Raw genomic sequence first — 72,089 nt, forward strand, 5'->3', positions numbered from 1 at the left:
TTCCCGGTGCTCGTTCTCTTCAGCTTCAGCGCGCGCACTTTAAACAACAATGCAAAACATTAAAAGCTGATTGGGACTGTCATATAATTATAATTGTATTCACTATTGTAATAAATTAGTAAATTGGGCAACCGTTGAGTTGATTAATCTTCTAGCAAAGCGATTCAGTTTCGTTCTCTTCAGCTTCAGCGCGCGCAGCTCACACTGACAGCAATGTCATTTGAAACCGTACTTAAGCTATTAAAGATGTTTACTATCACTGTAATATTAAAAATATTTTTTTTTTCAAAAACATTGCGTTATAATTGTTCTCGTATTATTTTCATCAACGATATGGTTTGATTGAAATAATTTCCTTATTGTCGGTGCAGAGGCGATTCCATTTTATTGATCCATGGCACATGCATTTAGTTTCTTTATATGCAGCCCAATGTTATCCAATGACTTATTTAGGTTTTTTTTTGTTTTTTTTTTTGTTAGGCAATAGATTTTTTGATAACACTTTACAATACGGTCTCATTTGTTAATGCATTAACTAACAGAGAGCAATAGCCTTTGTTATTGTTATTATAAAATATGTGCGTTCATGTTAGTTCACAGTGCATTGACTAATGTTAACAGATACAACTTTCTTAAAAATGTCTTATAAAATTTTTGGTTCAACTAATGCTAACAAAATTAAACCTTATTATAGTGTTACCATTTTTTAATAAAGAAAGTTGCCCAGTGTTATTTTACAGTTGATTCTGCTACTTTATTTATATTCTGTATTTCTGAATAGGCTACTAGACCTATCCAAAACTTTTCTTTTGCTATTGTTAGCCTATTTATTTGTGCTATACTTTTTTTCAATTTAATTAAAAGATTGAAATCAAGCTTCCTTGTGTTGTGTAAATGTTTAACAACAAACGTACCACATCGTAAAAATGCAATGAGTGAACAAACATTAACGTGAAATAAATGTTTGTAAAAAAAAACAAAATTATTTTTAAATTGTGCATTTATAGTGTTGCAACGCCATTGTCCATGTTTCTGTGATTTCTATGACAAGTTTTCGTTTTTATAGTCTTCTCCATTCATTTCCCATGGTGTCAAAAAGACACGGACATCCTGAGTGTGTAGGCTATTTAAAATATATGCCAACATCCAGACAGGCTATTGTATTTTTATTTTTTACATTTCTAAATTCACTCGGCGCTCTGTTAAAAACACTGCACTTTTATTTTATTTTATTTAGTCATAATGCCGGGGTACAATAACGAAATGTATTTTAGATGTAGGCTATACAAAACATTTTTTTGAAATTAAAAAAATATAAAAAGTTTATAAAATTACATAGTTCATAAATTATCACTCGCGTGGCAAGCCCGCGAAAGAATGCAGAGGGCATATATAAAGCTGCAGCAGAGCTGCAGTCAGTGCCCTTCGCCCAGCGGACATCTCTTCTGACTGGATCACCACGGACGACTGAGTTTTCCTGAGGTAAAGTATCTACTTATCACTATCAGATTATTTTAATTACCTTAAAGACTACATTTAATTACATTTAAACAGATAGGCTATGTAAATGATGTAAAACTAGCTATAAATAGGTTATGACATTTCAAAATAAGACCGGAGTAAATAATACATTATTTTAGGACACAGTTTGAACAGGTTTTTTTTCTCAGCTATAACAACTAAACATAAATAACATCCGTTTTCTCAAATGAAACAAATTAAATGGTTAAAAGGTTGTCGGACGCCCTTTTCCACACACAAACAATGACTTTCCGCCTTATTTCAACATTAGGCCCCAAGACCATACAGTAGTACAATTGTCCTCTGCTTTTGTTCTGACGCTGACGCTGTGGGAATAAAACTGGGAGGAGCCGGTTTCATATGACTTTTAATTAAAAGTCTTGGCTAATTAAACTTGGCTCCAAGGTAATCACAAAAAAGGAAAATGTAAATTAAAATGGCCAAGCAACCAACTTTATAATATTTGGACCATTTGAGATGGATTGGCCTTATTTTGATGTTTTCAACATACAGTTGAGAAAATAATTCAGTTTTGATTATCTATCTTGCTGTATGGAGCTATGTTGAGGAATAACTTTAACACATGACATTAACATTAAGTTTGATGTCATATCCTCTCTTCTCAACTGTCTTCATGTACTGAACTTCAAAATTGTTCAGCAGGTGTTACCACATCACCACGTTATTTACATTCTCAGTGGTTTACAAAATATATATGGTGTGATAAACATTTGATAGCTGGCTTTTAAAGCAAGATTTCGATATGTGAGTTTTTGTAAAGCCTCTCAGGCATTTTGTATCACTGGGCTGCTATTCTTAGAGCACAGTAATAGAGAGCTGAATCTGACAGAGTTACACTGTTAATAATGAGTTCAGTTGACGATTGTGATGTAGTCGACTGAAACCGATGGTCTGTTTTATCCTCTCCTCTGTATGATCGAGCACCTTTCCACAGTAAATACTGAGGTTCTGTTACAGGATACTGTCTGAACCAGTAAAGATAGACATAATTGCTGCTTGTATCATATGAGCAGCTCAGAGTCACAGACTCTCCTTCTCTTCTGATCGTATCCTTTTCATTTGGTCCAATGCTTTCAGCAAACACACCTGCAATAAAATAGAGCAATTGCACACTAAACTATCAGCCCTTTTCCCTAAATCATAACATAGTTCTTGCCAAAAATTTGATATTTAAAGTGTAAAATATATTCACCTGAAATTGACTGTTCGCAGGGAGCTTGATTGACAGGTGATCTGACCAATCATACTTCGCCATCCGCCATTTTGTCCGACAAAGCAGTCAGGAGAGTTAGTAGATTAACATGGGAGGATTTGAATTTGAAAAACTGAATATACTGACGCCTTTCCGTGGTTTAAACAACATTCCTTCTTATGTTTATTCATGTTTATTTGATACTATAAATGAACCAGAAGGAAGAGATGATCGGCCCGCGAGCAGTTTTAACTGATGCTCTACAGCGATCTGTCACGACACATTAAAGAACCACAAAACGGTATTTATTGTTTAAATTTCTTTAAAAAAAATGACAAAATTTGAAAGGTGAGACTTTGTTTAATATCAAAATTAACCGAAAAGTAAGCTGGTGTGTCCTGTCTGTCAGCGTGTTGTCAATCTCCTCTCTGCTCCGCGATGTATTTTTCACTGCGTGAGAACATGGTGTGTGTGAGAGCGGCGTAGCTTGACGGGCATAGCGACAGTAACTAAGGGGGTTGGGTCTTTGCGAACGGTCAATTGTGACAATCACTAGCAGACAGGCCTCCATGCTAATACTCTGCCTTAGTTTAAATATGTTTTAATTGGGTTTTAATCACAGCTTTAGGAGGATTTGCTATTTATCATTTTTGAGATTCATACGCACACCCATAAACTTTTGATAAATGAAATGAATGATGTAGATTGATGCATGGATTTATACTGTAATGGGAGGTGCTCTGCTAATGAATAGTGTGGGTGTAGTCAGTGACATCAGAGCCAATCCTCTATCCATTTTTATCCTTTTATAATGTATATATGAGGAACAGTGTCATTTTAACTGATGTGAATTACTGTATATGTAATCAATACTCATCATTCTTATGATAAGGTGACTCTTTATGCAATCTATTTGTGGATCTTAAAATAATCTACAAAAGGCAAATGGTTTCTTTCAAAACGGTTTGTCGAATTGTTATTAAACAATTTTTATTATTGAAATGGCTTCGAGTTTACAATTCCCCTGTCTTATTGAATATATTTTAGTTAAAATGAGAAGACAAATAATGTCAAATTTATTTAGCTGTTTTACGCATGTATAGCAACTTGTTCTATGATCATGTCTCAGTGGTACATGTGGTATCATAATACACATTTGATCAAGTTTTTGTAAAGCCTCTCAGGCATTTTGTATCACTGGGCTCCTACTCTTAGAGCACAGTAATAGAGAGCTGAATCTGACAGAGTTACACTGTTAATTATTAACAGTTCAGTGGAGGTTTGGGATGTAGTCGACTCAAACCGATGGTCTGGTATATCATCATTTCCGTTGTATGATAGAGCACCTTTCCACAGTAAATACTGAGGTTCTCTATTAGGAAACTGTCTGAACCAGTAAAGCAAAACATTATTGCTCTTTGTATCATATGATCAGCTCAGTGTCACATACTCTCCTTCTCTCATGATTATATTCATATCTTTTTCACTTGGCCCAATGCTGTCAGAAAACACACCTGGAAGTAATATAAGACACTTCACAAATCCAATCCTTTCAATGAAACTAAAAAGGAGACATAACACACATGCATATAACTGCTTAGCATTTAAGAATTGAGTGATTTACCTGATATAATTATGAAAATCAATAAATACCTCTCCATGTTGATATTTCAGATCTGAACTGTTTTTAAAAGTACAATTGTACAAAGTGGAAATTGTACTCTGTTGTTTTGAATGATAAATTATACCATAAATAATACTATACATAAATCATAGGTAAATTAATGCCCTAGAGAACTGATATGCTTTATTGGGACCCCGTCGAAAATGAGATGTTACATCTCAAGGGGCTATCCTTTTAATAAATTCAAATTTATATTGTGGGTGTGGATTGTGATAAAAGACCCGCCCCCTTTTCTGCTAATACACATCAATCATTGCTTTTGATCTGATGACTATAATTGAAACATTGTTGTATCCAAGCAGTTTGATTCAGTATAGGCCTGAGAGAGAAGTCTGTTATTCAAAGCACTGGATTTCTTTTTCTTTTCTTTTTTTTTCTTTTTTTGCAAAAGTATTGAATGCTATTGAAATGCCATTTTCTCACACTAAACATGCACTGTAAGAAATTGACTGTGAAATTCACAGTAATTAACTGCCAGAAAGTGACAAGTAACTGTAAAAACAGTAATAAACGTCATTGTCAAGTAACATCAGGATAAATAATCGTTTTTTTTTTACTCTGTGTTTTCATTTACAGCAGCAACATTGTAACTGTAAAATGAAATGCAATAATCTCCAAGTAGTGTTTTTTTTTTGTCACAGTTTTTAACTTCATATTTTTAATCCAAAGTTTAAAACTGTGATTTTAAGTCACATTATACAACTTGCATACAAGTATTTACAGATTACCAGTATTCTGCTGTTAAAATAAAAACGGACTGCATTTTAAAAAAATTTGTCACACTGACTTGACACACACCCAAGTGAGGACAGGTTTCAGCTGACAAAAAACAAGACAAGAGATGAGGTACTGACACTGTTGGAGAGGGATCGCTTTTCACTGTTGCACTGTGGTGAGGGCACAGCTGTCTTGCCCTCAGCAATATGGCGGACACTTTGACGTATCGCAGCAACATTCCAAAGCGGCCGTCTATGTATTTATAATGTCTATAGCTCCACTCACTGAACAGGTTTTACAATTAGTGTTGTCCCGGTTCTCGAGCGAATCATATTTGAACCGATTCTTTTTTGGTGAATTGCCTGAACCGGCTCTCAGCAGTTCCTGGCTCGAGTTATAATTGCACATAGCCTACTTGACGCAATTGTGTGTTGCGCAAATGCTGTAAACAAACTGGTGTGTTTGTTGTCTTTTTTTATTGGGATGATAGGAAATGGTACATATGTCATCACAAACAAACGTTATATGTAATATGGCATAGTGATGTTTCCACATTATTCTTTATTATGAAAACTTCAGATTGGATGTGAGAGCTATGGTAGGCCTAGCACTGGCAGTGTGTGATCTGGACATTTATGGAGGCTGTTCTAATTTGCCTAGAGTGCCAAGGCCATGTTTTAATACTCTTGTTTCCTTCAATTCCACATAATCGTGGAGCTAATGTTTCCTTAATTATAATTTCCTTAACTACCATCTGCAAAATGAACAAGACATGAAATATGCCACCGTATAACACCATGTATCCAACATAAAATAATAAAGATTTGCATCAATAATTTTGGGTTGGCTCTGAAACTACACATTTTGAAAAAACTTTAAATGAAAAGGTTTCTTTACCATTACTAGATGTATGGCAAAATGAATGAATTATGAGTCTTTCTGGTGTTTGTTTTTTTAGTTTCAAAATATTTTTGTTTTTATGTTTTATTAAAGAATACAGTATTTCCCTGAATTGTCTATTCACTGCAAATATGCAACAGAATAACAGCAAAATCAGGGTAAACTTAAAGTTAATTGGGGACCCTGCTTCCAGTGCAATGTTTTGTCACTATGTACAGTAGGCCTACATACAAACTATTTTCAGTATTTACTTAATTTACTGCGTTATTTTAAACAGTGCATTGTTACTGTTACATTGTTACATTGTGACTATCACAGTTCTTTTAATACTGCAATTTTGACTGAGTACACAGTATTCTACTGTTAACTTGTACATTAATTTCCTGTGCACAAACATAACTTCACGTGTGTTTTTGACAGAGTGCCCCTCCATTATTTATTAATTTATTCATTTTTGGTAATCTACAGAGAGGTTTGGAAATTTAAGTCTGGAAAAGTATGGAACTTTGATATGGAAAATGTGTTTGAATCCTCCGTTAAACAACACTACACTGGGTTTTTGCATGAGTGTTGAGTGTGTTTCAGTCACTGTGGTCGTCAGAGCACAGTAATACACAGCAGAGACACACACACACACATCCTGGATTGTCAGTGGAAATGATTTTGAAATTGTTTTGAGATCACCACTAAATCTTTCCTTGAGCTGACCAAATTTGCTCACCATACATTTTGGAAATCCATTCACTTTTTGCTGGTACCAGAGGATATTTCGTAATACATCAGTTGTTTCATATTGACAGTTGATTGTTACAGCTTCTCCTTCAACAGCAGTTTGAACTCTTGTATTTTGTTCAATACTTTCCAGAGAATCACATCCTGTAATGTATAACAGCACTGATGAGGATCTCATATTCATATTAGAGGAATATTACAGCATGTACTTACAGACTTTAACTTACCTCAGAAATATGTGAGAAAGAAGACTACAATTTTGTGCCAGTTTGTCATCACAGTAATTGTTGAAATAGTACTTTATAAAAATGAACTTGAAGTCTACGGTATTGTTTCAGCCTCTCTTTAATAAGGTTGTACTAACACTGTCACATATGCAGAGAACTGCAGGAGGAGTCTGACTGTACAGTTCCTGAATATTTAATGTCTCCTCCTCCTTAAATATTCTGAGTCTATTTTAACAAATTTTCAGTGTTCTGATGTTTTAACAAGTTGGTTCAATCACTGACCCCTTATTTCAATTCGATGAACTAAACCAATTCTTGAAATTGTTATTGTACTTGGGTAAATTCTTAAAAGAAACCTTTAAAAATAAGACACTTAATGTTAATGTTATTCTCGACTACTATTATACATTACATATTATCATGCCACCAGCATCTAACAGGTTTTAAAAAAATTATTATATTTGTTATTCAATCTTAAAATACATTTATTCTTTGTGATATATTTTCACATATATGAGGATTGGTTTTGCATGCTTTCTATATTAATTACCCACAAAATGTTATTTTGATTTCTTTCGGTTTTCTTTCAATTCCCCTTTAATAACTTGAACTAAATTTAATTTGTTACTTACCACACACAGTTGTTTCCACCGGTGTAATTATATTATGTGGATTATAGATTGTGGGTTTGATGTGGCTTGACTTCAAAGGGAAACATTAACTTGAGTTTTTGTACAGCTTCACATAGGCTTTGTATCAATGGGGTCCAGCTCTTAGAGCACAATAATAGAGAGCTGAATCTGACAGAGTTACTCCGTTAATCATGAGTTCAGTGGATGATTGTGATGTAGTCGACTGAAATCGAGGATCAGAGGGGTTCCCACTTGTAGAAGCTGATCGGGCAGGTTTAAATATTAAATACTGAGGTTCTTCATTAGCATACTGTCACGGGGTGACCAGGGCCGGAACCTTTTTACACGGGAGTTGTTGTCATGGAGGAAGACTTCCGGTGCAACACCGGGCCGGTTCCGGTGACTCCCGAACAGGGCGGAAATGCAGCGAGAGCTGATCGGGCGAAATGATCAGCACGTGCAAGGGGAAAATCCCAAACGGTGATTAGGGCGTGAGGAGCATAAAAGACGCAGTGAGGGTAGGAAGAAGGGAAAAAAAAAGGAACAGCGCGAGACAGAGAGGAACAGCGCAAGACGCAGAACAGATGGAGGAGAAGGACTGAGGATTGAGGAGGGAGGAAGCAGGATTCTCACAGCTAAGTGGCTAACTTCCTTGGCATAAATATTACATGAGGAACGATTATATCTCCATATTGCCTACGTGGAGATTATGGGAAATAGATTCTGTTTTATGCTAGCGTATGAAGATTCCTTTTATCAAGGGTCCCCTTGAGCCCGAACACTGCCTTATCTAGTGCAAGGTTTGGAATGATTTGCGGTGCTGAGTTGATATTTTCACGTGTGGAGAGAGTGTTTTACAGTGTACACACGAGTGTGGGACCCCTGCAGATCGTTCGGGTGATCGAGTAGATAAATACCCTTGATGTAACTGCGCCAGCTTGTGGAATCCAGCCCTCACATCAGAACTGCTGAACGGAGTAAATCTCCTGTTGAATTGAGTCCATCTTCTGCCTGTGCTGAAGCACATCAGAGCTGCTGAACTGAGTAAATCTCCTGTTGAATTGAGTCCATCCTCTGCCGTAATCCAGTCCTGTGAGTACAAAATACTGAGTTAATGTTGACATCTTTGTCTGTGCTGAAGCACATCAGAGCTGCTGAACTGAGTATATCTCCTGTTGAATTGAGCTATCTTCTGCCGTAATCCAGTCCTGTGAGTACAAAATCCAGAGTTAATGTTGACGTCTTCGTCTGTTCTCTCGTCTGTGCTGAAGCACATCAGAGCCGCTGAACTGAGTATATCTCCTGTTGAATTGAGTCCATCTTCTGCGGAGTATATCTCCTGTTGAATTGAGCCATCTTCTGCCCGTGCTGAAGCACATCAGAGCTGCTGAACTGAGTAAATATCCTGTTGAATTGAGTCCTTCTTCTGTCGTAATCCAGTCCTGTGAGTAAAAAATACAGAGTTAATGTTGACATCTTTGTCTGTTCTCTCGTCTGTGCTGAAGCACATCAGAGCTGCTTAACTGAGTATATCTCCTGTTGAATTGAGCCATCTTCTGCCGTAATCCAGTCCTGTGAGTACAAAATCCAGAGTTAATGTTGACCTCTTCGTCTGTTCTCTCGTCTGTGCTGAAGCACATCAGAGCCGCTGAACTGAGTATATCTCCTGTTGAATTGAGTCCATCTTCTGCCGTAATCCAGTCCTGTGAGTACAAAATACAGAGTTCATGTTGACATCTTCGTCTGTTCTCTCGTCTGTGCTGAAGCACATCAGAGCCGCTGAACTGAGTATATCTCCTGTTGAATTGAGTCCATCTTCTGCGGAGTATATCTCCTGTTGAATTGAGCCATCTTCTGCCTGTGCTGAAGCACATCAGAGCTGCTGAACTGAGTAAATCTCCTGTTGAAATGAGTCCATCTTCTGCCGTAATCCAGTCCTGTGAGTACAAAATACAGAGTTCATGTTGACATCTTTGTCTGTTCTCTTGTCTGTGCTGAAGCACATCAGAGCTGCTGAACTGAGTAAATCTCCTGTTGAATTGAGTCCATCTTCTGCTGTAACCCAGTCCTGTGAGTACAAAATACAGAGTTAATGTTGACATCTTCGTCTGTTCTCTCGTCTGTGCCGAAGCACATCAGAGCTGCTGAACTGAGTATATCTCCTGTTGAATTGAGTCCATCTTCTGCGGAGTATATCTCCTGTTGAATTGAGCCATCTTCTGCCTGTGCTGAAGCACATCAGAGCTGCTGAACTGAGTAAATCTCCTGTTGAATTGAGTCCATCTTCTGCCGTAATCCAGTCCTGTGAGTACAAAATACAGAGTTAATGTTGACATCTTTGTCTGTTCTCTCGTCTGTGCTGGAGCACATCAGAGCTGCTGAACTGAGTATATCTTCTGTTGAATTGAGCCATCTTCTGCCTGTGCTGAAGCACATCAGAGCTGCTGAACTGAGTAAATCTCATGTTGAATTGAGTCCATCTTCTGCCGTAATCCAGTCCTGTGAGTACAAAATACAGAGTTAATGTTGACATCTTTGTCTGTTCTCTCGTCTGTGCTGAAGCACATCAGAGCTGCTGAACTGAGTATATCTCCTGTTGAATTGAGCCATCTTCTGCCGTAATCCAGTCCTGTGAGTACAAAATCCAGTTAACGTTGACCTCTTCGTCTGTTCTCTCGTCTGTGCTGAAGCACATCAGAGCCGCTGAACTGAGTATATCTCCTGTTGAATTGAGTCCATCTTCTGCCGTAATCCAGTCCTGTGAGTACAAAATACAGAGTTCATGTTGACATCTTTGTCTGTTCTCTCGTCTGTGCTGAAGCACATCAGAGCTGCTGAACTGAGTAAATCTCCTGTTGAATTGAGTCCATCTTCTGCTGTAACCCAGTCCTGTGAGTACAAAATACAGAGTTCATGTTGACATCTTCGTCTGTTCTCTCGTCTGTGCCAAAGCACATCAGAGCTGCTGAACTGAGTATATTTCCTGTTGAATTGAGCCATCTTCTGCCTGTGCTGAAGCACATCAGAGCTGCTGAACTGAGTAAATCTCCTGTTGAATTGAGTCCATCTTCTGCCGTAATCCAGTCCTGTGAGTACAAAATCCAGAGTTAATGGTGACATCTTCGTCTGTTCTCTCGTCTGTGTTGAAGCACATCAGAGCTGATGAACTGAGTAAATCTCCTGTTGAATTGAGCCCATCTTTTGCTGTAAATTCAGTTCTGTGGATAAGGAGTACAGAGCCAACGTGTGTTGGAGAGACACCGGAAGAGACTGCTTGATTTTAAAAGAGACATTCCTTTAATAAATGAAAGTTCTCTTCTGTCTTGCGGGGTAGCTCCTCAAGGGGGTGTGGTAGTTCGGGGGGGGGTTGTTGGCTGGCAGCAACCCCCTTGGCCTGTGACACTTGGCGCAGTCGGCAGGGTCTTCCCTTGAGTTGAGCACCCGTATTCTGGAAGATGGCGGACGAGGAGGCACCAGCAGCTAGACCCCAAGTTATGCCTGTCTTTATGGGAGCACCTTGGGCACAAAGGTTCGGAGGGCCTGGATCAGAGCTGAGTCTACACGAGTGGAAAACCCAGACTGAATACTTGGCCGGCTTACAAGGGCTGAGCGAACAGCAGAAGTTGCAATTCGTACTGGGGTCCCTTGAGGGGGAGGCCAAGAGGGAGGTCCAAGCCGCTCCCAGGGCTGCACGAGCCAATGCAAAGGCTGTATTCGACTTTCTTACTGAATTGTATGGGGATGCCACTCCGGTAGCTGCTCTCCGGGCCCAGTTTTTCAACTTCCGTCAAGGTCCCCGGCAGAACCTCCGTTTATACTCTTTACGACTTCGAGAACAGTATACTCGCCTGAAAGAACGACGCGATCACGGTCTTGGGGACGAAGATACCCTGTTGCGGGATCAATTCCTCTTGGGGCTCCGTTATGGACCCATCCGCCAGAGTCTACGGCTACAACTCCGCCAGGACCCCACATTGTCCTTCGAGGCTCTCCGACGGGAGGCCTTGGCCCAGGAGATCGACCATACCGAGACCACTGACCCGCCCGCTTGCATGGCCGCCAGTGGAGCCTGTACCCCCGCGGCCTCAGTACCAGTTGATTGGAAGCGGGAGCTACGTGAAGAGCTCATGAAAGACGTCAAATAGCAGATGGCTGAGCTCTCTACGACCCTTTTGGATGAACTCCGCCGGGGCCGGTCTGGTGGAATGCCTCCACCCCGAGAGCGGTCCTATTCTGACGGGAGTCGGGAGATGGGGCGCCGCCCTGGACGGCCGGGTCAGGCCAGGTTCCAGTGGGACGAGCAGGGGCGGCCGATCTGTAACCATTACGGGGAGTCGGGACAGATGAGTCGTCAGTGTGGCCCAAGGCGTGGTTCGCAAGGGGGTTTTTAGGTTTACCGGCCACTGTGGGTCAAGTGGTTGGGACCCCTTTGATTGACCCCCCCCTCCTTGCCTGCTCACAGAGACCAACTGGTCGGGCGTTGTCCTATAGTCGAAATCCAAGTCAACGGCAAGAGGCTCCAATGCTTGGTCGATACTGGCTCCCAAGTCACTTTGTTCTCGGAAAGCCTGTCCAAGGAGCTCTTTGATGGATGCCGAGGCCAGGGGACCGAAGCACCCTGGCTCACTCTGCGGGGGGCGAATGGGCTCGATATTCCCTATGTCGGATACGTGGTAGCAGACTTTCATATCCAGGGGGTCGGTGTACAGCAAAAGGGCGTTGTCATTGTCCGAGACCATTGTCTGGGGGCCCATCGAGCCCTTTTGGGCATGAATGTTATCTCAGAATGTTGGGAAGAGCTGTTCCGGAGTCGGGCCACCCTAAGGCCCCCTTCTACAGAGGAGCGAGAGTGGGAACACATAATTACAGACTGCCATAGGATCCATACAGCCAGAGCCCAGTGTGATCGGGAAGATGTCGGTCGGGTGGCCTGCAGGTATGCCCTTTCTGTTCCGGCGAGGAGTGAGGCCATTATTTGGGTCCGGTTGCCGGCCCGTTCGGATAGACTGGACGACTGGGTCCTTGTGGAGCCACACTGGGATTGTCGGGCTGTTGAGGTTGCCCGGGGGCTTGCTGTAGTTCGCCGAGGGCGGGTGTCTGTGAGAGTGCGGAATACCAGTCCATATCCGGTTAGCCTCCATCGTCATCAGCAACTGGTCCGGGTGACATCAGTGGAACCTCAGCAGGTGCGAGAAAGCAGAGATGTGTGTTTCAGCCGAGTGAATGCTGCGGTGGTCGAAGTGGCTATTACGCAAGAGGATCAGCGAACGGACCCGGTTGAAGGCAGAATGCCAGACCATCTGGCAGGGGAGTCCCTATGGGGAGAAGGGCTAGAGGAGGATCAGCGGCGCCAACTCCAGGACCTTTTGAGCAAGTGGCGGCATGTGTTCTCCACCCATGAAGAAGATTACGGCTGTACCAGCATTGTGAGACACCAGATCCCCACGGGGGACGCAGCCCCAAGTCGGGAGCGGTATCGTCCAGTACCACCGACCCTATACTCAGAGGTTCGTGCCCTGTTGCGGGGAATGCTGGAGGGAGGCATTGTCCGTGAGAGCAGTAGTCCCTGGGCGGCCCCTATTGTCTTAGTGCAGAAGAAGAGTGGAGCTTGGAGGTTCTGCGTGGACTATCGGAAGCTGAACAGCGTGACTAAGAAGGACGCCTTCCCACTACCACGAATTGAGGACTCCCTCACGAGTTTAACCCAGGCCGCCTGGTACTCCACGCTGGACTTAGCCAGTGGGTACTGGCAGGTCCAGGTGGAAGAGGGAGACCGAGAGAAGACCGCTTTTACCACCCCCTTCGGACTCTTCGAATGGGATAGGATGCCGTTTGGACTCTGCAACGCCCCTGCAACCTTCCAGCGGCTCATGCAGCGGTGCCGGGGAGGACAACTGGTTGACTCCACGCTGGTATACTTGGATGACGTTATTGTCTTCTCCCCAGACTTTGCAGCTCATTTACTCCACCTTGAGCAAGTGTTTCAAGCGATGGAAAGGTACGGGCTGAAGCTACGGCCCGAGAAGTGCCAACTGTTCCGGAGGGAAGTGAAGTTCCTGGGTCACTGTGTCAGCGCTGCGGGAGTCTCCCCAGACCCAGAAAAGGTGTCGGCTGTGCAAGGGTGGGAGCCCCCTAAAACTGTTCGACAGGTGCGATCCTTCCTGGGCTTTGTGGGGTATTACTGACGTTTTATTAAAGACTTCTCAAAAATCGCCAAGCCCCTAAACCAATTGCTTGTGGGCTCTGCACGCCCACGGGGCCGGGGGTCTCCCGCGGTGACTTGGAGTTCAGCATGTGAAGTAGCTTTCCGGAAACTTCAGCAAGAGTTGCTACAGGCCCCGATTCTCGCCTATGCTGATTTCTCTCTGCCGTTTATCCTTTATACCGATGCGAGCAATTTAGGGCTGGGAGCCGTATTAGCACAGCGGCAGCAGGGAGTGGAAAGAGTAATCGCATATGCAAGTCGAAAGTCTTCATCCAGCGGAGCGGAATGATTCGAACTACAGCTCCTTTAAGATTGAACTCTTGGCGATGAAGTGGGCGATGAGTGAAAAATTCAAGGACTATTTGTGGGGAGCCAAGGTGCTAGTAGTAACGGATAACAACCCCCTGGTCCACTTAAACACGGCCAAACTGGGAGCCGTCGAACAGCGTTGGGTGGCCCAGTTGGCAAATTTTGATTATCAGCTGCAGTACCGACCTGGTCGGGAACATACGAATGCGGACGTACTCTCCTGGCTCCCGGTGATCGATGCGGGGGGTCCGGGGGTGACTCCTCCCACGGAGGTCGAGGAGGAACTCCTGGTGGGGAAGGTGGAGGCCCCAGGATCAAGTACCATCGATGTCCCCGATAGCTGGGGATGGGATCCGAGGCGGTGGAGGGAGCTGCAGGGGAGAAACCGAGATCTTATGGTGATCCGGTCCGGCTTGGTGAAAGGCTCCTTGCCACAAGCCGCAGAAAGACAGGCCCAGACGGTGACGGTGAGGTTACTCCGTGGACACTGGGAGAGGCTCTGTTTAAAGGAAGGAGTAATTTGTCGTTCCGTTCAGGACCCGGCGACCCGAGAGCTGGTATACCAGGTGGTGGTGCCCGAAGACCAGGTCCAGCTATTATTGCACGCTTACCATAACCAGATGGGGAATCAAGGCCAAGAGAGGACATTGTCCTTGTTGAGGAGGCACTTCTTTTGGCCCAGGATGGAGGCGACGGTTGGATCCTTTATTCAGGATTGCCCCCGCTGTTTGCTTTTTAAGACCAGGAAGGAGGTGAGAGCTCCATTAGTCCCGATGCGGCCACGGGCCCCTTTACATATTGTGGGAGTGGACTTCCTGACATTGGGTCGACCAGCGGACCGCTTTCAGAACATCTTAGTGGCAACAGACTTGTTCACCAAGTATTCTTGGGCTGTTCCCACTCTCGATCAGACGGCGACTACCACCGCTACGGCCCTCTGGAAGACCGTGTTCCAGCCTTTCGGATGCCCAGAGATCCTCCATTCCGACCAAGGTCCAAACTTTGAGTCAAGGGTTATCGCAGAACTGTGCCAGCTCTACGGGTGCCGTAAGACTCATACTACCCCGTATCACCCCCAAGGGAATGGGGGGTGTGAGAGGTATAATCAGACCTTGCTAAACCTATTGGGGACTCTTGATGCAGACCAGAAGAGTTCGTGGGTGGATTACCTCCCCTCCTTGGTGCAAGCGTATAACAACAGCGTACATAGTACCACAGGCTTTGCGCCGTCCTTTCTGATGTTTGGGAGACACATACGTTTACCTGTCGACCTACTCTGGGGGACTGCTTCGGCGGCAGGGGTCCCGAGCACCACTGAATGGGTGAATCGGCACCATCAACAGCTCCATTTCGCCTATGGGAGGGTCACGGACCGAATAAACAGAGCTGCAGAGGAAAACAAACGATTGTACGATCGAACAGCTCGAGAAGCCCCTTTACTGCCCGGAGTGCGGGTACTGGTTCGGGATAGTCGGCGGATAGTCGGCGGCAAGGAAAAGGCAAGTTGAGTGATCGGTGGGAGAATATGCCGTACGTGGTGGAACGACAGAGGGACCCTGACGTACCGGTGTATACCATCCGCCCTGAAGGGAGGTTGGGCCCAGAACGGGTGCTGCACCGCAATTTGCTTCGGCCCTGCCCTAATTATTCGAGGCCTCCAGGGGAGGTTCCAACAGCCCTTAGGACCCTGGAACCACCGGTGATGGGTTGGGCAGTGGTCCCAGAGAGACTGGAACCTGTGGCAACAAGGGAGCCTCTACCATCTCCACCCCGATGCTCGCAGCGAGACTACCGGGGGCAACTACCTGCGAGATACGGTGAGTGGACCTCCGGTCAGGAGTTCTAGGGACTAGCACTCATTGGTGGGGGAGGATGTCACGGGGTGACCAGGGCCGGAACCTTTTTACACGGGAGTTGTTGTCATGGAGGAAGACTTCCGGTGCAACACCGGGCCGGTTCCGGTGACTCCCGAAGAGGGCGGAAATGCAGCGAGAGCTGATCGGGCGAAATGATCAGCACGTGCAAGGGGAAAATCCCAAACGGTGATTAGGGCGTGAGGAGCATAAAAGACGCAGTGAGGGTAGGAAGAAGGGGAAAAAAAAGGAACAGCGCGAGACGGAGAGGAACAGCGCAAGACGCAGAACAGATGGAGGAGAAGGACTGAGGACTGAGGATTGAGGAGGGAGGAAGCAGGATTCTCACAGCTAAGTGGCTAACTTCCTTGGCATAAATATTACATGAGGAACGATTATATCTCCATATTGCCTATGTGGAGATTATGGGAAATAGATTCTGTTTTATGCTAGCGTATGAAGATTCCTTTTATCAAGGGTCCCCTTGAGCCCAAACACTGCCTTATCTAGTGCAAGGTTTGGAATGATTTGCGGTGCTGAGTTGATATTTTCACGTGTGGAGTGAGTGTTGTACAGTGTACACACGAGTGTGGGACCCCTGCAGATCGTTCGGGTGATCGAGTGGATAAATACCCTTGATGTAACTACGCCAGCTTGTGGAATCCAGCCCTCACATCAGAACTGCTGAACTGAGTAAATCTCCTGTTGAATTGAGTCCATCTTCTGCTTGTGCTGAAGCACATCAGAGCTGCTGAACTGAGTAAATCTCCTGTTGAATTGAGTCCATCCTCTGCCGTAATCCAGTCCTGTGAGTACAAAATACAGAGTTAATGTTGACATCTTGGTCTGTCCTCTCGTCTGTGCTGAAGCACATCAGAGCTGCTGAACTGAGTATATCTCATGTTGAATTGAGCCATCTTCTGCCGTAATCCATTCCTGTGAGTACAAAATCCAGAGTTAATGTTGACGTCTTCGTCTATTCTCTCGTCTGTGCTGAAGCACATCAGAGCCGCTGAACTGAGTATATCTCCTGTTGAATTGAGTCCATCTTCTGCGGAGTATATCTACTGTTGAATTGAGCCATCTTCTGCCCGTGCTGAAGCACATCAGAGCTGCTGAACTGAGTAAATCTCCTGTTGAATTGAGTCCATCTTCTGTCGTAATCCAGTCCTGTGAGTACAAAATACAGAGTTAATGTTGACATCTTTGTCTGTTCTCTCATCTGTGTTGAGGCACATCAGAGCTGATGAACTGAGTAAATCTCCTGTTGAATTGAGCCCATCTTTTGCTGTAAATTCAGTTCTGTGGATAAGGAGTACAGAGCCAACGTGTGTTGGAGAGACACCGGAAGAGACTGCTTGATTTTAAAAGAGACATTCCTTTAATAAATAAAAGTTCAAATTGTATCTCCTGTTGTCTGGCCTCTTCTGTCTTGCGGGGTAGCTCCTCAAGGGGGTGTGGTAGTTCGGGGGGGGGGTTCGTTGGCTGGCTCAGTACCAGCAACCCCCTTGGCCTGTGACACTACTGTCTGTACCAGTAAAGATAAACATAATTACTGCTAGTATCATATGAGCAGCTGAGAGTCACAGTCTCGTCTTCCTTCATTATGATGAGAGTTTCTTTATTTGACCCAATCTGGTCTGCAGTCATCACACCTACAACAAAGAATGAAGAACATCAAGTCGCACGAAATAATTTCTACATCACTACAATGAATAAAGGGAGTAATTTTGTACCTGAAGTCAGATTTAAAATCAGAAACAGGTGTTTTTCCATGTTGACTACAGTAGATCAGATCAGTTATGTTCTCTGTGCTCTAATGCTTTAGTTCAGTGCTCACAGAAGAGGTGTGTCTTCAGACTTTTTTTGTGTGTGGTTTTAGATGCAGGAGATTTGTTGGAGGTGACCGTTCTTAACGCATACACAAGCTTTGAAAAAAGACATCAGAATGTGCGGGATTGGGCTCTTTTGGTCTGTTTAAAGAACAAACACACCAACAAATGTTTTTTAGTTTTTTTGATGGTTCCCCACAAAAATCACTTTATTGTTTATTACTGATATGATTCTCATTTAAAGGGTTCATATGCTAAATCCACTTTTTTAGCCCGTAAATGCATTTTGTTGTATATTTGGAGTGTTTATAAGTACAGAAAAGTTGAAATGTCTCTCTTCAGGTGCTTTGTTGATATCTTTATATTTAGTTCTGGTTATATTTTGCAACCTGTTCCAATTTTTCTATTCTCTATGACGTTTTTTTGAACAATTACGTCACAGTATTTGCAGCGGAACTGCCAAATAAGGACATCGACTCCCGGCCCAACACTTTGAGCAATCCGCCATTATTATTTCTCGCTGTGATTTTGTAGTCCAAGCTCAATGATGCAGAAGTTACGAGAGGGTAAGTCAAAATGTTGTTGTTGGATGTAGTAACCCACACGCTTCATTACAACGTCTCCCAGCATCAGAACCTCTTCGAAGTGCCTGTACATGGTTGATTTTTATTTTTCATGAAAATGTACCCACATCTGTGGGTTAAGTCATTTTTGTGTGTGCGAAGCACTATAACTACTTCAGCAACCTCCGCCAACAAGAAGGATTTGCCGATAGACTTCGTCTGATTGAGGGGTCAATTCCTTCTATCTTTGGAGACGACGAACAGGGCACTTCGGCAAGCTGTAAATAACGTTAATAAAAATAAAGTACTTTACTTTCTTAAAACACACGGTGGTCATGGTTTAGCAGTACCTTTGTCTTTCTTTTCTTTCTTTTTTTTTTAGTACATGTCTGTAGCAGTATTACTGTTGTTGAGTTTCATCATGACAATGGTCATTTACCCGGTGTGTTTTCTGATGCTTTTCTAAACGTAGCATATTATACTTTAGTGCTTTTCTTTAATTGTTTATAATATAACTTATATTTTGTTTTGTGAGTGTTAAATAGTCGTTGTAAAACATGCAGTATTGTAGTAGTGGGCATAGATGGAGAAGTTACTGTAAATACAGTAACATACCATTGTGATACATACATATGAAGACGTTGTTCTGCAGGTTTGTCGTCTTCATTTTCATCTCGCTCCGGGTCCGGCTCTAGATAATCGTATCTCTGCTATCAAACTACAAAAATGGCCGAACGTGGTGGAGTTGAAACAAGTGTCACCTCTGCAACCCGGAGAGGGGGCGGGGTATGAAGTGTCTCATTTGCATTTAAAGAGACCGCACCAAAACTAGTTGCTCTCAGACACACATCAGAAAAGTGGTAGAAAAGGGGCCTGTGGAGCTATAATAATGAGGAATTCAGACCCAAGCATTGCAGCTCCGCTTTATATAGACCACAATGATTTAATTGTAAAAAGGAACGATTTAAAAGCATGATATGTCCCCTTTAACTATTACTTATTTACATAAAAGAAACTGTGATGCTATGTCGCCGTGCTTTTTTTTGGTGTACTTGCCCAGACAATTTTATTGGAAATCACGCCCTGCAGTTAATTTCATTAAGGTTAGAGTGAAGGGTAGAGTTAGGGATTAGTGTCTATTATCATGCAATGCAATAAAATAGTAATTCCATGCAAACAATATGAATAATGTGAATATTTAATTTTAAGGCAAAAACAACACAAAAGGTATGCAGGTATCAGTATTAATTTCAGTAGGCTATCAGCACAGGGGTGTGAATTACTTTTTATTATTATTATTCCCAAACCAGTTCAGCTGAAACTCCGCCCCACAGCCGATTCCAAAGATTTCATTGGTCATGACTTCCGGTCTGAGCGAACGCTGGCGTGTTCTGACAGCCGCTGCTCTCTCGCTATCTCGCTATCCTTTTGTTTTCGTGACAAACTGTGGACTAATTATGGACTACTCAAGCGTGTTTTTTTTTTTTTCAACGCTGATTTTAAACGCTGAATTACGGTGCTGTTTAAAAAATTGTCTCTGCATCCCTTCAGTCAAGCTGCTACCTGCCAAACGCGAGCTTTCGCCACCGAAGCAAACAGGCTACTTCAACTGTTTTCCGTGAGTAAGCTTCTACTTTCTCTCGGACTATTTGGTTGCCATATGCTAGTCAGGTTGATATGGTCTTAGAAAGGGCTGTATCTTCCACATACTTGCACTGTGTAGTAGTTCAGCTGCCCGGTGTGCTGGCTAACGTGGTTTAAAATCTGGCTGGGTATGCGCGACTCTAGGATGATCATCCTCTTTTTATTGCACGTAACTTTTTTATCTGCTTCTTTTTATTTTTGCGCGCTGTCTCAAGAAACTTTGCTGCCTTTTTGCCGGTGGGGTTTTTATGACATGACTTTTTATTCGTCGTTGGATCTGCACCATCTGAACCCTAAAGTTCGGTCATCGCTGCCCACTAATCTTTACAATCACTGCGCTGCTCTTGGTATCGCCCGCCGGCCTCGTTACATACATCGGGGCTCCCACAAACATTGTACTGGGCTCTCTACTTCAGCTCACTCAGTTGACTCAGTTGACGGATGTATTATTCCCGTCGTCTGGTCTTCCTCTCGTCGGCTGTCTACAAAATCTCGCAGAGAAGGCGGAAATATTAACTCTGCAAATCACCGTTCTCTGGAATATGCCCCACTTGGGGCCCTATCACCAGCTAAAACTTCCTCTGCATCAGCTCAGCCTTCAGTGAAAATGGCTCTAGTAAACGCTAGATCACTATCAAATAAAACATTCATTATGAACAACTTCTTCTCATCTTATGCCTTGGATTTTCTGTTTGTGACTGAAACCTGGTTGAAATCTGACGATGTTTCGTCTCTGGGCGAATTATCTCCTCCTGACTGTTCCTTTTACAGCACTCCCAGGCCAAATGGATCTGGTGGTGGTCTAGCTACAATCTTCAAGAAGTCATTTAAATGTCAACTACTGCCCGTAGATACTTTTTCCAGTTTTGAAGCACAACTATTGCACATCGACCTAAATGGTCCTCTAATTTGCATCCTGATTTATAGACCACCGAAAGTCAACACAACGTTTATCCATGAGCTCTCAGACTTCCTGTCAAATCAAGTGTCACGCTGTGATAGACTGTTGGTTCTGGGGGATTTCAATATCCATGTTTGCTGCCCCTCTAAACCTATGGTTAAAAATTTTATGAACCTCATTGACTCACTCAGTTTCGCACAGTGTGTCTCTTCTCCTACTCACAACCTGGGCCACACACTAGATCTTATTTTGACTCGTGGTCTCTCTATGCATTCATGTGAAGTATTTGATGCTGGTATTTCTGATCACTATTCGGTTTTATTTGAACCTGCAGTTCCATATGTACAGCCCGTCCTCTTTCAGCCTGTGTGCTGCTCCCGTGTTTTTCATGCCACTACTGCACTAGAATTCTCAACCACCTTTTCTAATTGTGAGGTCTCTTTGTCACCTGATATGAACACTGATGAGTTGGTTCTCGTCTTCAACTCTGCCTGCTCTACTGCATTGGATATTGTTGCCCCTTTGAAGCCTAGAAGGCAAAAACCTAAATCAAACTCTCAACCTTGGTTAAATGACTCTACCCGTGTGCTCAGACGGGAATGCAGAAGGGCTGAGCGCAGGTGGAAAAAGGACGGGCTACAGGTCTCTTATCAAATTTTAAAAGATTGTCTTGCCACCTATCAAAAGTCGGTCAGTGATGAAAAGTCTCAATATCTTTCAAATTTAATTGCTATGAATGCAAACAGGCCACAAGTTCTTTTTAAAACTATATACTCAGTTCTTAATCCAGCCACCTGCTCAGCTCCTGTTGGCAATCTCGAGACCTGTATAGAATTCTTAGGTTTCTTTGTACAGAAGATACTAGATATCAGATCTCGCCTCTCTCCTTCTGACACGGCTGTTTCTCCCCTTATCTCTCCTTCTAGTAATTTTACTAGTTTTAAACCAGTGTCTCAGTCTCAATTAAGTGCATTAATTTCCAAAATGAAAGTGACATACTGTCAATCTGATGTACTGCCTGGCCGTTTGCTTAGAGAGGTATTAGACACTATTAGCCCTGCGCTTTTAACTATTATAAACAGTTCTCTGTCCACTGGGGTTTTCCCTGAGTCTTTTAAGCATGCTTCTGTACAGCCCTTGCTAAAAAGATCTAACCTTGATCCATCTGTTCTTAGTAACTACCGGCCAATTTCTAAACTCCCATTCATTTCAAAGGTTTTAGAGAAAGCAGTGCTCTCACAGTTTACTTCTTACTTAGATGCCTTTAACATTTTGGATAAGTTACAATCTGGTTTTAGAGCACTTCACAGTACAGAGTCAGCCTTGCTTAAAGTTACAAATGATCTATTGTTGTCTACTGATTCAGGGTCATCTGTCATTCTGTTACTGCTAGATCTGAGTGCAGCTTTTGACACGATTGACCATGACATCCTCTTGAAACGACTTCAATATACAGTAGGGGTTCAAGGCACGGCATTACAATGGTTCAACTCTTATTTAAAGGGTAGGACGTTTTCAGTAAATATCGGGTCGTTTACCTCACCTACTGCACCCGTCACTTATGGTGTTCCCCAGGGTTCTATTCTTGGCCCTTTGTTGTTTTCACTCTACATGCTTCCCCTGGGCTCCATTCTCCAGAAACATGGCATAAACTATCACTGCTACGCCGATGACCTACAACTTTACCTTCCAATCAAACTTGAAAATGATTTCTCTATACAACTCCTTTTATCATGTCTTGATGAAGTGAAAATTTGGATGGCGAACAATTTCCTGCAACTAAACACTGACAAAACTGAGGTGCTTCTGCTAGGCCCCACTGCACTCAATACTACTCTGACAAGTAGGTTAGGCTCCCTCAGTGATAGCTTACAACCCTATGTAAAAAATCTAGGGGTCTATTTTGACCCTTCACTACAATTCGACAAACAGGTGAACACGGTTGTAAAGAGTAGCTTCTTCCACCTCAGATCTGTTGCGAAGGTAAAACATTTTCTTTCTCAAAAAGATCTTGAAATTGTCATCCATGCACTAATCTCTTCTAGACTGGACTATTGTAATTCTCTATATGTCGGTCTTCCACAAAGCACTCTATCTCGGCTTCAGATGGTCCAAAATGCGGCAGCCAGACTGCTGACAGGAACAAAAAAACGGGAGCATATTACTCCTGTTCTTGTTTCATTGCACTGGCTCCCTGTCAAGTTTAGAGTTGATTTTAAGGTCCTTCTTTTTGTATATAAGGCTCTCCAAAAATCAACCCCGGATTATCTCTATGAACTTATCCAGCCACATACAACCTCTAGGTCATTAAGATCCTGTAACCAGCTTCTTTTATCAGTTCCTCGTTCACGTTGCAAATCAAAAGGCGACAGAGCTTTCGCGGTTGCTGCACCTAAACTTTGGAACAGCTTACCCTTTAATATCAGGGCCTCTCCATCGCTCAATGCTTTTAAATCTAGCCTAAAGACTCATTTTTATACTCTTGCATTTGAGTGACGCTGTGTATGGTACACTGTGTAAATGTACGTAGAAATGTTCTTTTATTCGTTTATTATTATTAATAGTTTTCTTTATTAATTTTTAATTTTTATTTTTGACCGTCTGTAAAGCACTTTGGATCAACTAATGTTGTGTTTATGTTGTGCTCTATAAATAAATTGACTTGACTTGACTTGACATGTCAATCCCGGTGCTGATTGCCACCAAACACTAATCCCTAACCCTAATTTCATTAATTCAATCATTAATTCATACTCAAATTAAAATGGAAGGAAATATGTTTAAAAATCTACTTGCCCAAGAAATGAGATAATCATTAAATTACAATGTTAAGTGTATATCGCCCTCTTCTGGTCTGTCATAGCTTTCCACACATGCACATCTTCACAAAATAGATTTTAACAATATTCATGACGTTTCAGTGTTTTAATGGTAGAAGTAATGTGAAATCAGTTGAAACCAACAAGGGAAGACTAATGCAAATGTAAATATAATGTAAAGTTATAATAAACTAAATGTAAATTTTTAAATAAAAAAATGTTTCTAAACATGAAATCGTAGGCCAAGCGATTTATTGTAATATAAATTGAAATTGCATAATGATGTAATTTATGCCGTTGCACTGCGGGGGGTTTTGTATGAGTGTTGAGTGTGTTTGAGTCACTGTGGGCTGCAGAGTACAGTAATACACAGCAGAGTCAGACACACACACATCCTGGATTGTCAGTGGAACTGAAGTTTTGCTGAGTTTTGCTTGAAATCTCTCCTTGAATTCATCCTCATTTTGTCCGGTTGTAGAGAATTTATTTAGCATGCACTTTGGTATTCCTTTTACTTTCTGCTGGTATCAGCAGATTGGATATTTGTATGCTGATCAACTTTGTCTTGAGAATTACATCCTGAAATAGAATTGAAACAATATGAATAAAAAATTCACCCATTGGCTGCAAGGAATGTGCACATAGACACATAAGGAAAATGTGTAATAGAAAAGAATCATTGTTTGATAGTGCTAAAAATATGATCACAATGGCACTTCTCCAGAGTGCCATCATACACAATTGAAATGACCAACTACAGTATAGCCTAAATGCAAAGATGTTGTGATCCTCTTTCTGCATCTGTTAAAGCAGCAATACATTCAAGTCATTTGATCTGACTGCTGGGAGGAGCCTGTGCTACAGTATTAGCCAATGAAGACTGTAGATTATGTAATATATAGGCTACTATCACATCATTTTTTTTATAGGCTATGTATAGTAATTAATCTCAATATGTATATATGTATCCATGTATTTGATTAGCTTATATCACTTTTTATTCACTGAAAATGACAGTATCTTATTACACTGCGCTTCAGAACGCTTGCTTCTGATTGGTTAGTCGTGGCATTCAGCATCAGTCTAATATTTCCTTATTTACTATCATCCTGCAACGCTGTATATCAGACCACTTATCTGAGTAACTGTAATTGGCGCTTAATAAATTAAAATTAATTTAACAGTTGAGAACTGCAGCCATTAAAAATAAATTCCTCATCTAGAGATTATAACAGTCTAATAAATATTCCAGTGCAGAAATGTTTGCAGGCATTACACACATTCAGTGGGAGCTTAAATTAATATTTCCCACCAACATCACTGATTATGCCACACTGTGACCAACTTCTGAAATGACATTGTTTTTTAGATGAATAAAAACAAAATAAAATAAATACTCCTGTTTGAATAAAAACTCCTGTTTGACTTTTAACGTGTTTACCTTTTTAACTTTTGAACTGTTCCAAAAAATATGTATATATTAATTTTATTTTATTTTTTAAATATGTTCACATATGAATGTAGAAAACACATGTGGCATTTGCTGCGGAGAAGTTTGAATTATATTCAAGCAAGACAATGTCCTGTTAGTTTTTCAGTGATGATTGTGTAACCCTTGGTTAAGAATAAAAATACCCGACTACGCCACCTAGGTTCCGTCTCTACCCAGGAAAGTATAAAGTAATAAAAATAACCCAAAAAGAAAGTTAAACCAAAAAGAATTACAACAAAAGGAAGGACCCTGCTGGTTCGGTTTGCACTGAAGACAGAGACGTGACTTTCCAAAAATATACCAAATTTATTTATCACAAGAAATAAAATAATTCACTTAAAAACATCAAGATAGATCTCAAATACAGCTTACCAATTAATACCGACAGGAACAAGAGACCACAATTTGACCACTTTAACAGAAGGGAAAAACACAGCAAATCAGTGAGTAAACAACGTAAAACACGTGTCACACCAAATAAAGAGAATACCAAAAGAAAACAAATACACTCCCCCTTCTGTTAAGCCTCAATCACAGCCATGTTAAGCTTCTAGCCACCAGCGAATAGAACTGGCAAATGGATTTAATAAAAAAAAAGAGAAAAGAAAATTACAACACTCAGTCACAGTAACATCATATTTCACTTCACAATTAAGACTAATGTTAATGTTGTTTGCGCTGCTTTACATGGACCAGGCTACCAGCCTATCAGTGTACTATAACTTAATAGCCCATCGAACATAAATTAGGTCCGTCTTTCAACACATTTCTTACGAGCAGCTCGTTGAAGAGCTCGATCGTTAGCGGTTCAAAACCGCAATATCCGCAGCCGTCAGATGCACTAAGACCATGAAACAGTGACAAAATAAATATAATAATAAAAACACACAAAACAAAACAGCAGCTAGCGCTCTTGGGCCGCACCTGCAATAAAAACACTAATAGTAAATATACATTGATTAATTTCCCCCCTCACAAAATAAGACACCAATTATAACACTTCTTACCTCGTAGGGGATTTTAAGCTATAGTGACCTTTATGTCCCTTGCACTCGTCACTTCACGCACACGCATTCCTGATGGCAAACATAGGCTATATTTAGACCATGATCTGCGATTGAGATGGGGACATACAGAAAACAACTCACCAGAGAGTCAAAGCAACTAGAAATGGGTAGCCCGGTTACTTCACACCGCACAGAGAAGAATAATAATTAACCAACCTTAGACAGGGTTTTTAAATCACGCCACTAGACACAGACGCACCCTCCTGATTGCACCGCGCAAGTGTAGGCCTACTCAATATCAACTGCGGCTCAACACCGGTGGGCGTGTCTAGTCATTTGCAATGTGTAGCCCAATTCTAAGGAGCAAAACTGAACGTTAGATTATCAACCTGTCACAATCGAAATATAGTAGTAATTTAAAAAGTAGAAATTAAGATGTGCACTGAAAGGATCCTCATGAAACGTGATATCCTGAACATTTAGTTGTTTCTTTGAAGTTTTATAACAGGCCTAATTCAACCTCACACAGGTGTTACCACATATTTTATTACATTAGATTGTGGTTGTGATTGTGGTTTTCACTAGATTCGTTCAAAGTGAAAAGAGCATCAGGTTTTTGTACGACATGTTTCATGTTTTGTATCACTGGGCTCCAACTCTCAGCGCACAATAATAGAGAGCTGAATCTGACAGACGTACATCATTAATAGTGAGTTCAGTGGATGTTTGTGATGTAGTCGACTGAAACCGACGGCCAGAGGTGTCTTCAGCACTCCAGGATCGAGCACCTTTAAATAATAAATACTGCGGTTCTTTGTTTGGATACTGTCTGTACCAGTAAAGATAAACAAATTCACTACTTGTACTATATGAGCAGCTCAGCTTGACAGTTTCTGTTTCTTTAGAGTTTTTGTCTGTCCCTTTATCTGGCTCAATGTTGTCTCCAGTCACCAAACCTGTCAAAAATAAATAACAAAACTATTTTTGATTTGTGAAAGCAAAATTGACAACATACTTTTGCAAACAGATTTCAAATAATGTTTTACAGGAATACAAATTACTAAAGTAAAATAAATGTAGCCTTCGGGGTTTGATAATTAAAAACAAAGTAAATAAGTATGTACAGAATTCCATCAATTATTTAATAAATATTGTACCTGTTCCCACAATGAGAATAAGTATGAGGCATCTGTCCATGTTGAATCAGATCAGCTCAGTTCTCTGTTGAGGCTCTCAGTTCTCTCAGCTGTAAGTCACTGAAGATCACGAAACACACACAGGAACTTCCTCCTTGCTGAACTTCCTGTTGCTGTTATGTCATTTAACTATAACAACACAATTTTTATTTTATTTATTAGAGATTTTTTTGTATAGAAAGATGTTTGAAGATTTACAACAAATGTAACATGAGAAGCAAGTTATTTAAACTGTCTTGATGGAGTTCAGCTGTCTCAGTCTATAACATGAAAGTGGTGATGATGATGCAGAGTGTATTTGAATTTCTACAAAAAGTATTCAAAGGATCTACTCAATAAGTGCCACAATAAAGTCCATCTATTGACCAGTGAAATACACTGTATTCTGTACACTGACCTTTATACCAAAGTTCTATTTATTAAGGCAAAATGGCTTAAAATCATTTTTATAAGCTTATGTTTACTCTTATATAAGTATCAGTTGAATATAATTTGTACAATGTAATGGAATAAAATAGTGTTGTATGACTGTATCTTCTCTTATATAAGATGTGAAACCGCAGGATCTCCATGTAAATGTGTGAACACCGCCATCCCGTGGCAGACATAATATTAGTGTATTAGTGGTTATAGTGTACTTTTATACATTAAGACCACAAATAAGACCAAATAATTAATTATACATACTTCATTGTGATAATTTAAGGACAGCATTGAAGTGATGGTACTTACATACTAAATCAGAGAGCAGAATAACTGAATGAAGTATCATTGTGTGTGTGCTTCCAGTCTCAGCTTGAATGATCTTATGACAGTCTCTGTCAGGTTCAGTAAAATACACTCAGATACATTAAGCTCCTCCTTCCTCACCTCCTGGGGAAAAGAGAGCGCATCTAAAAATCAGTTTATCACTGTCACACTGTTGCTTCATAATGTCACAAAGGCAGAGTAGCATCTTTCATGTCATCACTACAAAATCAATTATAATAAAGGTAATAGACAACCCTATTCTCACTCCCAAGGCGTCAACAACTGAAGCATGGTCAAGCGCCCGAGGCGTTACACAGCAGACGCCAAAGGCGCCCTTTGGCGTCACTCTGTGGCGCATTAGGAACTCCATTGCTTTCAATGGGAAACCTGTGGCGGCAATAACATGCACGAATTTTATCAGTAGGAAATAGCGTTGAAGAAGTCTCATCCCGAACACATCGCGATGTTTGGCATCAGGTCACGTGTGCCAGATGTTGGTAAGTAGTCGTAAATACGCTGTCCAAATAATGGTTGCTATAATGTGTTTTCTGTTTGTCGATATTAATCAGATTAGCTCTCTCATGTTCAGTCACTGCATTATATCTGTCATCTCCACGGAGGCTTTGCGTTTCATTGGTTTCTAATTCGAAACACATAAACTAACGTGATTAAACACTGTCTGTCACGTGACGTGGTATAACTTAGGCCTAGACCTTCAATTAGTTAATCATATATGAAATATATATTCATATAAGGTTCAAAGTAGTAATTAGTTCCAAAGTGGTGTTTGTAGTAGAAGCGCAGTAAGCACAAAACTTACCATGCTTTCACCACAGTATTTGCAGTTTTAATGTGTAATTTGTTGTAAATGCACAGTAACCAAAAAACTTACCATACTTTTACCTCAGTATTGGTAGTTTTAAAGTAATATTTGTTGTAAATGCATAGTAAAAACAACACTTACCATGCTTTTACCACAGTATTTGCAGTTTTAATGTGTCATTAGTTGTAAATGCACAGTAACTACAAAACTTACCATGCTTTTACCTCAGTATTGGTAGTTTTTAGGGTTGTAACGGTATGAGATTTTCACGGTATGATAATAGTCTCAGAAAATATCACGGTTTCACGGTTTACGGTATTAAACAATGATTATTATTATCAGCTGCAATGAACCTTAAATTAATGAAAACTGATAGGGTTTTTTGGTTGAACATATGGTTTATTAAAACAAACTTTTTTAATCTACCTTTTGAAATAATAAGAAAGAAAAAATAAAGCTGCAGATCTCCCATTTGAACAAACATGTTTGATCAATTGAATTAATAAAATTCTTAATTTATTAATTATTATTTAAGATAATTTTTATTTTGACAGGTTGTACTAAACTCCTATGAGTTTCAGTCAGAGTGTATTTGACAATGATTATTTTCAACAAAATTATGAAATGCTTATTTAGTTCTCTCAGAGCAGCTCTGGATATGTTCATGTGTTCACGTCCTTATATAGTGAGTGAGACGGCAGATGCTTTAAACACCATGAACGTCCCACATACTTGAGTATATACTAGGTGAAACGGTGCTGCTCATTCACACAGACACGCTGAACAAGCAGAATATAGATGTACAGTTTTTTGCGCTGTTTAATAGACACACTCATATAGCGATTTTATTTATTGCACAGCTATATTTTAGATTTATTCATCCATCTATCAAATCGCGCATTTTACGTGACATCTGCGTTATATTGTAAATTCCCTCAGCAACACGTAAATAATATGGACTTAAGTTATAAATGGAACTTTATCTGCAGGGAGGGAAGGTGTTCGCGAATATGGGAGAACATATTTGACATATTTCCTCATTTTGCAGCCACGTGGAAATAAGTTGCATATGCGCATTTGAGATCTGCTTTAATTTTTTTTCCAAAACCGTGGATAAGCAAATGTTCACGATATGATAATCGTACAAGTCAATATCGCGATAAACCGCCATACCGGTATACCGTTACAACCCTAGTAGTTTTAAAGTAATATTTGTTGTAAATGCAAAGTAACCACAACACTTACCATGCTTTTAATGCCTAATAATTTAAAATCCAAAAATTGTAAGGTAAATCTGTAATTTTTACTTTAAATAATCCTATATATTATACATAATGATATTTTATTTTCTCTTTTTTCAGCTGAAAAGACCAAAGGGCCTTTCGGACTCAGTCAGTTCATTATTGTTTGAGGAGAAGTAAACTTGAGACGAAAAGCTACAAAGGCAAATATTCACAATGGTATGTATGTGTTGGTTTTAACCTGTAATCAAACATTTTATCAATCATTTGTTGTTTCTTAAACCTTTTCTTACAAAACCCATAGCCCAATCAGTACAAACATAGTCTCTAAGTCTTAATAATTCACAAGATTTAACAAGTTCTCAAATTCATACGATGCTCATACATATTTGTATACTCGTACATAATCCTGCAGCTTTTACTCCTAGTGCTGTCATTGGCTACTGCCTCAATTCCTGTACATATTTATCGCGATATTTGCAAATCAGTTGCGGATGCCCCACACACTGTCAGAAAGTTTATATTAATTGCATTGTATTATTTAAAATTATTACAAATTGGACCCTGTCTGTTTATGTTCTAATGATATATGATGTCTCTCCACACCTCATGACCTACCTCTGTCTGTTTGCAAGAGTGGAAAAGCTAATATGACTTGTCACACGACATCAGATACTCGATTATTTTGTCATGATCAGATCAGTTACACTGCTGATAACTGTCCCATTTGCATGTAAATCGTGTTATTTTTGCTTGCTATTAATGACATACTTTTAATCATGCCCACATATCAGTAAACTTTTTACATAAATGCATTTAACATTTAATTATGCAACACTATACTGAAATAAGTCCTACTGTTATTTATAAACTTTCTACTTGCTTGTAATGTAATAAAATTACCTTCCTTTCTGTCTTGCAGGATTACTTAGTCCTTTTTTTAAGATCTCTACTACATCAAACTCAACAGCTCTTTTAAGAGCCGACCCTCACAAGAGCTCCAGTACTAGTGAGACGCAGCGAATCTTGCCGTGATCAGCCCTTCCCAGGTAAAGATCCTACAATATTTCTATCAGTATTTACTCATCAAATGATCTCCCCTGAACCGTATGGTAAACTAACTTATTTATAACTGTCTTCATTTCAATGTTTTAAGAACAATAGTAATTGCACATAGAGTAAGTAAAGACTTTTTTTGTTTTACAGCAGAGAAGGAAGACCACTCCTTATATCAACGCAAGCTAATCGAATGAATCCTTTGTTTCGGTGAGGAAGGAACATCCGGTGCCCAAAGACAGAAAGGTGCGCATGGCCATTGGTATGTCTTGTATTGAAACAATGCTGTAATATGAAGGCTAGTACATCATTTGATTTTGACAATTTTACGTTGTACAGGTTATCACTTGGTTATTGACCAAGTAAAGCTCTTGAAACAAGTGACAGAAGAGTACGTTGTCTTGAAAGAAATCAAGCATCACTGGCAAAGGCTCAAAAGAGACCATGCCTTTCTAAAATATCTTTTAAAACAGGTTGCTGTTGATATGGGTAAAACAGTTTTTTTTTCAGTACTTAACCAATAATACAGGTGAAACTCGATAATTAAAATATCGTGCAAAAGTTCATTTATTTCAGAAAATTCAACTTAAAAGGTGAAACTAATATATTATATAGACTTATTCATGACATGCAAAGTGAGATATTTCAAGCCTTTATTTGTTATAATTTGGATGATTATGGCTTACAGCTATGAAAACCTTTTCACAATATTCTAATTTTGGGGTTTTCATAGCTGTAAGCCATAATCATCCAAATTGTAACAAATAAAGGCTTGAAATATCTCACTTTACATGTAATTAGTCTGTATAATATATTAGTTTCACCTTTTAAGTTGAATTACTGAAATACATTTTTGCACAATAAAAAAACTTTTGATAAAAAAACTTTTCCACGATATTCACATTTTCCGAGTTTCACCTGTATGTGCTGCAATTTTATATATACTTCAATGTGTATAATATAATGTACTGACTGCTGCTTTGTAAATTTAAATAAGGGACAGGCAACTAAGGCCCTTTTGCATTCTCCTTTTTGAGGTGGAGAGTTTACCTCCAACCCTAATTGAGCACATCTGAACATTTTAACCAAAGTCTCCAGGTTTACTTGTAGACATAGGCAGGAGGTTCCCTTTCAAGGGAACTTCGAGCTGCGTCAAACGCTGCGGGAACGCCCCTGCGTTGTGCGTCATGAAGCACGTATGGAATCAGCCCAATGGAGAGATGAAACGTCATAGGCGGGTGACGTCATCGACCAGGAAACTATAAAGCACCCCAAAAACACAAGCGCATTAGCTTCTGTGCTTTCAGTCGCGCTACATGTGAATCTGTCCCTGTGTGATATTGTCTGTCTTACATACCCTGCACCACACAAACAATTTATCCCTATATATATATATATTGAGAGATTATGGCGGACGAACAGCAGTTTAGAAAGTGTGTTCCTCCCTGCTCGCGTTATTTAACGAGCGGGGATACACATGATCTTTGTGTTGTTTGTTTGGGAGTTCAGCATGCCCAGTTTGCTCTCGAGGGAGCAGACTGTGAGCATTGCGAGCGTTTGCCGTTAAGGACGCTCCGCTCCCGCCGGTCGCTCTTTGAGGAGAGCGGTTCGGTGCGCGCTCCCCGCGGTTCGGGTCCCGCTTCTGCCGAGGCAGAGCGGCGGCGCTTATCGTGGGGATCGCAGATGGATCTCACAGCGGGGTTTGAGACGGGCTCTGCCTTATCTCTCCCTTCACCTGTGAGATCCAGTGCCTCAGTCCCGGGTTCGGAAGCACGCGCTGCGGTTTCTTCCGCTCGGGCTGAGGCACCAATGCTGCAGCTATCCAGTTCTGAGGAACTTGATGTTGTTAGTGTTGAGGGAGATGTGGAGGATTCGCCACCCCACACTCCTAAGAGTGATGAGCTTATGGAGGTGTTAACAAGAGCTGTTGAAAAACTTAATATTGAATGGCCAGTGACTAGACAGGAGTCTGTTTCTAAATCAAAGTTGGATGAGAGATTTTTGCCGTCACGTGTGCAGCCTCCACGCCGGTGCCTGCCGTTTTTCCATGATCTCCACACCGAGGTGTCGAAATCATGGAGAAAACCGGTGTCATATAGAGTGTTTAGTCCCCAGACTTCAACATACGCTAATATTATGGGAGCCAAGGCTCATGGTTATGGTGCTTTGCCTCGTGTGGAAGAGACGCTTGCGAGCCATCTCTCCCCCGAAGCAGCATCATCTTTTAAGGCACCGGCATTACCCACCAAGCCTTTAAGAAACACTTCGGCTTTAGTGGGTAAAGCATATTCGGCAGCAGGTCAGGCTGCGTCATGTCTGCATACTATGTCAATCTTGCAGGCATACCAGGCTGATCTGCTAAGGGACATGAGTGAGAGTGAGGAGGTCAGTACTGACGTAGTTCGTGAACTGCGTCAGGCTGCTGATTTATCCCTGCGTGCCACCAGAGAATCGGCCAAATTAATGGGTCGTTCTATGGCAGCTCTGGTGGCCGCAGAAAGACATTTGTGGTTAAATCAGACTAATATTAAAGAGAGAGAAAAAGCTTTTCTTTTAGATGCTCCTCTTTCTCCCATGGGGTTGTTTGGTGATGCTGTGAATTCAGTTATCGATAAATTCCAAGAAGAAAAGAAACAAACTGCAGCTTTTAAAAAGTTTCTTCCCCTTAAAGTTCATGTCCCTGGGGCTGCTGGGCGGGAGCAGCCCCGGCCGTCTTCGAGCTCATCACATAGAGCGCAGCAGAGGCAGAGTGTCGCGTCTCGTGCTCCCCCTGCTGGACAGTGGGCTCAGCCGCGACACTCTCAGCCGAAGCCTTCTCCCAGTAGAACTGATCTGAGGACAGTTATATTGGCTAAGAAGGCTTCGGCTAAGAAGAAGTCCTGACGCCAAGCCGTTCAGGATGCTGAGGGTGGTCCCCACCGAGGCGGAAAGGTGTTCACCTCTTTTTACGGTGCCCATTCCTCCTCGGTGCCCTCAGGGGCTCGTTCTGCCAACCCCGCCTTTATGCCGGGGCACAGACGATCCCAGCGAGCGCTTTCCCGAGGGACGCTCGCTCCCTCTGAGGAGGGTCTCAGAGCGGTCAGACCAGTTGTTCCCTGCCGGTGCGCCGTTACAGGGCGCTGCGTCTGCTGCTCAAGTTACACCAGAGGCCAGTCTCGAGAGGCTGGTACCCTTAGTAGAATTTCTGGCAGAGTGGAAAAGCCTTCCAAAAATATCTCATTGGGTCCTGCAGACAGTAGAAAAGGGTTATGCTATCCAGTTCAGGTGTCGTCCACCAAAATTCAGAGGGGTTCTGCACACAGTGGTGGGCCCCGAGCAGGCTCTGGTATTGGAACAAGAGGTGAAAACGCTCCTTCAAAAAGAGGCTATAGAACGGGTTCCTCCTCCCAGTTTGGAGTCAGGTTATTACAGCCGATATTTCATCGTTCCAAAGAAGGATGGGGGGTTGCGTCCAATTTTAGACCTGCGCATATTGAATCGCTCGGTAGGGAAGCTAAAATTCAAGATGCTCACTATCAAGCAGATCGTGTCTCAAATCAGGTCCGAGGACTGGTTTGTCACGATAGATCTGAAGGACGCATACTTCCATGTGTCCATCCTTCCACAACACAGGAAGTTCCTGAGGTTCGCCTTCGGGGGCGAGGCGTACCAGTACAGGGTTCTTCCGTTTGGCCTAGCTTTATCTCCCCGCACTTTCACGAAATGCATGGATGCAGCACTAGTGCCTCTGAGGCTTCAGGGCATTCGTATTCTCAATTACATCGACGATTGGTTGATTTTAGCTCAGACCGAGCAGATGGCGGTTCGGCATCGAGATGTCGTCCTCGCTCATATCAGAAAGTTGGGGTTGAGGCTGAACGCAAAGAAAAGTGTATTATCTCCTTCCCAGAAGACCACTTTTCTGGGTGTCGTTTGGGATTCGGTATCGATGCGGGCGCGACTCTCTCCGACCCGCATCGCTTCGATTCTCTCAGCTGTGAAACAAGTGAAGCTAGGCCAGCTACTCACTGTCAAGCAGTTTCAGAGACTGTTGGGTCTGATGGCAGCAGCGTCCAACGTTATACCTTGCGGCCTGTTGTACATGAGACCGCTACAGTGGTGGCTCAGGACCAAGGGATTCTCCCCGAGGGGAAATCCGCTCCGCACGTTCAAAGTCACGCGGCGCTGCCTTCGTGCTCTGGTCATGTGGAGAGAAACTTGGTTCCTATCCAAAGGTCCTGTGCTGGGGGCTCTTTGTCGTCGCATAACGCTAACGACGGATGCTTCCCTCACAGGGTGGGGGGCGGTCATGAGTGGTCGCCCAGCCCAAGGTCTGTGGCAGGATCATCATCTTTCGTGGCACATAAATTGTCTAGAGATGTTGGCTGTGTTTCAGGCTCTGAAACACTTCCTAACAGACCTGAGAGGCCATCATGTGTTAGTTCAATCAGACAACACGTCGGTGGTCTCTTATATAAATCATCAGGGGGGCCTGCGGTCTCGCCGGCTTTACAAGTTGGCCCGTCAGATCCTCCTGTGGTCCCAAGGGAAGCTACTATCTCTGAGAGCAATGTATCTCCCTGGGTATTTGAATGTGGTAGCAGACTCCCTGTCGAGGCAGGGGCCGAGGCCAGGGGAATGGAGACTCCACCCCGAGGTGGTGGAGCTCCTTTGGTTGAGTTTCGGTCGCGCCGAGGTGGACCTATTCGCTTCCAAGGAGACCACTCATTGTCATCGGTGGTTCTCCATCACTCTTCCAGCCCCCCTGGGGTTGGATGCTATGGTGCAGCCGTGGCCGAGGTCACGTCTGTACGCCTTTCCCCCTATTGCTCTGTTACCAGGAGTTCTGGAGAGGGTCCGCCGGGACGGGGTCAGTCTACTACTAGTAGCCCCGTTCTGGCCGGCCCGAGTATGGTTTGCGGACCTGATTTCTCTCCTGGACGGTTCTCCTTTGGAGCTCCCGGTCAGGAGGGATCTACTCTCCCAGGCGGGGGGCACGATACTTCACCCCCGCCCAGAATTGTGGAAACTGTGGGCTTGGCCTCTGAGGGGGCCCAGCTCATAGACTCCGGTCTCTCAACCGAGGTTGTTGAGACCATTCTTAACTCCAGAGCTCCATCCACGAGGAAGCTTTATGCCTTGAAGTGGAAACTTTTCACTTCTTGGTGTGGAGAACACCTGCAGGACCCAGTTAACTGCCCAGTGGGTGCAGTGCTGGAATTCCTGCAGGAGCGCTTCTCCACAGGGTTATCCCCCTCCACACTAAAGGTGTATGTGGCGGCACTAGCTGCTTACCACGTCCCTTTCAGTGGAGTTTCTCTTGGGAGACACCCGCTTATAACTCGTTTCCTCCGTGGCACTTTGAGGCTGAGGCCAGCAGTTCGTACGAGGGTGCCGACTTGGGATCTGGCCATTGTATTAGAAGGTCTTTCCCTAGCTCCTTTTGAACCTATCGAAGAAGTTCCCGAGAAGTTTCTCACTTTTAAGACTATCTTTTTGCTTGCTATCTCTTCACTAAAAAGAATCGGAGATTTGCAGGCTCTGTCGGTTTCACCCTCGTGCCTGGAATTTGCACCTGGCATGGTTAAAGCTTTTCTGCATCCTAGACCAGGTTACGTTCCTAAGGTTCCTACTAATATTGTTAGACCTACGGTTCTGCAGGCTTTCTGTCCTCCTCCATTTATGTCATCGGACCAGGAGAAACTTAATTCACTCTGCCCTGTTAGGGCATTAGACGCTTATGTCCACAGAGCTGCCCTGTGGAGGAAATCAGAACAACTTTTTGTATGTTTCGGGCCACCCAGGAAAGGGTGTCCGGCGTCTAAACAGAGAATGAGCAAGTGGGTGGTTGAGGCTATCTCACTTGCTTATGAGTCGGCTGGCCAGCCTTCACCTTTGGTTGTCCGAGCTCACTCTACCAGGAGTATGGCTGCTTCTAAAGCTCTTTTGTCGGGGGTTTCCCTGAGTGATGTTTGTGATGCGGCTGGATGGTCTTCACCGCATACTTTTATTAAGTTCTATGACCTAGACTTAAGCTCTACCCCTGGGGCACAGGTGCTCTCGTCCTCTGTGCGCTAGTCTCACATGACGGTCATTTGGTCCTATGGCGACGTGGGTATTCGCGTTCCCGCAGCGTTTGACGCAGCTCGAAGTTCCCTTGAAAGGGAACGTCTCGGTTACGTATGTAACCCTAGTTCCCTGATAGGGAACGAGACGCTGCGTCGCTCCGCCATACTCCCGGCACTCCCGTTAGCGCTTCCTTCAAGCCTATCAGAAGCTAATGCGCTTGTGTTTTTGGGGTGCTTTATAGTTTCCTGGTCGATGACGTCACCCGCCTATGACGTTTCATCTCTCCATTGGGCTGATTCCATACGTGCTTCATGACGCACAACGCAGGGGCGTTCCCGCAGCGTTTGACGCAGCGTCTCGTTCCCTATCAGGGAACTAGGGTTACATACGTAACCGAGACGTTTGAGGTTGGAGCTAAATCTACAGGACAGTGGACGCTGAGGACCAGAGTAGCCCATCACTGCTTTAAATAACACACAACAGAAGCTGACCTGACTGTCCATTAAACAACTTAATTTGAATTGTTTGTTTTACTTTCAGACCAGGACTGGAGAACACCTGACGATGGGATGTTGAGACTTCCTTCTTCTGGTTGAGAAAAAGCTACACCACAGTGATCACATCTTCTGTTCATCAGTTGTACTGTAGGGTACAACTGAACAAACTGTTTAGATGAGGAAGAAGAACATGAACACGATACAGACGTACAGGGAAGAGCAAGAAACCAGTTTAGCTGTGATAATGAATCATTATTTTCCAACACAATATCAAATCTGTTTTCTGTATCATAGGTGACTGAATATGATTCTCTGGCACTCATTATGTGGCTTCAGCAGCTGTGAATGGATTAGTGTGATGTTAATGTATTTTTGAAGACCCATTTTTATTTATCTTGAATCTCATTTGTCTTTATGCTACTTTATCAACTTTATGCTGTGTCCTCCAATAAAGTATTGTGTAATAAAATATGGTGAATATTGTGTATTGAAAGTGTTATTTGGTACAGTAAATTTTATTTGAGAAATTTTAATTTCTTATGAATTTAGTTCATAATTTAAAAATAAACAGGACATAATAATTTTTGATCTAGTTAATGATATTTGGGACACCAATGCACTAAAAGTTGCACATACTTGCATGTGAGAAGTATGCCAGTTTTCAGTGAAATAAAGGGAAGGTATGTGAATAACAAGAGGCTGCAGTGGGTTATATTATTACAAACACTTCAATCATAATTGAAGATGATCTATGTTGATCATTCTAGTACATCATTTGCATTTAGTATGAAAGCATAGATATTACTGATGTCAGGCATATAAGAAGCAATCAGAGGGGGTGAAATAGAAATGTTGGCACTGTTTCTTTGTTGTTTTACTAAATAGTGCATTATCCTTGTGCAATAGTAAAGTGTAAATATATAAATTGATTTTTGTTTACTGCCAACACTGGTATTTGGATAATGACAAGTAGTTGTAGGTTCATCAATTATATGTGTTGGTGTTCATACAAAAAAAGGAAATACATATTAATTATTATTATTGTTATATATTACAGCATTTCTTTAAAATATTTCCATATCAGATGGTCTCACAGTACCCATCAAAACCTAATACAAGCATGATGTTAGAATAGAAAGGGGGGGAAAAGATAAAATAGTCTGGTATTTAAATGTGACTAAACAAAGTTTGTTCTCCATGATGGGGAGAATAGATGTGTGTAGATTGCACTGCCCTTCCACCCTCAGGGGCCCAGCAGCGACCCAGCAACGACCCAGCAACGGCCCCCGGAAGAGCAAACAAATACACATTTCAAATGGTTGTAACTTAAAGTCTGGTTAGTGTATCAAAGAGAAAATCGGCAGGACAAATGCTTATGCTATGTTTACTAAATAATGTTGGGCACAGTTTTCAGACATAATGGAAAGCTGGCATGAAGGTTTTTTAAAAGTAAAATATCACATTTCAGTCTGTCATAAAGGCAGTTTATGTCATAAAGGTTTGCACAATGAACATTTAGATATTCAGTTTTCCATTAAATATATAATTTATTTAAAATGTATTGTTTCATTGCTAAATGTTTTAAACTACATTACCCACATATCTCTGTGATTCTATCAATGGAACAGGAAACGTGGTGCTGTAGTTCATTGAGATGTGCAGAAATGCTAAGGGTTAGGGTTGGAATCTCGATAAAGGAGTAATTTCTCACAACATAGAGACATTTTATAGTTAACTTATTGTATAACTAACGTGATAATAACACCAAAACATACTTTGTAACATGAAGCGCCGTTTTATATGGGTTAAAAGATAGTCCAATCTAGGGGTGTCCCCGACTAAGGATTTTCATAGTCGAATCAGAATCGTCAAGTCTTCCCTATGGTCGACTAAATAGTCGAATCGTGTGTGTGGGGTTGGGGAGGGGGCGGGGCTTTAACATTTTAAAGCCGCGATGTACAGAACATCACACAAAGATATAGAAAAAAATTTAGAAAAAACATTTTGGAGCAATACAACTAAGAAATAACATAAATAATTGCAGAAAGGCCACACTGCATACAGGATTTGCATTTCACATGCAAATCAAATTAAATCGGCTAAATTGCCTGTGCGAGCTATGCACCGAAAAATAATCAACAATTAATTTACAGAATTAAATTAGAACAGAATATACCTTTCTAAAAAATTTTTTATAATAATAAAAAATAAATAAAAAGTCTGAATCAAGTCACAAGATGCAGAACAAATGTGTGCAAAGTGCAGGGGAACATATATTAAAAACACAAGCCACAAATAGTTAAATTAGATTACCCTGAGTGATCAATAAATAAATAAAAAATAAAGATATTATTAAAATATCAAAAGTATAGCCAGAATGGTCAACTTTGTCTTTTTAACTGCAGAAACAACAATAAACGCTGAACTTGAGTTACAGTTTATCTAAACATGTTCACAGCATCCAAAAATCAAATTAGAACCTGCTAAATTTTTTTGAAATCACTTGTACCCTACCTGATCGAGAGAGAAAAAAATCTAGTCTTTCACTCTGTCTGTGTCTCTGTGTCCGTTTGAGTCTTTTCAAATTGTGTGCGCGGATAAAATACATTCTAAAACGCTTAACATGAAAAATGTTTAACGGCTTAATGTCCTAAGACAGTTATATTAAAAGATCAAATTCTACACACACCTTATTAATAAAGCATACTGTATAGCCTACAGAAAAGCAGATGAGCCCAGAATATTAACGCAATGCGTTTAATTAAACGCTAATTTTCCTCCCATTGAAACCTGTTATTACAAGTCCTTCTCAAAAAATTAGCATATTGTGATAAAGTTCATTAATTTCCATAATGTAATGATACAAATTAAACTTTCATATATTTTAGATTCATTGCACACCAACTGAAATATTTCAGGTCTTTTATTGTTTTAATACTGATGATTTTGGCATACAGCTCATGAACACCCAAAATTCCTATCTCAAAAAATTAGCATATCATGAAAAGGTTCTCTAAACGAGCTATTAACCTAATCATCTGAATCAACTAATTAACTCTAAACACCTGCAAACGATTCCTGAGGCTTTTAAAAACTCCCAGCCTGTTTCATTACTCAAAACCGCAATCATGGGTAAGACTGCCGACCTGACTGCTGTCCAGAAGGCCATCATTGACACCCTCAAGCAAGAGGGTAAGACACAGAAAGAAATTTCTGAACAAATAGGCTGTTCCCAGAGTGCTGTATCAAGGCACCTCAGTGGGAAGTCTGTGGGAAGGAAAAAGTGTGGCAAAAAACGCTGCACAACGAGAAGAGATGACCGGAGCCTGAGGAAGATTGTGGAGAAGGACCGATTCCAGACCTTGGGGGACCTGCGGAAGCAGTGGACTGAGTCTGGAGTAGAAACATCCAACGCCACCGTGCACAGGCGTGTGCAGGAAATGGGCTACAGGTGCCGCATTCCCCAGGTTAAGCCACTTTTGAACCAGAAACAGCGGCAGAAGCGCCTGACCTGGGCTACAGAGAAGCAGCACTGGACTGTTGCTCAGTTTTGCATGTCATTCGGAAATCAAGGTGCCAGAGTCTGGAGGAAGACTGGGGAGAAGGAAATGCCAAAATGCCTGAAGTCCAGTGTCAAGTACCCACAGTCAGTGATGGTCTGGGGTGCCATGTCAGCTGCTGGTGTTGGTCCACTGTGTTTTATCAAGGGCAGGGTCAATGCAGCTAGCTATCAGGAGATTTTGGAGCACTTCATGCTTCCATCTGCTGAAAAGCTTTATGGAGATGAAGATTTCATTTTTCAGCACGACCTGGCACCTGCTCACAGTGCCAAAACCACTGGTAAATGGTTTACTGACCATGGTATTACTGTGCTCAATTGGCCTGCCAACTCTCCTGACCTGAACCCCATAGAGAATCTGTTGGATATTGTGAAGGGAAAGTTGAGAGACGCAAGACCCAACACTCTGGATGAGCTTAAGGCCGCTATCGAAGCATCCTGGGCCTCCATAACACCTCAGCAGTGCCACAGGCTGATTGCCTCCATGCCACGCCGCATTGAAGCAGTCATTTCTGAAAAAGGATTCCCGACCAAGTATTGACTATTGAGTGCATAACTGAACATAATTATTTGAAGGATGACCTTTTTTTGTATTAAAAACACTTCTTTTATTGGTCGGATGAAATATGCTAATTTTTTGAGACAGGAATTTTGGGTTTTCATGAGCTGTATGCCAAAATCATCAGTATTAAAACAATAAAAGACATGAAATATTTCAGTTGGTGTGCAATGAATCTAAAAAATATGAAAGTTTAATTTTTATCATTACATTATGGAAAATAATGAACTTTATCACAACATGCTAATTTTTTGAGAAGGACCTGTATAAAGAAAACACTTTACGTGACTTTCTATAGGTAGAACACGTTGCGTTCATATTCTGGGTTCATCTGCTTATCTGCACATTGTATGGTTTCTTAATGAGGTAGCCTACTATCCATTTAATTAATCCATGTAAAAGTGCCCTAGCATTTTAAAAGCTTTTTTCACGTTAAGCATTTTAGAATGTCCAGAGGAAAACCAACTTGTTAACGTTGGCCTGCCAAGTGCATGGTTTTCCTGATGCTAAATCCAGTCTGGGAAAATATCCTGTCTGATGGTGTGCATCCACTCTTTAGATTTTCTTATCCCAGACATTTTTAAAGATTTAAATCTTATTCACGCACGTTAAAAATATTTATTTAAAGCTTCTTCCTTTGCAAATTTGTATTTACAGCACTATCATGCAAATAGGCTCCTATATTAACGTATTGACAGAAAACCAGTAGTTCTATGTGAAATCAGACATTGAGCACCCTTATATAACCTCTGCGAAGATTCGACTGTGAGATTGGTAGTCGAATCAGGCTCCTCCTATCGATGCATCGAATCTTCGACTGTTCGGGGTCACCCCTAGTCCAATCACAGCAAGTTCTGCGATAAAGTCACAGCCAATGACAACCCAGCTGATCAGATGCGTCACACTTACTTCCCCATTTATGGTAAATGATGACAGATCTCTTCTGGTTCCGGCTGCAGGGATAGATTTAATATTTGGCCTGTTAAATATGTATTCCTTCTAATTAAATAATAAAACTCACATTTAAAAAAAAAAGACTCCCGTGTGTGCTTACCATCCAAAAACGAGTTCACACGATCAATGACACAAATTAGTTTTTTTGATTATTTGACTCGTGCATAAATACATTTGAAAGAGAAACGTCCCGGGTTACGTATGTAACCCTAGTTCCCCGAAGGGACGGACGCTGCGTGAAATCGCAGTGGGAACGCCCTCAGCGTGACGCGTCTGAAGCATGAATGAAATCAGTCAATGGAGAGGATGAGCGTACGGCGAGTGACGTCATCGACCAGGAAGCTATAAATATCCCCTGAGTACACAACACGCCAGCTTAAAAGTTACTGAAGCAGCGACCCAAGGGGATGCCGAGAGTATGGCAGGACACGCAGCGTCCGTCCCTTCGGGGAACTAGGGTTACATACGTAACCCGGGACGTTCCCCTTCAGGGACTACCGCTGCGTGAAATCGCAGTGGGAACGCAATACCCACATCCCCATACGACCAAATCCCCGTCGTGTGTCATTAGGAGACACAAACCGACGAGAGAACCTGAGCCCCGGGAGTGGAGCTAAGATCGAGGGAATAAAATCTAACGAAAGTGTGCGGTGAGGACCAGCCTGCCGCATCACAAACGTCCTGAAGAGAAGCTCCTGAAAGAAGAGCTGTAGAAGCAGCCATACTCCGGGTGGAATGAGCCCTTACAGCCAAAGTGAAGGCTGATGGGCCGAACCATAAGCAAGTGGGATGGCCTCGAACCACCCACTTGCTCATCCTTTTTCTAGATGCAGGACACCCTTTCTTAGGTGACCCAAACAGACGAACATTTGTTCCGATCTCCTCCACAGGGCAGCTCTGTGGACGTAAGCATCAAAACCCAAACTGGGCACAGCAAATTAATTTTCTCCTGGTCTGACGTCAGAAAAGGCGGAGGACAGAAAACCTGCAGAACTATAGGTCTAACTGAAACAGTTGGAACCTTAGGAACATAACCTGGTCTCGGAAAGAGAAAGGCCTTAACCAACCAGGAGCAAATTCCAGGCACGAGGGAGCCACCGAACGTGCTTGAATATCTCCGATTCTTTTTAGAGATGAGATAGCGAGAAGAAGGATAGTCTTTAGAGTAAGAAACTTTTCCGAAACTTCCTCAATGGGCTCGAAAGGAGCAAGGGAGAGACCTTCTAAGATGACGGCCAGATCCCAAGCTGGTACCCTTGTGCGAACTGCAGGCCTCAGCCTCAAGGTGACACGAAGGAAGCGAGACATAAGCGGGTGTTTCCCGAGGGAACCTCCACTTGAAGGGGTGTGGTAAGCAGCTAAGGCCGCCACATACACCTTCAGTGTGGAGTGGGATAACCCTGTGGAGAGACGGTCCTGCAGGAAATCCAGGACTGTACCAACCGGGCAGTTAACTGCCTGCTGGCGCTCTCCACACCAAGAGGTGAAAAGTTTCCACCTCGCGGCATATAACTTCCTCGTGGAGGGAGCTCTGGATCGGAGGATGGTCTCAACGACCTCAGCCGAGAGACCAGAATCTATGAGCTGGGCCCCCTCAGAGGCCAAGCCCACAGCCTCCATAGCTCTAGACGGGGGTGAAGGATCGACCCACTCGCCTGAGAGAGCAGATCTCTCCTGATCGGTATCTCTAGGGGAGAGCCGTTGAGGAGAGACACTAGGTCCGCAAACCATACCCGGGCCGACCAGAACGGGGCTATTAGCAGGAGACTGAGCCCGTCCCGGCGAACCCTCTCCAGAACTCCTGGGAGCAGAGCGATCGGGGGAAAAGCGTACAGACGTGACCTCGGCCACGGATGTACCATCGCATCCAACCCCAGCGGGGCTGGATGGCTGAGAGAGAACCACAGCGGGCAGTGTGATGTTTCTCGAGAAGCAAATAGGTCTACCTCGGCAAGACCGAAATGTTTCCATAGGAGTTCCACCACCTCGGGGTGAAGACTCCATTCCCCGGGCCTCGGCCCCTGTCTTAACAGGATGTCTGCCCCCTGATTTAAATACCCCGGGAGATAAAAGCTCTCAGAGAAAGAATTTTCCCCTGGGACCATAGAAGGATCTGACGTGCCAGTTTGTAAAGCGGGCGAGAACGCAAACCCCCCTGATGGTTGATATAAGAAACCACCGATGTGTTGTCTGTCTGGACAAGAACATGGTGGCCCCTTAGGTCTGGGAGGAAGTGTTTCAGAGCCTGAAACACCGCCAACATCTCTAGGCAGTTTAAGTGCCACAGACGATGATGGTCCTCCCACAGACCCTGAGCCCACCCGTGAGAGAGGCATCTGTCATTAGCATAACGCGACGACAAGGAGCTCCTAACACAGGGCCTTGGGACAGAAACCAAGGATCTTTCCACATGATCAGGGCGTGATGACACCGTCGCAAACTCACGATCATGCGAAGCGGATTTCCCCTCGGGGAGAATCCCTTGGTCCTGAGCCACCACTGTAACAGTCTCATGTGCAAAAGGCCAAGAGGTATCACGTTGGACGCAGCTGCCATGAGACCTAGCAGTCTCTGGAACTGTTTTACAGTGGATGACTGGCCTAGCTTGACCTGATCTACTGCAGCGAGAATCAAAGCAATACGAGCAGGTGACAATCGTGCCTGCATCGTCGTTGAATCCCACACTACACCTAGAAAAGTGGTTCTCTGTAATGGAGAAAGAACACTCTTTTTGGCGTTGAGCCTCAGCCCCAGTCACTTGATATGAGCAAGAACGACATCTCGGTGCCGAACCGCCTGTTGTTCCGATTGAGCTAGAATCAAGCAATCGTCTATTTAGTACAGAAAGCGGATGCCCTGTAACCTCAGCGGGGCTATAGCAGCATCCGTACACTTCGTGAATGTTCGGGGTGACAGTGCTAGGCCGAACGGAAGAACCCGATATTGGTACGCTTCGCCCCCGAAAGCGAACCTCAGGAACTTCCTGTGTTGAGGGAGGATAGATACATGGAAGTAAACGTCCTTTAGATCTATCATGACAAACCAGTCCTCGGATCTGATTTGAACATCCCCAGTGACAGACACAGCGCCCTGTAACGTGCTGGCAGGGAACAGCTGGTCTGGGCACTCCGCAACCCTCCTCGGAGGGGGCGAGCGTCCCTCGGGAAATCGCTCGCCGAGTCTCTCTACGCCCTGTGAAGGCAGGGTTAGTAGAGCAGACCACTGAGGGCATCGGAAAAGACAGGGCACCGTGTTCTTGTGCAGTGAACTCAGGTCTTTCACGATAAGGACCACCCTCAGAACCCTGACGTTCAGCACGTCAGGATTTTTTTTTTTTCGATGAAGTAGTATCCTAACTCCCTGCTGGGTGGGGGACCCATTCCGCCAGGAACTCTACTAAGGGAACCAGCCTCTCGAGGCTGGCCTCCGGATGAACATCCCGAGTGACAGACACAGCGCCCTGTAACATACTGGCAGGAAACAGCTGGTCTGAGCACTCCACAACCCTCCTTGGAGGGGGCGAGCGTCCCTCGGGAAATCGCTCGCCGAGTCTCTTTACGCCCTGTATAGGCAGGGTTAGTAGAACAGACCCCTGAGGGCATCGAGAAAGACAGGGCACCGTGTTTTTGTGCGGTGAACTCAAGTTTTTCCCGATGGGGACCACCCTCAGAGTCCTGACGCTCAGCCCGTCAGCACTTTTTCGACGCGGCCTTTCTGGCGACAATGACTGTCCTCAGATCAGTCCTGCCCCGAGAAGGCCGCGCCGGAGAGCACCCCGCCTCGTCCCTCCAGTTTCTCTGCAGGGGGGCACGAGACGTGACACTCCGCTTCTGCTGTGCTCTTTTTGAAGACGAACTCGACGAAAGACTTTGCTCTGGTTGAACATTCTGCGTGACAGACACAGTGCCCTGTAACGGCGCACCGGCAGGGAACGACTGGTCTGAACACACTAGAACCCTCCTTAGAGGCGGCGAGCGTCCCTCGGGAAAGCACTCGCCAGACCCTTCTACGCCCTGTTTCGGCAGGGTTAGTAGGACGGGCCCCTGAGGGCGCCGGGAGAGACAGGGCACCCTTAAGGGAGGTGAACGCAAGCCTCTCTCGGCGGGGACCCCCCTCAGATTTCCTTTGAGCAGGTCGGCCTGAAAAGCCTGCATAAAAGTCATCGTATGCAAACATGCAGCCGCCTGCCGAGCCACCGAGTAAGCCTTCCCCACCAGCACAGAGGTATATATATTTATTTATTTATTTATTTTTTGGTGGAAGAGCCGGTGCTTTAAGTGAAGACGATGAAGCAGGAGAGAGATAGCTCGCAAGCGTCTCCTCCGCCTACAGTATCGTCACATAACCAGCAGATTTAGCACCAACAATGTTACCATAAGCATTGGACTGATTTGTGTAAATTCTGCTTGAAACCGGTCTAACCCAGGTCTTTGAAACCTCAGCATGAAGATCTGGGAAGAACGGTAAGCACCGGCTAGAAGGTTGAGGTCGTGCAGACAGAAATCTATCATCTAGATTGCTTTTAATTCTAGAAACCTGTCTATCAGCTGGCCACTCGATACTGTTATTTTTTTTTATTTTTTTTTTAGCTTTTCAACAGCCCGAGATAATACATCCATCAAACCTTCTTCATTTGCAGTATAATGTGATAAACTAGTTTTCTCTGATAATAAACTTAATTTCGACATCCAGCTCCTCAGAACTGGAAAATCTCAATTCAACATCATCATGTGCCTCCACCCGGGCAGAAGTAACCGCCGCAGCGCGTGCTTCCAGAGCCGGGTGAGAGGCACTAGATCTCGTCGGAGATAGCTGAGATAGGGCGGAGCCCGTCTCAACGTCGCCAGCGAGATCCATCTGCGAGCCCCAAGACAAGCGCCGCCGCTCTGCCTCAACAGAAGCGGGACCCGAGCCTCGGGGAGCTCGCAGCAAATCACTCTCCTCGAAGAGCGATCGCCGCGAGCGCAGAGTTCTCAAGGGAAAACGCTCGCAATGCTGACAATCGACACCCTCGAGAGCCGACTGGGCATGCTGAACTCCCAAACAAGCTACACATAACTCGTGAGAATCCCCACCCGTGATGTGCCGAGTACAGGGGGGAACACACTTCTTATACTGCTCGCTCATATTGGTTTTTTTTTTATATAAAATATATATAGTGAAAATTCCTGACAAAACAGACAAACACAATCGACAGATTCAGACACACACAGAGCTGCTGAAGTAACTAAAAGCTGGCGTGTTGTGTACTCAGGGGATATTTATAGCTTCCTGGTCGATGACGTCACTCGCCGTACGCTCATCCTCTCCATTGACTGATTTCATTCATGCTTCAGACGCGTCACGCTGAGGGCGTTCCCACTGCGATTTCACGCAGCGGTAGTCCCTGAAGGGGAACTTTTTTTTTCAAAGCAATGGCCTACAGCAGGAGTAGTTTTGCAGTATTTTAATTAAAGATAATTACATGTACTAAAGTGTTTCTAACATTTACAGTGTGTATATATAGTATATCAAAGGTATAAACTTAATCACTTCTTTATGCCATTCTCCACCATCTGAACTCTTGGAATTCAAATAAATGTAACAAAAGCATAATGAATGCACACAATTTAGATTGTAAATACTGAATTCCAATATTTAATGTCAAACTGTTTAAAGACAAATGTAGTGCCAAAACTACTGCACAACTGTATAAATATCAGTTAATTATATACAAAAAATAGCCAGATACAGAAGCAAACTATTACAGTTACACATACAGTAACATTAAAAAAATCACTATGATGAAGTAATATTTTTTACAAACCAAGAAATGAGATTCAACTTTGTTATGTGAAAATATATTTGTTTCTTCCTCCCTTTAAAGAACAAATAGGCAGAAACTTAAGCACAACATTTTACATTCTCAACTTTAGTTTTATATCCTTGTGATTATTGTTCACTTTTATTAAATGAAACTAAATGAAAGGAAACTTAAAATAGTTAATGATTGTAAATGTCAGCAAGAAAATGTTTCTATAAAATACATTCACGGGTATATTACATTTACATTAACCAGGCAGTGATATAATGATACCATAGATGCAATTATGGTGGATATTTACTATAGTAACCACTGTAATAAAAGGTTTAATGAAGCTAAATGCAAGACATTAAGTCCATCTAAATGTAAAGGTAACAAACTCACAGAATAATCTCCAGTTGTAAAGTGTCTCATTTCTGTAATACTCTTTCAGCACCAAACAGAATTCCATAAATATTTATTATTTTCAAAAGGTTTTCCTGAACACTCTCACTATCTTCAATTGTTCGGACAAACACCTGCTATATACACTTGCAGAAACATACATTTGACTATTGCACCATGAAGTCGCTGCATGACTACAACTAATGGATGTCAATGAATATGTCCTTTACCAAAACTCCTGATGAGCACTGACGCTTATTTGATAAAGGCATTAGGCAGACCTCAAGTACACATCCTACGCATGCCCAAACAACACCGCACAAAGACAGTAATGAAGTGGACACCACCAGGAGGATGCAGGAGACAGGGAAGACCAAGGAAGACATGGAGACAGATGTTTCACGAACACCTGAAGAATGTCAGTGTCCCATGGGAAGATGTGGAGAACTAATCCACGGATCGAATACGTTGGAGGACACTTGTTGCCCAATGTGCCCAGCACAGGACTTGATGATGATGTTGTGAGTTTATCCATAACTGTGGGATATTTTTCTGTAAAGAGGTTGGATAATTAAATGTTAAATGCATTTATGTAATACGTTTACTGATATGTGGGCATGATTAAAAGTATGTCATTAATAGCAAGCAAAAATAACACGATTTACATGCAAATGGGACAGTTATCAGCAGTGTAACTGATCTGATCATGACAAAATAATCGAGTATCTGATGTCGTGTGACAAGTCATATTAGCTTTTCCACTCTTGCAAACAGACAGAGGTAGGTCATGAGGTGTGGAGAGACATCATATATCATTAGAACATAAACAGACAGGGTCCAATTTGTAATAATTTTAAATAATACAATGCAATTAATATAAACTTTCTGACAGTGTGTGGGGCATCCGCAACTGATTTGCAAATATGGCGATAAATATGTACAGGAATTGAGGCAGTAGCCAATGACAGCACTAGGAGTAAAAGCTGCAGGATTATGTACGAGTATACAAATATGTATGAGCATCGTATGAATTTGAGAACTTGTTAAATCTTGCGAATTATTAAGACTTTTAGACTATGTTTGTACTGATTGGGCTATGGGTTTTGTAAGAAAAGGTTTAAGAAAAAACAAATGATTGATAAAATGTTTGATTACAGGTTAAAACCAACACATACATACCATTGTGAATATTTGCCTTTGTAGCTTTTCGTCTCACGTTTACTTCTCCTCAAACAATAATGAGCTGATATTTTATAGAAAATAAGATATCACTATGTATAATATATAGGGTTATTTAAAGGAAAAATTACAGATTTACCTTACAATTTTTGGATTTTAAATTATTAGGCATTAAAAGCATGGTAAGTGTTGTGGTTACTATGCATTTACAACAAATATTAATTAAAAACTACCAATACTGAGGTAAAAGCATGGTAAGTTTTGTAGTTACTGTGCATTTACAACTAATGACACATTAAAACTGCAAAAACTGTGGTAAAAGCATGGTAAGTTCTCTGGTTATTGTGCATTTACAACAAATGACACATTAAAACTTCAAATTCTGTGGTAAAAGCATGGTAAGTGTTGTGGTTACTGTGCATTAACAACAAATGATACATTAAAACTGCAAATACTGTGGTAAAAGCATGGTAAGTTTTGTGCTTACTGCGCTTCTACTACAAATACCACTTTGGAACTAATTACTACTTTGAACCTGATATGAATATAACGTTATATTTCATATATGATTAACTGATTGAAGGTCTAGGCCTAAGTTATAGCACGTCACGTGACAGACAGTGTTTAATCACGTTAGTTTATGTGTTTCGAATTAGAAACCAATGAAACACAAAGCCTCCGTGGAGATGACAGATTAATGCAGTGACTGAACATGAGAGAGCTAATCTGATTAATATCGACAAACAGAAAACACATTATAGCAAACATTATTTGGACAGCGTATTTACGACTACTTACCAACATCTGGCACACGTGACCTGATGCCAAACATCGCGATGTGTTCAGGATGAGACTTCTTCAACGCTATTTCCTACTGATAAAATTCGTGCATGTTATTGCCGCCACAGGTTTCCCATTGAAAGCAATGGAGTTCCTAATGCGCCACAGAGTGACGCCAAGGGGCGCCATCGGCGTCTGCTATGTGACGCCTCGGGCGTTTGACCATGCTTCAGTTGTTGATGCCTTGGGAGTGAGAATGGGTTGTAATAGAGGTCAAGTCTTAAACACAAGATTTGCATTTACATTTTTGGACCAGGGGTCCAAATGTGTAATGTACTGTAGATGCAAGACTATGTATCAGGTTTTTGTACAGTGTTGTCATGTTTCCAGTCACTGTGGGCTGCAGAGCACAGTAATACACAGCAGAGTCTGATACTTCAGCAGAGGAGATCTCCAGATCCACACGTTTGATCTCTTTTGTAGCTTTTGAATACAGACGAAGATCAGGCTCAGATTTGCTTGAATATTCAGTGACAAGAAGTAAAATCTGTGGTTTGCTCTGAGATGCTGGCGATACCACTGGAGAGAGTTAACAGTGACAGCAGTTGTACTGTAGTTACAGGAGAGAGTCACATTTCTACCCTCAACAACATGTTTTTCTGAAGTAAATGGTTGTATTGTATCAGCCAAAGAAGTTTCTGTAAAAAAGAAAAGGGTGTCAATTAATTAAGCTATGCAATGATTAAACTTTCAGAATCTATACATTCACAGAAATGTTTTTAGTTTTTATTTTGACTGAAATAATGCTGAAATGATTTCTTACCAATGTAAAGTTGGATTATTATCCAAGGAAAACATGTTTTTCTCAGAGACACGATCAATGATGCCAAAATAGTAATTCACCCTGTCAGCATCTCACACTGTTAACATCAGTGAATCAGCTCCACCCACTGCTTGAGACTTTTATCATTGAGCAAAACATCTTTGTGGAAAAGGAAATATGTAAAAATTCAAAAATTCATAGTTCATTATAACAAAAATATTCATAGTACATTTTTGCATTACTAGCAGCACTTTATAGCCATATAAAGTGGTATATCATTGTGAATATATTAACTGATGTCACATTGATGCATTTAAAGATGAGTAAAAAAAGAAGAGTTTTTGTTAATTATTTGTTTTTTATATGTAAAGAAAATCCACATATCTGGAATATGCATATTGAGGGAAACATCATGTTAAAAACATCCTGACAAGAACTAAAAGCTCTGATTTATGTAGTTTATGTGTCTCCGTCACAGTGGGCTTCAGAACAATAAACAGCAGAGTCAGACACACACACACACATCCTATATAATCAGAGATTCTGAGCTTGAGGATTTGTTGAGATCTGCATGAAATCTTTCCTCAAATTACTTTTCACTGCTGCTTGATCCAGTTAACAGTTCACGGAGAATGTAAACTGGGAATCCGCTGCTTTTAGGTTGATAACAAAGATAAGGGTATTGGTCACTGGTACTGTAAGTGGAGTGAAGTGTAACCACGTGTAAAAATGCTAAAACATCTCCTTGTGAGGAGGATGCTGTTGTCACAATGAGTGTACTCTCCCAGTTAATGGAGCAGCAGAGAGCGATCTATAAAGATATGTTATTGCAGCAGCAAGATAACTTCAAATGTTTCATTCAGCTGATCATGGATGGAACTAACAAAAGATTGGATGGTGTTATCAGAGATGTACAGGAGCTGAAGACCAGCTTGGAATTTACCCAAACAAAGTTTGAAGAGGAGAAGATGGGATGCACTGAGATTGAGTCAAAGATAAGGGCATTTGAGACAAACATTACTACTTCCAAGCAGGAATTGGATGTAATGTTCAACAAGCTTGATTACATTGAAAACCAGAGCAGGAGAACAAATATTTTAATTGATGGCATTGCTGACGAGAAAGGAGAGAATTGGTGTGAATCAGAGAAAAAGGTGCGAGATATGTTTTCAAAAAACTTGGGCTTAGATGGAATAAATATGGACATTGAGCGTGCCCAGAGACTTGGTCAGTTTCAGGAGAGGGGAAGGCCAAGGAAAATTGTTGTCAAACTTCTTCGCATTAAAGATAGAGAGCTGATTCTTTCTTCTGCCAAGAAATTAAAGGGCACTAAGATCTACATTAACGAAGATTTCTCTGAAGCTGTGCAACTGAGGAGGAAGGAGTTGTGGCCGAAGGTGAAAGCTGCCAGAGAGAGAGGTGATAAAGCGAGTTTGAAGTATGATAAACTGATTATCACCCCAAGGGATGGACAAAGTCAGTTATTGGCCTAATGAGCTTTAATGCTCAATTTTATATATGTTTGTGTACATGCATGTGTGTCTGTGTGTAGGACTTATATGTATGTAGCCTACTTGATGAAGTTAAAATAACTTAGGGTACAAGATATTCAACTAGATTATAATATAGGACTTTAATTGAAAAAAAAAAATGTTTACCTTTAATTAAGATGACCAGAATAAATAAATTGCCTAAAGGTTTAATCCTTGCACATATTTATATATGTAGTCTTAGGAACAAAATTCAAGACCTGTCTTTATTTTTGCAACTGAATAAAATAGACATACTTATGATTTCTGAAACTCATCTGGATCACTTCATAGACAATTCAGATGTTGATATAGGGGGGTTTTCAATTTATAGAAATGATAGAAACAGGTTTGGAGGAGGTGTGGCCATTTATATACGAGATCATTTCCCTGTTAAATTGAGACATGACTTAATGATTGATGATGTGGAAGTGTTATGGTTACAGGTACATCTTCCACATTTAAAACCTATTATTCTTGGTTGTTGCTATAGGCCACCTAGTGCCAGGATAGAGTATATAAATGGTTTATGTAATATGCTAGATAAGGTGACTGAGGAAAATAGAGAGCTATACTGGTTGGGTGATTTAAATATTGATTGGCTGTCTGATATTTGTCCTTTGAAGAACAAGCTTAAAACCATGACAGACACCTGTGGTTTATCTCAATTAATGGATCAACCAACAAGAATTTCTAGTAACAATACAGGATTTTCAACATCAAAATGTATTGATCATATTTACACTAATAATCCCGATATGTGCTCAATACCCATTTCTGTAACAGTTGGCTTTAGTGATCACAACTGTATTGCTGTCTCCAGGAGAACTAAGCTACCTAGAGCCTGTCCTAAAATTATTATGAAAAGATCTTATAGGGTATTTAATGAGGAGAGTTTTCTAAATGAATTGGATAATATTAAATGGAATTTGATAAGTGACATTGATGATGTTGATGCATCCCTTAATTTATTTATGGATTGTTTTATGAGAGTTGTTAACAATCATGCCCCATTGATGAAATTTACAGTTAAAGCCAAAAGTGCTCCTTGGGTTGATACTGAGTTAAGGAGTTTAATGGCTCAAAGGGAAGAGGCTAAAAAGGTTGCAGTTATTTCTGATTCTCCTAAGGACAGAAAATTGTATTGTATTTTAAGGAATGAGGTGACCAAGGTGAACAGAGTGAAAAAGAAAGAATATTTTAAGAAGAGAATTGATGATAGTGGTACAGATAGTAAGAGAATGTGGAAGGTACTCAATGAAATCATGGGGAAAAAATCTACTTGTACTTCTTTTGTTGAAGTGAATGGAGTTTATTTGACTAAGCCAATACAGATTGCAAATTATTTTAATGATTATTTTGTTAATAAGGTTTCTAATTTTAGAGAGACAATGAAATACAATGTTGATTACAACTCAGTTGAGCTAATTGAAAGGTGTATTATGAAAGATAAACTGTGTAGTTTTGAATTTCATCAGGTTAATGTTGTGCAGGTGGAAATGTTGTTGAGATCTTTGACTGTTGGTGGGTCTGTTGGCACAGACAACTTGGATAGTCGGCTGTTGAAGTTATCAGCTGGACATATTTCTAAACCAATCTGTCACATTTTCAACAGATGTTTGATTAGTGGTGTGTGTCCAAAACTTTGGAAGGAGGGTAAGATAATTCCTTTACCCAAAGACACGAAATCAACTTTCTGTGGTCCAAATAGTAGGCCTATTAGCATCTTGCCTATTCTAAGTAAATTATTGGAAAAGATTGTATTTGAGCAAGTGCAAGATTACTTTTCTAACAATGATTTGACTACGATGTTTCAGCATGCTTATAGGTATGGTCATTCCACCTGCACTGCAATGACACAAATGTCAGACAGCTGGTTAACATCAATTGATAACTCAATGCTAGTGGGTACACTACTACTAGACTTCAGTGCTGCCTTCGATTTGATTGACCATGACATTTTGATTTCTAAACTTATTAGTTATGGTTTTACTTTCTCAGCAATCAAGTGGTTTAAGAGCTATTTGTCGGAGAGGTCGCAAAGAGTTTATTTTAATGGTGCATTATCTAGTAGCAAGTCCCTGGATTGTGGCGTTCCTCAAGGAAGTTGCCTCGGACCTTTGTTATTTTCAATTTTTACAAATGATATGCCGTATATACTCAGTAAGGCTACATTGACTATGTTTGCTGATGATTCTACTCTTTATTATGCAGCCCCTACATGTTCAGAGCTTAATCAGGTTCTGTCTAGCGAGATTAGCAAATTGTATAATTGGATCAAAACAAATAAACTTGTTCTAAATATTTCAAAAACTGTGAGTATAATATTCGGTTCTAAGTATAGATTATCTGATAATCCTAAAATTGATATACAACTAAATGGTCAAAATGTACAGCAAGTAAAAAAGGTGAAGCTTTTGGGACTTTGGCTTGATTCCACATTGTCATGGTCGGATCACATCAACAAAGTTGTTGCTAAAATGGGCAGAGCTGTTGCAGTAATGCGTAAATGTGCACAGTTTTTAAACTTACAGTTGTTTAGTCGTGTTGTTTGTACATTGGTTTTGTGTCATTTGGATTACTGTTCTGTTGTATGGTCTGCTGCATCAAGCAGTCATTTAAAAAAATTACAAGTGGCGCAAAATAAGGCTGCAAGACTGGTTCTCGGTTGTTCTTCGAGAACTGGTGTTGCAGAGATGCATGAATGTCTTGCTTGGCTGGTGGTCAAGCATAGACTATCTGTTAATATGTTAGTATATTTTCATAGAATTATTAACACTCGGATTCCTAAGTTTTTTTATGATAATATAATTTATTGTTCAGATATGCATTCACATTACACAAGAGGGGTGAATAGTCGACAGGTTTGTTTACCCCTACCTAAATCTGACTATATGAAGAGGACTGTGTTTTATAGGTCAATTGTATTTTGGAACACTCTTCCAGTTGGGGTTCGTGAAACCAAGGGAAAAACTGGTTTTAAAAAAAGACTTAGACTGTATTTGTTTTCAATATCATAATATTGTCTGGATTGGTTGAGTGAGGTTGTATTATTTGCTATGTTATTCTTTATGTGTATTTATATATGATATATTTGGGAGTAATTGTGATTGTAATTATTGGCTTTTGGATGTATTGTTTGGACCCCAGGAAGACTAGCTGCCGTCTCGGCGTCAGCTAATGGGGATCCTTTTAAATAAACAAATAAACAAATAAACGTCAATGTTCAGAAGCAGTTTGAACTCTTGTTGGCTGATCAACAGAATCTTGTCCATTCTGTCAGGAAATATAAAAGAAAGTAAAGAAACAAATCGGTTCCCTTTCTCAGGGAACAAGGGTTACAGTCGTAACCCGAGACATTTTCAAGTGTATTCTGATGCAAGAATAATAAGGAATAATTTAAATTTAAAAGCAAAGTTACTTTATCTAGAACTGCAGCCAGTAGAATTAAACTCTTCAGCCAGATTAACATAGTTTACAAGCATATAAAAATGGCAAAGGGGATATTAGTGAAATATGATGACGATGAAAATGAGCCAGCCTGAGTTTAGATGTCACTGTATATGTTTGCACCAGACTGTAAAAAACACAGGTTAAACTCTTATAGGAGGAGCTTGCATGCATAATAGGGTACAATTCTGCCACAGGATGGCCAGGTTCTGCAATTACATTTACATAAAAACAAAACCAGAAGAAATAAAAACAGAATAAATGGTTGCAGTATGTTGTTATTAGAGCAACCATTTTTATGACCTAACTTCTCAGTTTTTTGTTGTTGTTGTTGTTGTTGTAGATGAAGTATAATCAAACATGTTGTTTGTATGCATATGACTGTCTTTGAAAAGAACAACTGTTACATACAGTATGAAGTGTGGTCAGTGACATAAGCACCCCAATAGAATATCTATAGTTTTTATTCGCTTTTATTTCAGTTTTAATTATTTTAGTGCATCAAGTTAAACTGATTAAAAAGGTAAACGTTACTTTGCCAACTAGCTGAAATAAAAAAAGCATTTATTTCAAGTAACGAAAATGTGTTTTATTGTTTTAGTTTTTTTTGTTTAAGATATAATAATAACCCTACTTTGATGAGCTGAATGATGAGTTTATATCGCCATCTTCTGGTGCACAATTGGTTATTATAATATGTGCATTATTTGACAGAAATGTGATTTATAGTAATAACCACATACATTTATAGTAATTACCACATACATTCAGTGTATGTATTTTAACAGCATATTGATCACTGTGGATTGTTTTGACATTAAATGCCTGGCTAAATATAATTTATTTGTTAATGTTAAATGTAAAAATTTGATAAATCGATTTATGATATGAAGTGGAATAGTTTGAAATTATAGACTTAGTAAAAAGACGAATCAAGATTATTTAATAGGGCTTATGTATTTGCAGGGTTTTTGTATGAGTGTTGAGTGTGTTTGAGTCACAGTGGGCCTCAGAGCACAGTAATACACAGCAGAGTCAGACAAACACACATCCTGGATTGTCAGAGGAACTGATGTTGTAGAGGTGTTGAGATTGGCATCAAATCTCTTGTTAAACTGTTCATCAATCTCACCAGACCCAGGAAATTTCTTTAGCATATATTTAGGAAATCCGTTTATTTCTTGCTGGTACCAGAAGACATATGGAAATGAATCAGGGGTTGAATATGTACAATTGATTGTTACAGATTCGCCTTCAAAAGCAGTTTGAACTCTTGTTTTCTGTTCAACACTGTCTAGAGAATCACAGCCTAAAATAGAATAAAAATAAATGTTTTAATGAAATGTGAAAATCTCACAAACATTCACACACACAGTAAATATAAATATGACTATAAAACTACACATATTTCATGATGTCACTTACCCCACAAATATGTGAATAGAAAGATAACCACCCTTTGCCAGTATGTCATTATGTCTGTTGTGCTTTCCAATCACCAAAGTCATAAAAAATATACGAGGAGTTCTGAGCCTCTTCTTGTTTTGGCATCTCTGTGATGTAAAAACTTTATAGGAGGAGCTTCTACTGTTTAGATCATCAGCATCATCAGATTTATAATTAGAAAAGACTTGCATGATTTACATCTGTCTGCTGTAACCATATACATTTTTAAAGTAGGCCTATTTAAAAATAATTGCTCTTTCCTTTTGTCTTTGTGGTTTCTTTGTTATGTTATGTTTTTTTTTTTGTTTTTTTTTTGTTACTTATTTAAAGCAGGTTGCACGTGGATTTCAATTCCACATTAACATCAGCATCATTACTGGTTAATGGTTTTTACTGTTTAAAATCTGGAGGGAATAGATCAAAATAAATGGCATTAGTAAATAATGATTGGATTATTGCATATCAACATGTAACTGTCTGTGAGGTCTGTTACCAGTAAGGTCTGTTACCAAATTAGCTAAGTTTATTTTTATTATTAATGTTACATCACTTTCCCTGGCTAGTGCTTTCTCATATTTATCAATTCACGTATTTCATTTATTTATTACCCTTTTTTTTTTCATTAGATGTTTAGATGCATTACCGTCTGCTGCTTTCTTTCTACATATACCACCACTGCCTGAACTGCTGAATGATATTTTAAGTGTTTTGTGATGCACTAGCCCTTTTCTGAAAACTTCAGTTTATGAGGATAGAGTTTTATTGTTGAGAGGGTTTTTGTACAGTGTAGATGTGTTTTCTGTCACTGTGGGCGTTAGAGCGCAGAAGTACAATGCAGAGTCTGATACTTCAGCATTAAAGATCTCCAGGCTCACAAGATTCTTGTTTTTATCGATTTTAGGAAAAAGACGAGGAGGAAGATTGTCACTTGTGGCTCCATGTGGATAAATGTATGCAAGGAACTCTGGTTTGGATCCCAGATACTGACGATACCAGTACAGGTTATTTACATTTCCATCATATTTACAGGATAGAGTGACTTTTTCTCCTTCAGATTGAAGCACCTTGTTTTCCAGCGGCGTTATTGACTGAGCAAACGTCTATCCTGCAAGACAACCATTAAATCTTTTTTTTAATCAAACTTACCCAAAGAAACAATCACGCTGATGTATAAGTCAGTTAAGTTTCAAGCAATATTAAAACTCCAAACATTGTATAAAAAAAAAAAAAACAAGAAAGCGTGTGATTAAAGGTCTAGAATCAGTAAATATATAAATTTCAGTAAATCGGGTAGAATCAGTAAATTTCTCTTACTTTTCATCATCATTAGCAGAAGCAGAACACAAAGGATCGTCATGTTTGCACTGTAGGAAGAAAGAGAGTTTAGTTTGCTTTGCTCTATATCAGATCTCACAGGCTCCACCTATCTGTCAGTGTAAGAGGATGAGAACATTAATGAACACTGAAGTATATACATATGAATCCATAATATACCACAACCATACTATAATGCTGTGCTGTAGAAGACATTAAAAAATTAGAAGATAAGAAGATTCTCCTATATAGCCTGCTGGTTATTGTAATAAAGCCCTATGGGTTTCACCTACAATACATTATACAATACATTAGTCCTCATTCATTACAGCTGCAAATTAGATTAATTTTATGAAATTATTAAAAAATTTAACCATATCATAACTTAAAGGTTGTATCAGTGATTTTTGGCCCAAAAATAAATGTCTAATCTTTCCTATCGATCCGCTAGCTGCTCGCCCCATAAGCATGCCGTCCAAAAACCGCGTCTCTGTAGGCAGCGTAGGCTCTGAGATCTGCAGACAAAAACAAATGGGTACAACCACCACTCAAAACCAAAATAAACAGTGTTCCAACCAATCACTGACAGGGGCGGATGTTGCTCCGATTTCGCGTCCAGCCGTGCACGAGCGCAAAACCTCACAACACCCGCCCCTGTCAGTGATTGGTTGGAACACTTTATTTTGGTTTTGAGTGGTGGTTGTACACATTTGTTTTTGTGTGCAGATCTCAGAGCCTAGGCTGCCTACAGAGACGCGGTTTTTGGACGGCATGCTTATGGGGCGAGCAGCTAGCGGATCGTTAGGAAAGATTAGACATTTATTTTTGGGCCTGAAATCACTGATACAACCTTTAAGGATGAACACATCATTAAATGACAATGTTAAGTGTATATTGCCCTCTTCTGGTCTGTCATAGCTTTCCACACATGCACATCTTCACAAAATAGATTTTAACAATATTCATGACGTTTCAGTGTTTTAATGGTAGGAGCAATATGAAATCAATTGAAACCAACAGTAAGGGAAGACTAAAACAAATGTAAATATAACTAATGTAAAATTAGATAATAAACTGAATGTAAACTTTTAAATAAAAAATAATATATTTATGGATACAAATGTTTCTAAACATGAAATCGTAGGCTAAGCGATTTATTCTAATATAAATTGAAATTGCATAAAGATGTAATTTATGCCGTTGCACTGCGGGGGTTTTTGTATGAGTGTTGAGTGTGTTTGAGTCAGTGTGGGCTGCAGAGCACAGTAATACACAGCAGAGTCAGACACACACACATCCTGGATTGTCAGTGGAACTGAAGTTTTGCTGAGATTTGCTTGAAATCTCTCCTTGAATTCATCCTCATTTTGTCCGGTTGTAGAGAATTTATTTAGCATGTACTTTGGGATTCCATTTACTTTCTGCTGGTACCAGAAGAGAGTCGGGTTTGTGTACGCAGTCTGATATGTACAGTTGATAGTTACATCATCACCTTCAACAGCAGATTGAATATTTGTATGTGTCACGATGTGGGTTTGTGTCCTGTCATGTTCTTTGGTTCCCTGTCTTGTTCATTAGTTTTCCCAGGTGTTTCTGATTTTCCCACGCCCCCTTGTTATCCTGTTAGCTCGTTTGTCCCTGATTATTTAAGCCCTGTGTTCCTGCCCTGTCTTTGTGAGTTGTTGAATGTATGATAGATGTTAACGTTGGTTATTTCTGTATCCTTGAGTCCTGTTTCTGAGTCTTTGAATCCTGTTCCTGTCTAAGTTTGTTAATAAAGCCACACTGCGTCTGGATCCAGCCTCATCGCTATTTCTAAAGCACTACGTTACAGAACAACTCACCAAGACATGGATCCAGCAGTTGTCAGCAACCGGGCTCTGGGAGAATACCTGTCGACGTTATTGCAAGAGGGCCAGTCCGTCCAAAGGTACGCGAAGGATTTTCTGTCCATTTGCCATCTGGGAGCGCTAGATGAGATCCAGCTCATGGACCTGTTTTGGAACGGGCTGGATTATAAGATCGCTCGATGGATGCCGAGGGATCTTACTGAATGGACTCTTGACCGGTATATTGCTCAGGCTTGCTCCTTGGATGATCTCTTCTCGATTACGGGCTTGTTCTACTCGACACCTCCCGGGCTCTCGTCGCCTCTCGTAAGCCCAACCGAGGCCGCACTTCACGTGAGCCTCGACGAGCATGCATTTCACGTGAGCCTCGACGAGCATGCAATTCACGTGAGCCCCGACGAGCATGCATTTCACGTGAGCCCCGACGAGCATGCATTTCACGTGAGCCCCGACGAGCCCGCACTTCTCGTCTGCCCCGCCGAGCCTGCGCCTCATGTGAGCCCTGCCGAATCCAGTGAGTCAACTGCCGAGTCAAGTGCCACCGAGTCAAGTGAGTCAAGTCCCAAGTCAAGTGAGTCGAGTTCCAAGTCAAGTGAGTCGAGTTCCAAGTCAAGTGAGTCGAGTTCCAAGTCAAGTGAGTCGAGTTCCAAGTCAAGTGAGTCGAGTTCCAAGTCAAGTTCCAAGTCAAGTGAGTCAAGTTCCAAGACAAGTGAGTCAAGTGAGTCAAGGTCCAAGTCAAGTGAGTCAAGTTCCAAGTCAAGTGAATCCAGCCAAGTGAAAGTTTCAAGCCCAGTGAAGCGCCGTCGCAGGAGGAGGAGGACTCGTTTTGCTCGCCAGGCTCCGGAGGGCGTTCCCAGATGCCTCGCCCTGCCGGCCCCGCCTCTGCGCCTCGCCCTGCCGGCCCCGCCTCTGCGCCTCGCCCTGCCGGCCCCGCCTCTGCGCCTCGCCCTGCCTGCGCCCTTCAAGCTCCGGGAGGGCTTTACTGAACCCGTGGATTTCCCCAAGTATTTTTTGGGGGGGGGCCAAGGGTCCGGTGAGGAGACCATGAGGGCTGCGCCGCCATGGTCGTCTGCAGGGGCTTCACCTCCATGGCCGCCATCACGTCCTGCTCCGCCCTGGCCTTCGCCTCGTCCTGCTCCGCCCTGGCCTTCGCCTCGTCCTGCTCCGCCCTGGCCTTCACCTCGTCCTGCTCCGCCCTGCTTCGGCCCAGTCTGGTCCGCTCACGCTCTGCGGCCCAGGCCCGCCTTGCCTAGGTCCAGGTCCCGTTCCCCTGCATGGGCCTGGCCCCCCATCCCTCCCCCAAGACCGCCCTCCTGGACTTTTGTTTGTTTTATTGGGCTTCAGGAGCCGCCCTTAAGGGGGGGGGGGGGGTTATGTCACGATGTGGGTTTGTGTCCTGTCATGTTCTTTGGTTCCCTGTCTTGCTCATTAGTTTTCCCAGGTGTTTCTGATTTTCCCACGCCCCCTTGTTATCCTGTTAGCTCGTTTGTCCCTGATTATTTAAGCCCTGTGTTCCTGCCCTGTCTTTTTTGAGATGTTGAATGTATGATAGATGTTAACGTTGGTTATTTCTGTATCCTTGAGTCCTGTTTCTGAGTCTTTGAATCCTGTTCCTGTCTAAGTTTGTTAATAAAGCCACACTGCGTCTGGATCCAGCCTCATCGCTATTTCTAAAGCACTACGTTACAGTATGCTGATCAACTTTGTCTTGAGAATTACATCCTGAAATAGAATTGAAACAATATTTCGCTTATTGGCTGCAAGGAATGTGCACATAGACACGTTTAATAGAAAAGAATCATTGTTTTATAGTGCTACTCACCCCAGATATATAAAAATACGATCACAATGGCACTTCTCCAGAGTGCCATCATACACAATTGAAATGACCAACTACAGTATAGCCTAAATGCAAAGATGTTGTGATCCTCTTCCTCTTTCTGCATCTGTTAAAGCAGCAATAAATTCATTTGATCTGACTGCTGGGAGGAGCCTGTGCTACAGTAGCCAATGAAGACTGTATAGATTATGTAATATGTAGTACTATCACATCATTTTTTTTATATAGGCTGTGTATATTACAGTTTTTCTCAATTGCTAAAACACTAAAATCCATTGGCTGAACAAAGTTCTCAGTTGCCTGAACTCATTTAGCTAATTGTGGAGTCTGTTGTCAATACCATAAACAATTTCACATGGTAAAACACAATTTGCAGATCTCACTTAGACTTTTCAGCAAAACTCTGAACACATTCTCATTCTCAAAACACATTCTGCACTCTAATGCACATGTCATCCATACTGGTAAACACAAGTGGCAACAATCAAATACAAATAGAGAACACATGTCATTTGATTGAACACAACCACTCAAAACTGATTCAACCTGTTTCAAATGATGTGACACAACCAATATAAGCCAGTTCAGAGAGCAAACAGGTTGTTGAAGGTGGGAAGGAGAAAGTCTGAGAATGGATAGAAGAAACAATGTGAGAGGACGAGGACGAGTGCGTATGCGAGGTGGGCGACGAGGAGGAGGAGGACAAGAAAGAGGAAGAGGAAGAGGAAGGCAAGAAAGAGGAAGAGGAGGAGGAGGGCAAGAAAGAGGAAGAGGAGGAGGAGGAGGAGGGCAAGAAAGAGGAAGAGGAGGAGGAGGGCAAGAATGAGGAGGAGGAGGAGGAGGGCAAGAAAGAGGAAGAGGAGGAGGAGGAGGGCAAGAAAGAGGAAGAGGAGGAGGGCAAGAAAGAGGAAGAGGAAGAGGAGCAGGAGGAGGGCAAGAAAGAGGAAGAGGAGGAGGAGGAGGGCAAGGAAGAGGAAGAGGAGGAGGAGGGCAAGAAAGAGGAGGAAGATGGCAAGAAAGAGGAAGAGGAGGAGGTGGAGAAGGAGGGCAAGAAAGAGGAAGAGGAAGAGGAGGAGGAGGAGGGCAAGAAAGAGGAAGAGGAGGAGGAGGAGGGCAAGAAAGAGGAAGAGGAGGAGGAGGAGGGCAAGAAAGAGGAGGAAGAGGGCAAGAAAGAGGAAGAGGAGGAGGTGGAGGAGGAGGGCAAGAAAGAGGAGGAGGAGGAGGAGGGCAAGAAAGAGGAAGAGGAAGAGGAGAAGGAGGAGGAAGAGGAAGACAAAGAGTGGAAATATCTGATGAAATTCGAGCAACAGTCATAGACCATGTTCTTGTCCATGGACTGACAATGAGGGTAGCAGGACTTAGAGTGCAACCCAATTTGAGCCGATTTTCTGTGTCCACCATAGTAAGGACATTCAGAGAAGAGAACAAGTACAGTATACTATTGTATTTTTGTAATAGCAAATGTACTGTACTACACTATATGCAACTGTTTCAATAGACATTTGCAAACTACATTACTGTATGTATAGTACTGCATGCATTTTTTTGTAACTGCACATCTACTTTGTTTTAGAATTGCAAGGCTGCCACATGCAGGTGGAAGGACAGCTATATTCACTCCTGAGCAAGAGGCCGTTATAGTGGGCATGGTCCTTCAAGATAATTTAATACGACTCAGAGAAATCCAGGAACGAGTGATACAAGACAACACACACTTCCAGGGAATCGACAGTGTGAGCATTTCCACAATTGACCGTGTCCTCCATCATAACAGGATGCGAATGAAACAAGTATACAGAGTACCTTTTGAGCGCAACTCACCAAGGGTGAAAGAACTGCGAACTCAGTATGTGCAAGTAAGTGGACATTCAGAAACATTTACTGTAATCCAGATTGTCTACAGTACTAACACATACTATGTGAATGACATTACTCTTCAGTATATACAATTTATGTGAATTAGAAGTGCATACAGTAGGTCTAATTGTACTCTACAGTATATCACTGTCTCTGTACGACTTACACAATTCTAAATACAGTATATTGTATTTCTACATACAAATTATTTGACTTGGAATCCTTGGACAGAAACCCATGAGTTCATCTTTGTCCATGAAGCTGGCTTCAATCTAACAAAGAGGAGAAGGAGAGGCCGAAACATGATTGGACAGCGGGCCATTGTTGAAGTCCCTGGTCAACGAGGTGGCAATGTCACAATCTGTGCTGCTATTAGCAACCATGGTGTTCTACATCACCATGTTACACTCGGGCCATATAACACCCAGCACCTTCTAAGATGTATGGCCAATCTAAGAGATGTTTTATTTCCGCAGCAGGTTAAAGAGCAGCAGGGTCAAGAGCTAAATGAGAATCCCATTCCCACACATGTAATAGTGTGGGACAATGTCAGTTTCCACTGAGCTGCTCAGGTAAGGGAATGGTTTAACATCAATGGGCAGTTTATGAACTTGTACCTCCCTCCATACTCGCCTTTCCTGAATCCGATTGAGGAGTTTTTCTCCTCTTGGAGATGGACAGTTTATGATAGACAACCCTACACCAGAGTAAATCTGCTGCAAGCCATGGATTTAGCCTGTGGTGATATTGGTGAGGAATCATGTCAGGGCTGGATACACAAGAGGCTTCTTCCCCCGTTGCCTCAGGAGGGAAATATTGCTTGTGATGTCGACGAAGTGCTCTGGCCTGACCCAGGCCAAAGACAAGAAGCACATTGATCACAGGTTTACTCCTTTCATATGTGTCCCTTTGAGTATCGTATACTATAGTACAGTGCACTGCTGTAGACTGTACAATGAAAAAATATGATTTTTTTTTTTTTTGAGATTTAAAATGTAGTTCTCCCTGAGAACTATATGTTTTGAACAATGTGTTTTAATTTTTTTGGTGTATTGTTTACTGACTGCTTGATAGTGTATAGCATTTTGATCACTTTGTTTATGATTTGAGAGCAGTGATTGATTTTGAAGACAGGTAAAACTGTTTTGAGGGGAAGTTTCATTTTGCAAGAGGAGTCAGAGGTTTTGTAAATAGTGCTTGAAGATGAGGTTTTGTGTTTAATGTTTTGAAAAAAATGGAGCAAGGTTTCAGAAATTGTGTTTTAGCAATTGAGAAAAACTGTAATTAATCTCAGGATGTATATATGTATCCATGAATTTGATTAGCTTATATCACTTTTTAATCACTGAAAATGACAGCACAGTATCTTATTACACTGCGCTTCAGAACGCTTGATTCTGATTGGTTAGTCGTGGCATTCAGCCTCAGTCTAATATTTCCTTATTTACTATCATCCAGCAACGCTGTATATCAGTCCACCTATCTGAGTAACTGAAACCGGTGCACTGTTAAATGTAAATTCATTTAACAGTTGTTACATGCCGAGAACTGCAGCCATTAAAAATAAATTCCTCATCCAGATTAACGTAGATTTTGAATCTAATAAATATTCCAGTGCAGAAATGTTTGCAGGCATTACACACATTCAGTGGGAGCTTAAATTAATATTTCCCACCAACATCACTGATTATGCCACACTGTGACCAACTTCTGAAATGACATTGTTTTTGTAGATGAATAAAAACAAAGTGATGGCAGCTCCTGTTTGACTTTTAAAGTATTTACCTTTTCTAACTTTTGAACTGTACTAAAAATATGTATATATTAATTTTATTTTATTTTTTAAATATGTTCACATATGAATGTAGAAAACACATGTGGTGTTTCCTGCGGAGAAATTTAGTTGCGAGACAATTAATGGTCAAGAATAACCAATAATAAACAAATATTCTTTATGTAAACCAAATGTTATCTAAAAGTTCCCTTTCGAGGGAACTCTACACTGCGTCGAGAATCGACTCTTTGGGGACGCTCCCTTAGCGTGCGCCTCTGAAGTATGAATGAAACTATTCCAATCCTGATTGGTGTTGCGTCATGACGTCACATGTGACGGCATAACCGGATGCATAAAAGCGACGCCGGCACACACACACACCAGCTTTTCGCTCTTCAGCAAGCGCTCTATGTTGAAAACTGTCTGTCTTATTTGGTGTTGTTTGTCTCAGAAAGTTTGATTATGGCCAGCGAACAATTTAAAGCTTGTGTGCACCCTTGCCCTCGTTTTATCACGGGTGGGGACACACATGCTTTATGTGTGAATTGTTTGGGAGCGCAGCATGCACGAGCAGCTCTCGAGGGGGCTGCTTGTGTAGACTGTGAAGCACTTCCCATTAGAGTGCTGCGCTCCCGGCTGGCGTGCTTTGATAAGCACGGTCAGGCTCGCGTTCCCCATGGTTCTGGTCCCGCGTCTGTTGAGGCGGCGCGGCGATTGAGATCGTGGGGTTCGCAGCGGGATCTTATAGATGAAATTGAGACTGCTGAGGCACCTTCTAATTTTTCATCTGAGGATCTCGTGGCCCCTGAGAGTGGTGCAGGAGCCCGCATCGCGGCTTCTCCTGCCCATGATCAGGTCCCAATGCTTGAGCTCTCTGCTTCCGAGGAAGTGGATGTGCTCAGCGCCGGGGTTTGCCGTTTTTCCCCGATCTCCACAAAGAGATCTCGAGATCGTGGGATAAACCGCACTCATCCCGTGTCTCCAATCCCAGTGTGGTGGATTACAGCAATGTAGTGGGGGCACGGGATTTGGGTTATGGGAAGATGCCTAAAGTGGAGGAGGCTCTAGCGGGTTATCTTTCCCCTGAGTCTGCATCTTCCCTAAAAACCCCGGTGCTGCCTAGTAAGCCCTGCAGAGATACATCTGCATTAATAGGCAGGGCTTACATGGCGGCAGGTCGGGCTGGTTCATGTCTGCACTCTATGGCACTCTTGCAGGCATACCAGACCGACCTCCTGAAGGATTTAGATGAGGGGGAGGGGCCAATTCCTGAGGATATTGCGGAGTTGAGAAGGGCCACAGATCTGTCTCTCCGGGCCACAAAAGAGACGGCCCGCGCCATTGGCCGCTCTATGGCAGCTATGGTGGCCACGGAGAGACATCTGTGGCTAAATCTATCTGGTATGAAGGAAAAAGATAGATCCTTTCTGCTGGATGCCCCGCTTTCGCCTTCTGGCCTGTTCGGTGACGCTGTTACATCGGTCGTCGACAGGTTTCAGGAGGCGAAGAAACAATCTGCGGCGTTCCAGCAGTGCCTCCCTCGTAAGGCAAAATCTAAATCTAGTAGGGTGGGGCCAAGAGATCAGCCCCAGCCATCAGCCAGCTCCTCACACCGAGCAGAGCAAAGAGAGAGCGTTTCCTCTAGAGCCCCTCCTCCTGGAGCTTGGCAACAGAGGAAACACTCTCAGAAATCGAAGTCCTCCAGCCAGAAAGGCGACCTGAGGGACGTCATTCAGGCTAGGAGGGCTTCGGGAAAGAGGTCCTAACCGAAGTGGTAGGACCTCTGAGGGCTGTCCCCTCCGCTGTAGAGCAACCGAGGTTGTTCTCGCAGCGGAGCCCTCTAGGAAACGATGTAGGTTGCCCGCCGTCAATGACGCTTCGGGCCGCATCTCTTTCCAGCGAAAATATTATAACAAAGAAAGAGCATCAATTGTGGTCACAAAAACCGTATCGACTACATCCTGCCGGTATTCCGCTTCAGGGAGTCGAGAAAAATGCTTGAAAAACACCAGAGGCCAGTCTCGAGAGGCTGGTACCCTTAGTAGATTTTGTAGAGGCATGGTATCATCTTCCCAACATATCTGCATGGGTCCTGCATATAATAAAATCAGGGTACAGACCAGATTTTCGGGGGTGGTGCAGACTACAGTGGTTCCAGAGCAGGCTCAGGTGATGGAACAAGAAGTACAGACTCTGCTGCTGAAGGAAGCCATAGAACGTGTTCATCCTTTAGACAGGGAGTCCGGATTTTTCAGCCGGTACTTTATAGTTCCAAAGAGGGATGGGGGGTTAAGGCCAATTTTAGATCTCAGGGTTTTGAACCGGTCTCTGAGGAGGTTCAGGTTCAAAATGCTAACCATTCCTGCAATCGTGAGTCAGATCAGATCCGAGGACTGGTTTGTCACGATAGATCTAAAGGACGCTTATTTTCACATCTCCATCCTTCCATGTCACAGGAGATACCTGAGGTTCGCTTTCGGGGGCGAAGCTTACCAATATCGGGTTCTTCCGTTCGGCCTAGCACTCTCTCCCCGCACATTCACCAAATGTATGGATGTAGCCCTTGCTCCACTGAGACTTCAAGGCATCCGTATATTGAATTATCTCGACGACTGGCTCATTCTGGCCCAGTCTCGGGAGGTGGCAGTTCGGCATCGAGATGTCGTCCTTGGCCACATTCTGAAATTGGGGTTAAGACTCAATACAAAGAAGAGTGTGCTAGAACCATCCCAGTGCACGATGTTTTTGGGAGTCGTGTGGAACTCGATTACGATGCAGGCACGAATGTCTCCCGCACGTATCGAGTCGATTCTGACGATGGTATCCAGGTTAAAGCTAGGCCAGGCCATCACTGTAAAGCAATTTCAAAGAATGTTGGGCCTCATGGCAGCGGCATCCAACATCATTCCTTTGAGCCTTCTACACGTGAGGCCCCTTCAGTGGTGGTTAAAAACCAAGGGGTTTTCTCCCAAGGGGAATCCATTTCGTATAATCAGAGTAACGCGCAGATGCATTCATTCTCTACAAATATGGAAGAAACCTTGGTTCCTATCCCAAGGGCCAGTGTTGGGAGTGTCAGGTCGCCGGAAAACCGTTTCGACAGACGCCTCCCTCACTGGCTGGGGCGCGGTCATGGACGGCCGCTTTGCCAGGGGTCTGTGGCAGGACCATCATCATTCGTGGCATATAAACTGCCTAGAGATGATGGCTGTGTTCAGGGCTTTGAGGAGCTTCCTCCCAGACATCAAAGGTTGCCATGTCTTAGTACGATCAGACAATACATCTGTGGTAGCCTATCTGAACCGACAAGGGGGACTCAGATCGCGCCCTCTGTGCAGACTGGCGCATCAGATTATTTTTTGGTCCCAGGGGAAAATACTGTCTATCAGAGCAATGTATATTCCGGGGGTTCAGAATCAGGGAGCAGACATCCTGTCGAGGCAGGGGCTGAGGCCCGGGGAATGGAGACTTCACCCAGAGGTGGTGAAGCTAATATGGGAGAGGTTTGGACCGATAGAAGTGGATCTGTTTGCGTCTCGAGAGACGTCCCACTGTCCACTTTGGCTCTCCCTCTCGCATCCAGCTCCACTGGGGTTGGATGCCATGGTACAGGCCTGGCCGAGGCTTCGCCTGTACGCATTTCCCCCGATCGCTCTGCTTCCGGCAGTCCTGGAGAGGGTCCGTCAAGAGGGCATCAGTCTACTTCTGGTTGCCCCATTGTGGCCGACCCGAGTATGGTTTTCAGACATAATATCACTTCTGATAGCTCCACCATGGCAGATTCCTCTGAGGAGGGATCTGTTGTCTCAGGCGGAGGGCACAGTCTTCCACCCTCACCCAGAGCTGTGGAAGCTGTGGGTCTGGCCTCTGAGGGGGTTCAGTACCTAGATGCTGGTCTATCAGCTGGAGTGGTTGAAACCATACTTAGCTCTAGGGCTCCGTCTACGAGGAGATTATATGGCCTCAAGTGGAATGTATTTTCCACTTGGTGTAGAAAACAGGAGTTAGATCCAGTTAACTGCCCAGTGGCTTCAGTTCTGGAGTTTCTTCAAAATCGTTTCTCTGCGGGTCTCTCCCCTTCCACACTTAAGGTGTACGTGGCTGCCATTGCGGCTTTCCATGCGCCATTGAGTGATGGGCCTCTGGGGAGGCACCAGTTGGTCATTCGTTTTCTCCGTGGTACTCGGAGGATGAGACCGGCAACCAGGTCCAGGGTTCCTGCATGGGACCTGGCAATAGTTCTGGAAGGGTTATCCCTGGCCCCCTTCGAACCTTTGCAGTCGGCTTCGCCTAAGGACTTAACGCTAAAATTGGTATTTCTCTTGGCTATTACCTCACTTAAGAGGGTGGGAGATCTCCAAGCCCTGGCAGTGACACCAGCTTGCTTGGAGTTTGCCCCAGGCAGAGTGAAAGCTTTTTTGCACCCGAGTCCGGGCTATGTGCCTAAAGTTCCATCTAATGCGGCTCGGTCTACAGTCCTTCAGGCATTCCATCCTCCGCCTCATGTGTCGGCAGAAGAAGAGAAGCTTCATTTGCTCTGCCCCGTCAGAGCTTTGAGCATGTACCTTGAGAGGTCCTCTTCTTGGAGAAGGTCAGACCAATTATTAGTATGTTTTGGGTCACCTAAGAAGGGGCTCCCGGCATCCAAGCAGACTATTAGTAATTGGATTGTTCAGGCTATTACTGAGGCTTACAAGGTGCGCGACTTGCCTTCACCTTTAGCCGTGAGGGCCCATTCAACTAGAGGCATAGCTTCCTCTAGGGCCCTTCTTTCGGGAGTACCTCTACAGGAGATCTGTGAGGCAGCCGGTTGGGCTACTCCACATACTTTTATTAGGTTCTACAGTCTCAACCTTCCTTGTACGCCTGGTGCACACGTGCTCAGTCCTTGCTGAGCGCCTAAACAGTTTCACTCCGGGACAGGCCTATTTCGGTGCGTGGCCTAGTGGGCACTTGTTCCCCAAAGAGTCGATTCTCGACGCAGTGTAGAGTTCCCTCGAAAGGGAACGTCTCGGGTTATGACTATAACCCTTGTTCCCTGAGAAGGGAACGAGACACTGCGTCGTCCTGCCACGCCCCTCGAGGCCTTAGAGCGTCTTGCTTCATCGCTAGGCTAGTGTGTGTGT

At 42.3% G+C, this 72,089-nt stretch overlaps 3 long non-coding RNA genes and 1 gene segment (V, D, J or C); 1 reads left to right on the forward strand and 3 right to left on the reverse strand.

The window, feature by feature from the left end:
* Positions 1-7,750: 7,750 nt before the first annotated feature.
* LOC143738991 (T cell receptor alpha variable 18-like) lies at positions 7,751-17,793 on the reverse strand. The segment is given in 4 exon segments: positions 7,751-7,923; positions 11,433-11,443; positions 17,516-17,648; positions 17,730-17,793. Coding segments are annotated over 4 exon segments (357 nt in total).
* Positions 17,794-25,870: 8,077 nt separating this feature from the next.
* LOC143739688 (uncharacterized) lies at positions 25,871-26,455 on the reverse strand. Its single transcript, XR_013204418.1, has 3 exons — positions 26,393-26,455; positions 26,252-26,320; positions 25,871-26,168 (listed from the first exon to the last, which is right to left on the reverse strand). It is a non-coding gene; the product is annotated as an uncharacterized LOC143739688 (long non-coding RNA).
* A 3,931-nt stretch (positions 26,456-30,386) lies between these two features.
* LOC143739677 (uncharacterized) lies at positions 30,387-31,809 on the forward strand. Its single transcript, XR_013204407.1, has 3 exons — positions 30,387-30,480; positions 31,184-31,310; positions 31,468-31,809. It is a non-coding gene; the product is annotated as an uncharacterized LOC143739677 (long non-coding RNA).
* Positions 31,810-48,542: 16,733 nt separating this feature from the next.
* LOC143740301 (uncharacterized) lies at positions 48,543-50,365 on the reverse strand. Its single transcript, XR_013204828.1, has 2 exons — positions 50,301-50,365; positions 48,543-49,673 (listed from the first exon to the last, which is right to left on the reverse strand). It is a non-coding gene; the product is annotated as an uncharacterized LOC143740301 (long non-coding RNA).
* Between the last annotated feature and the right edge of the window lie 21,724 nt (positions 50,366-72,089).

The sequence above is a fragment of the Siphateles boraxobius genome, unplaced genomic scaffold, assembly GCF_051911475.1.
Source record: "Siphateles boraxobius isolate OS27281-9 unplaced genomic scaffold, OSU_SipBor_1 1, whole genome shotgun sequence".
In the NCBI taxonomy this organism is placed as follows: domain Eukaryota; kingdom Metazoa; phylum Chordata; class Actinopteri; order Cypriniformes; family Leuciscidae; genus Siphateles; species Siphateles boraxobius.